The sequence below is a fragment of the Coregonus lavaretus genome (genome assembly GCF_964263955.1).
Source record: "Coregonus lavaretus genome assembly, contig: HAP1_SCAFFOLD_1038, whole genome shotgun sequence".
Classification (NCBI taxonomy): Eukaryota; Metazoa; Chordata; class Actinopteri; order Salmoniformes; family Salmonidae; genus Coregonus; species Coregonus lavaretus.
This window is the reverse complement of record NW_028159446.1, coordinates 107,286-176,798: the sequence shown is the minus strand read 5'-3', so window position 1 is coordinate 176,798 and position 69,513 is coordinate 107,286. Positions and strand designations below refer to the sequence as shown.

Here is a 69,513-nt window from a genome sequence, read left to right as displayed (position 1 = left end):
ACAGCCTGACAGCCTGCAAAGAGTCAAATCATATTAAAACCACACTGCTATTCTTTGGTGGTGAAAATAGTGGCAGTATATTTTTTCAACATATTCAGATATATCAGTGTCCTGAAACCTGACATATATATTCATAAATGAATGTATCATTATTAGAAATTATCATAATATTGCTTGTAGAGAGAAACATGTATAGTACGAATATTTGAGTAGACTGACCAGAGCAGTTTAAAAACTTTGGTTGCATTTGCAGTTTGTTTTGGTTGTGTTTTGGGTTATGTTTTGCCCGATAGTAACTGAATGGTGGATGATGACTGGAGTAATTTTCTGTCTAAGTGAGTAAATAACATGTTTCTAAACACTACTAAATTAATCCTGATGATGACATGATTAAGAAAAATCATGAATGAATCATGAATTATAATGAGTGAGAAAGTTACAGAGGCTACAACAAAACATGCTAACCTCTCACCATTACCAATAACAGAGGGGGTATGATCCTTGTTCCTCTGTAACTTTCTCATTCATCATCATTCACCCTTCATTCATGATTATTCATAATCATGGTAGCATCCACATGAATGTAGAAGTGTTCAGAAACATATTCTATTCTTACTGACAATACAAGTGAAGTGACTCCAAAATGACAGGACATTATTCACCATTCAGTTTCTATTGGGAAAAACATCATCCAAAAGACAACTAAAACAAACTGCAAATGTATTCAATAAGTTTGTAGAATCACACGACTGATGTAATCACTGTGGGTAAGGAATATGGGACCAAATACTAAACTTATGACTACTTTAATAGAATATAAGTGAATATGTCCAAATTATTACGACTTTTTCAAATGGGAGAACTAGATACATAAAGTGCTTTCATTTCTAAACAGTTAAACAGATATATATGAAAATATCCTCAAATAAAAGGTGCCATTATATACTGTCACCTCATATGAAACATTCTATCTCAAATCCAAAATGCTGGAGCATAGCACCAAATGTAAAACTGTAAGCTTCACTGTCCAAACACATATGGTGTGGACTATGTATGCCTGGTAAACACATGTGGATCTGGTGAACAGTTATCACTTGTTGACCAACTACAGGAATACTGACCTCAGAGTCTCCAGTTTATAGTGGGGATTCCCCAGTCCAGCAGAGAGCAGCTTCACTCCTGAATCCTTCAGGTCATTGTTACTCAGGTCCAGCTCTCTCAGGTGTGAGGGGTTTGACTTCAGAGCTGAGACCAGAGAAGCACAGCCTTCCTCTGTGACTAGACAGCCTGACAGCCTGCAAAGAGTCAAATCATATTAACATCACACTGCTATTCTTTGGTGGTGAAAATAGTGGCAGTATATTTTTTCAACATATTCAGATATATCAGTGTCCTGAAACCTGCCATATCTATTCATAAATTAAGAAAGTTACAGAGGCTACAACAAAACATGCTAACCTCTCACCATTACCAATAACAGAGGGGGTATGATCCTTGTTCCTCTGTAACTTTCTCATTCATCATCATTCACCCTTCATTCATGATTATTCATAATCATGGTAGCATCCACATGAATGTAGAAGTGTTCAGAAACATCTTCTATTCTTACTGACAATATAAGTGTATTGTATTGTCAATACAGTGACTCCAAAATGACAGGACATTATTCACCATTCAGTTTCTATTGGGAAAAACATCATCCAAAAGACAACTAAAACAAACTGCAAATGTATTCAATAAGTTTGTAGAATCACACGACTGATGTAATCACTGTGGGTAAGGAATATGGGACCAAATACTAAACTTATGACTACTTTAATAGAATATAAGTGAATATGTCCAAATTATTACGACTTTTTCAAATGGGAGAACTAGATACATAAAGTGCTTTCATTTCTAAACAGTTAAAAAGATATATATGAAAATATCCTCAAATAAAAGGTGCCATTATATACTGTCACCTCATATGAAACATTCTATCTCAAATCCAAAATGCTGGAGCATAGCACCAAATGTAAAACTGTAAGCTTCACTGTCCAAACACATATGGTGTGGACTATGTGTGCCTGGTAAACACATGTGGATCTGGTGAACAGTTATCACTTGTTGACCAACTACAGGAATACTGACCTCAGAGTCTCCAGTTTACAGTGGGGATTCCCCAGTCCAGCAGAGAGCAGCTTCACTCCTGAATCCTTCAGGTCATTGTTACTCAGATCCAGCTCTCTCAGGTGTGAGGGGTTTGACTTCAGAGCTGAGACCAGAGAAGCACAGCCTTCCTCTGTGACTAGACAGCCTGACAGCCTGCAAAGAGTCAAATCATATTAAAATCACACTGCTATTCTTTGGTGGTGAAAATAGTGGCAGTATATTTTTTCAACATATTCAGATATATCAGTGTCCTGAAACCTGCCATATCTATTCATAAATTAATGTATCATTATTAGAAATGACAAATTATCAAAGTATTGCTTGTAGAGAGAAAAATATAAAAGTACAAATATTTGAGTAGACTAACCAGACCAGTTTAAAAAGCAGTATCAGTCAAAAGACAGACAGTGAGGTATCAGATTTAGATTGTATTGAGTATACAGTCCACACCATCTCTATTTTGACAGTGAAGATAACATTTTAAATGTGGCTCTATAATCCAGCATATTGGATTTCAGATGAAATGTTTCATATGAGGTGACGGTATATAATATCACCTTTTAGTTGAGGGTATTTTAATACATATCTGTTTCACCGTTTAGAAATGAAAGCACTTTATGTATCTAGTCCCCCCATTTGAAGAAGTCATAAGTATTCTGACCAATTCACTTATAGAGTATTAAAGTAGTCAAAAGTTTAGTATTTGGTTGTAAACTCGTTGGTTGCATTTGCAGTTTGTTTTGGTTGTGTTTTGGGTTATGTTTTGTCCAATAGACAAGTTACGCGCTGTTTCCCGGGTGGCGCCATAACTCTACACAAATGCATTTCATTTCCGCCGGAAGTTGTTTGCGCAACGTCTGCCGGTGTAAACACAGCGATGTCGACGCTAGCTTGGGAACACGGTTCTACTACTTTGACTGGAGATGGCGTTACTCTCCTCCACCCGAATTCAGTGCAGAACTGGGAGGATAACATGACGACGTGGCCCAACATAACATACAGCAAGATTTGCTCCTACTTCGTGCAATCCATGGCAATAGATGGAAAAGCAATGGACAATCTGAAAGCCTCCGAGGCATATCAATATCTGCACAGCAACAAAGTCGGTTGTGTCATGTCATACAAACATGATCGTTTTGTTTATCTGAAAGCAAATGTAGAGCCTAGCCAGTGTTTGAACAATGCATGGCATAATGCTTGGGTGCTGGTAACTGAAGCTGGAGAAGTCAAAACTGCGGGATGTACGTGTGTTGCTGGACCAGGGAGATCTTGTTCCCACTCAGCTGCGATCCTGTGGAAGGTAATTATTTGACCATTGTAGCCTAGGCCTATGTCTTCTTTTCAAAACGCTATAAATCCATAAATTTGTTATTTAAAAAAAAAACTATTTTGTGTTTTAATTTTTGTGTTTGCATTTATGAGGAAAAAACAATGTTGGGCCTACGACAGTTCTCCATTACGGACGTGAGCGCTCTGAAAGCGGCACTAAAGACTTTCAAACTTTCACAGACACCTCAAAACAGAAAGAACAAAGCCTTTAAAGCAAATTTTGTTTTGTATTAATTGTATCTTATTTTAAATAAAATTTTCATTAACCAAATTCCTGGATTTAATAAATAAAAAATAAATATAGCAGACAGACAATAGATAATGACAACATAAGGCTCCGGCCTGAACTGGAGCTTATGCATGAACCGAACACTTGTTTATGAATAAACAATTAAAATGTCTCATTGCAATATTTTACATATTCATAATCATTACTTTTGCTGGTTCTTTGAGACAGCTTTTAGGTGCCGTTTAGATAAGCGCGCTCATAATTGAATTGAATTATGATAATAACGCATTTTCATCATATTCTTGTTACATCCTCTGTAGCTCAATTGGTAGAGCATGGTGCTTATAACGCCAGGGTAGTGGGTTCGATCCCCGGAACCACCAATACGTAAAAATTTATGCACACATGACTGTAAGTCGCTTTGGATAAAAGCGTCTGCTAAATGGCATATTATTATTATTATTATATGACATGTGTGCAGTGAACCCATTATAATATCTATGCACTGTTTTTACTATATCTCTATAGGTAGAAAATGCTGTGAGACAGGGGAAAACCGGGCGTGCCTGCACAGACGGACAAAACCAGTGGAATGCTGGTTCTAAAAGAAATGCTGGTCAGAGGAAGATGAAGTATGTCCGCTTCAAACGACACAACAGGAAGGATCTCTACCAGCCGCCACCAACTTCACCGCCATCCTCTACCACTCCAGAACCGGCACAGGAGGTGACACTCTTTAGGACTCATGAAGAGTGGAGGAAGAACGCACTTGCCTCACCAATGGCAGCACTTTTCAATTGCCCTGGGAATAGCCTCATGCAGCTCTGCTTTAATGCTAATACCTCCTCCATCACCGAGCCAACACCATGTCCACACCTCCATCTCCTAAACCATGAAGAGCACCACACACCACTGGCTTGTGTAAAATGCAGAACCTTCTATGTTGAATACATTAACATGTCCACAGCCCAGCTTGAGGAGATTGAGAAGGCTACAAAAGCACAGAGCAAAGAACAGGTCTGGCATGATGCGCGGAGAGTGCGCATCACAGCGAGCACAGCTAGAAAGGTGCCCATTCGCTCAACCACGGCGCCTGACAAGTTTTTGTCAGAACACTTACACCCATCCTTCCGTGGCAATGCCGCAACCCGTCAAGGAGCGGAGGGGGAGGAACTTGCAAGGGACTATTTGGAAACTCTTGGCAACAGCATTGAAACCAAAGGCTTAGTGGTGTGCGAAAAGGAACCGTGGCTTGCAGCATCTCCCGATGGAGTGATAAACAACGACATTCTGTTGGAGATCAAATCACCTGTGATGGGAAACAAGTCACTTGCAGAATTTTTGGCAACAAAGAACTGCGAAATCACAACTGTGGCAAACGGAGATAGGGTAGATTACCATATTGCCTGCAATGGTCCAAAAGGCTACTACATGCAGGTACAAATTGGGATGCACTGCACAGGGCTTCAGCACTCCAAGTTGGTGATCTGGAACAAAACTGAGCACCTAGAAATCGAAGTACCCTACGACCAAGGCTTTGTCCAGGGGCATATCATAAGGCTGCGCACATTCTACTTTGCCCACATGCTCCCGAAAATTGTTGATGATTTTGTTGAAGGAAGGTTACAGTTCTGCAGTAAATATCTCAGCATTTTAAAACCAAAATAAACTGCCTTATTTAGGTCATGCCCACAGGAGCCAACAGATGTCCATTGTTTACATGATCTCTTTATGCTGTGCAATATATCAGTGTGCCTACTGTTTGAGTGAAAATAAAGTTTGATGTAATTTCAATCCTTAGAGTGCTACAATTTATTTTAACACAGTTCATAATTCATAGTAAGCTCATACTGTACATAAATAACACTCGATTAATTAATTGTTTTGAGGAAACTAAACAAATGGCTTCAACAAGAAAGATTGCGTGTTTAATCTTAACAGGTATTAAAAAGTAAAATACAAAAGCAGCCCACACAATTATATCACTATGAAAATATTCATATATAATATTTAAAAATACAATGCACGCAGTATTTGTTGTGTTTATCTGTATTTAATGAACAACATGGCTGGGTGTTGGTAGACAGGGACACAGGGCAAGATTCTAAACCTCACTGATCAGTGGACTCTTCAGGTTAACTAGGCCAGCACAGATGGTTAAGATGTTGTCCAGTTTCGGTGCCATGCTGATGGGAACATTCTGGGATAAAATCTTAAACACCTTCAGTCTCTGGATTGCTCTTTCCACATGTATGCGGACATTGGCTACTCGCCTGGTGCGTGTTGTCTCCTCATTGGTCAACTGATTGCGCCTGTAGGTGAAAGCAGGGATGTTCAAACTGACCCTTCTCTCATCAAGCAAGTCTCGAATGGTGAACCCACGGTCCGCCATGACCTCATCACCAGCCCTCAGATAGTCTAGGAACCCACTGTCCATGGTGATAAACTTATCGCTGCTTCTGCCAGCATAGGCATCAGATATAAACATGATTAGCCCATTAGGGGCCACAGCGACAAGATATTTCACAGTGTTGCGTGATTTATACTGGCTGAAAGTGTCACTCCTTGAGTCGTGGTTTGTGGCTCTCTGCATGGCACTTTCGGCACAGTCAATGATGCAGGTGGTTCGAGGGTAGTTCCTCTGAAACGACAAGGGCATTGTGGCACGAATGGTCTCTCTTGGATGCCAGGGGATCAGGACTTTGAACTGTTCACCCATCACGTCAATCCAGTGACTAATCACAATGCTTGCCATGGATGTAGACACATTGAAGCGGTGAGCAATATCTCCTAATATTAGGTTTAGTTTTAGTTTCATCAACGTCATAAGTATTTGGTCAACAACAGGAAGGGTAATTGATGGCTTACTGAAAGGCAACAACACCGTCACCAGGGTGAAGAATTGAACCATAAGCACTCCTGTATACAGCCGGGACCTAGCATCATCAATGACCGTGGTGCTGGTCACAGTAGGACCCATTTCTGCCTCGCACTGTGTGGCCTTGTCTACTTTAACAGACTGTGTTGAACAGTAAATGTGATCAATATGTGACGGATCCTCCCATTGGGTCTGGGCATCTCGAAATTTTGGTGTAGCAGGCTCGGCCTCACAGACAGGCTGACAGGTTTCTGGAGCATCTAAAAAGGGGAAGAGAAAACATGGATGGAGCAAAATTAATGCAGGCATAGAGTCCTCTCACTACAAACATCACAATGGAAAAATGTGTACTACAAAATTGCACTCACACGCACACACACAATCATCATCACAACAGCCTGCCACCTTGCATTGTATTTATGATGTAGACTAAGGCACACGCAGGCAGGCACACACACACACACACACACACACACACACAATTAATGATGTAGCTATCGTGGGCATTGTTTGTCCCATCTCCAAAACAATCAACTGCCTTAGCAAAATACCGGTAGCAATGTTAATGTATGACAACTTCTTCATAATTAACAGTATTGTCAGCTTCATAGCTAAAGTTGCTGAACTTACCCTCAGATTCAAGTCTGCGTTTCTTTATCTGGGAGGAGGCAGTGGTCCGCTGGGTGAGTTGACGCCTATTTGGCTGGGGAGGGCGATTGTATCCCAACCACAACTCTGGGAAAGGATTATCCTTGGTAGGTTTTTGGTCAACAAAGTGATAGGAACAAACAAAAACGTTGAGGGGTGGTTTCTTTAGATTCAATGCCTTCAGCCAGGTCCTTGATTCCGAGTCGGTATCAGGCTTGCGAAAAAATTTAAACAATGGAGCGCATGGACATTGCCTCTTTGTAGCTGGTTTGTGGTCATAGCACTCTCTATCTAACCACTCGTTCAGGTGCTTTCTCGAGTTTTTGCAACCAACTACCGCACACGTCGTTCCCGAACCACTTTTCTTCATGTTGTAATTGTAATTTTTATATCCTCTTTGTCACTGCGATATCAGTGTTTTGTCGGCACAACGGAGCTAGCTAGCAAAACAAACCCAGCCCGGCAGAACGGAACTGGATTGCATCGACGGGAGGAGTTCAGGAAGTAGAGTGGAAACGGCTCAAAAACTTGTCTATAGTAACTGAATGGTGGATGATGACTGGAGTAATTTTCTGCATAAGTGAGTAGATAACATGTTTCTAAACACTACTAAATGAATCCTGATGATCCCATGATTAATAAAAATAATGAATGAATCATGAATAATAATGAGTGAGAAAGTTACAGAGGCTACAACAAAACATGCTAACCTCTCACCATTACCAATAACAGAGGGGGTATGATCCTTGTTCCTCTGTAACTTTCTCATTCATCATCATTCACGATTCATTCATGATTATTCATAATCATGGTAGCATCCACATAAATGTAGAAGTGTTCAGAAACATCTTCTATTCTTACTGACAATACAAGTGAAGTGACTCCAAAATGACAGGACATTATTCACCATTCAGTTTCTATTGGGAAAAACATAATCTAAAACACAACTAAAACAAACTGCAAATGCATTCAACAAGTTTGAAGAATCACAAGCTTGATGTAATCACTGTGGGTAAGGAATATGTTACCAAATACTAAACGTTTGACTAAACTAATCCTAGTGTGTGTGTTTGTGTGTCCAGTGTGTGCCTGTGTCCAGTGTGTGTGTGTACAGTGTGTGTGTGTGTGTGTGTGTCCAGGTTGTTTGTGTGTCCAGTGTGTGTGTGTGTGTGTGTGTAAAGTGTGTATGTGTGTGTCCAGTGTGTGTGTGTGTGTGTGTCCAGGTTGTGTGAGTGTCCAGTGTGTGTGTGTGTCAAATGTGTGTGCGTGTGTGTCCAGTGTGTGTGTGTGTCCAGTGTGTTTGTGTGTCCAGTGTGTGCCTGTGTCCAATGTGTGTGTGTACAGTGTGTGTGTGTGTGTGTGTCCAGGTTGTTTGTGTGTCCAGTGTGTGTGTGTGTGTGTGTGTGTGTGTGTGTCTCCAGTGTGTATGTGTGTCCAGTGTGTGTGTGTCCAGGTTGTGTGAGTGTCCAGTGTGTGTGTGTGTCAAATGTGTGTGCGTGTGTGTCCAGTGTATGTCAAGTGTGTGTGTGTGTGTGTGTGTGTGTCCAGTGTGTGAGTGTGTCCAGTGTGTGTGAACCAAAACAAACTGCAAATGCATTCAACAAGTTTATAGAATCACAAGCTTGATGTAATCACTGTGGGTAAGGAATATGCGACCAAATACTAAACTTATGACTACTTTAATACAATATAAGTGAATATGTCCAAATTATTACGACTTTTTCAAATGGGATACTAGACACATAAAGTGCTTTCATTTCTAAACAGTAAAACAGATATGTATGAAAATATCCTCAAATAAAAGGTGACATTCTGTACTGTTGCCTAATATGAAACATTATATCTCAAATCCAAAATGCTGGAGCATAGCGCCAAATGTAAAACAGTAAGCTTCACTGTCCAAACACATATGGTGTGGACTATGTGTGCCTGGTAAACACATGTGGATCTGGTGAACAGTTATCACTTGTTGACCAACTACAGGAATACTGACCTCAGAGTCTCCAGTTTACAGTGGGGATTCCCCAGTCCAGCAGAGAGCAGCTTCACTCCTGAATCCTTCAGGTCATTGTTACTCAGATCCATCTCTCTCAGGTGTGAGGGGTTTGACCTCAGAGCTGAGACCAGAGAAGCACAGCCTTTCTCTGTGACTAGACAGCCTGACAGCCTGACAGAGAGATCATCATGATTTCACAAACACATTGTTAATTTAACACCAGTAGTGTTGAAGGACAATGGCAGATGCATTTGGTTTATTCTCTCAAACAACATATAGATTCATCTTCCGTCTCCTAGAATTGTATGGTCATAATGTTATACTAATGTGAACATCAATGCATTGATTCAGTAAGTTTTCAATGTAATATTATAGATTATATACATATTATAATACATATATTTCTCTAAACTGAATATTTCTTCCTGATGATTAGTACTTAAATGTCATTTTATGTACTCACAGAGCAGCTCTGGAGGCTTTGACCACTGGCAGCAGCCTCAGAAGACCTTCCTCTGATCTGGAGTATTTCTTCAGGTCAAACACATCCAGCTCCTTTTCTGAAGTCAGCAATACAAAGACCAGAGCTGACCACTGTGCAGGTAACAGTTTGGCTTTTGACAGACTTCCTGAGCTCAGGTAGATTTGGATCTCCTCCACTAGAGAATGGTCATTCAGTTCATTCAGACAGTGGAACAGATTGATGCACCTCTCTGGAGAGGGATTCTCCCTGATCTTCTCCTTGATGTACTTGACTGTTTCTTCATGGCTCTGTGAGCTGCTTCTTGTCTTTGTCAGTAGACCTCGTAAGTGCTTCTGATTGGACTCCAGTGAGAGGCCCAGAAGGAAGCGGAGGAAAAGGTCCAGGTTTCCTGTCTCACTTTGTAAGGCTTTATCCACAGCACTCTTGTAGACAGTAACTTTACGCTTGGGTCTGATCCTCACAGAAAAGTTCCTGGACGTTGATTGAGATTCATCCATTAGATTCTCATTGTTGTTGATGAATGAGAGGAACACATATACAGCAGCCAGAAACTCCTGAATGCTCAGATGCACGAAGCAGTACACCTTGTCCTGGTACAGCACACATTCCTCTTTAAAGATCTGTGTGCACAATCCTGAGTACACTGAGGCTTCATTGACATCAATGCCAGCCTCTTTCAGGTCTTCTTCATAGAAAATCTGGTTGCCCTTCACAAGCTGTTGAAAAGCCAGTTTTCCCAGTGACAGAATGCTCTCTTTATTCCAGTGTGGACCTGTCTCTTCTTTCCCAAGATACTTTTCATTCTTCTGTTCGTTATGAAACTCCACAAGGTGTGAGTACATCTCAGTCAGCATCTTGGGCATCTCTTCTGTCTTATGTTTCAGCATGTGTTCAAGGACTGTTGCAGAAATCCAACAGAAGACTGGAATGTGGCACATGATGTTGAGGCTCCTTGATAACTTTATGTGGGAGATGATTCTGCTGGCCAGGTCGTCATCACTGAATCTCTTCCTGAAGTACTCCTCCTTCTGTGGGTCATTGAACCCTCGTACCTCTGTCACCTGGTCAACACACCCTGAAGGGATCTGATTGGCTGCTGCAGGTCGGGTAGTTATCCAGAGGAGAGCAGAGGGAAGCAGATGTCCCTTGATGAGATTTGTCAGGAGAACATCCACTGAGGTTGACTCTGTGACGTCACAGCATATCTTGTTCTTCTGGAAGTCTAGGGGCAGTCGGCACTCATCCAGACCATCAAAGACGAACAGGACTTTGTACTTGTCGTAGTTGGAGATTCTTGATTCTTTGGTTTCCATTGAGAAGTGATTGAGAAGTTCAATCAAAGTGTGTTTTTCCTTTTTCATCAAATTCAGCTCCCGGAAAGGGAATGAAAATACAAATTGGACATCCTGATTTGCTTTTCCTTCAGCCCAGTCCAGAATGAACTTCTGCACAGAGACTGTTTTTCCAATGCCAGCGACTCCCTTTGTCAGCACAGTTCTGATAAGTTTGTCTTGTCCAGTTAAGGGTTTGAAGATGTCGTTACATTTGATTGCAGTCTCTGGTCTTGCTTGTTTCCTGGTTGTTGTCTCAATCTGTCTCAGCTCATGTTCATTATTGACGTCTCCTGTTCCACCCTCTGTGATGTAGAGCTCTGTGTAGATCTTATTGAGAAGTGTTGGGTTTCCTTGTTTAGCGATCCCCTCAAATACAAATTGAAACTTCTTCTTTAGATTAGATTTGAGTTCACGTTGGCAAATCATAGCAAGCTCATCTGAATGAAGAAATAACACAGAGGATAGTAATATTATGTCTGTTTTAATGCCTACACTATTGTAGGACTGTTATAAAGTTTTAAATAAAAGTAATCTATTCTCTTAACTGACTGTATAAATGTGTAAATGTTTTCATAATGACTTATTATATTATTATTATTCGGTGTTACTGATGGTATCTTTAATGTTGTCTATCTCTCTCTTCCTCGCTCCTCTTCTCTCTGTCTAAATTAATCACTTGATGAGGTCACTAGGTGTTGTGTTAAGGCTGCTACAATATCATCGAGTTACACAGCTACTTTAGCTGTACTTTAGCTACAGCTTTTAAATGTTCTAAAACAGCATTCAACATGAGGCAGACAGCTCTTACTTTTCTCCAGTGTGTCAGCAAGCTCCTTCTGGTTCATTTTCCTCAGGACGTGCAGTGTGATCTTCAGAGCCCCCTCTCTGGCACTGCTCTCCTGCTTCTCATCTTCAGCATCCACCACTTCCTTATCCTGCTTCTGACTCTCAAAGCCTTCTGGGAGTTCTGGACTAAGAATCCTCTTGAACATCTTCAGCTCGTTCTTCACAAATGTCATAATATTCTCTTCAAGTAACTGAAATAAATCAAGTAAATAAGTTAAGCAAGAGACTAAATGCTTTTTCATTAACACATTAATGAATGATTGACAGATCAACTTTACTTGAGGTAAACAAAAACAAATGTACATAACAGGACCACATACACTGAATATGGAGGCCAGGTCTGTTTGATGACTCTGGGAAGACTGACCACTGAGAATCTCTGACTCTGATCTCTGCTGTTGGTTTCTGTGGACAAAACATGAGATTACATCTCCTCATCCAGGGAGTGCACACACACACACACACACACACACACACACACACACACACACACACACACACACACACACACAGACACACACACACACACACACACACACACACACACATACACACACACTCACTCACACACTCACACACTCACACACACACACACACACACACACAGGGAGGGAATGTTGTGTTTGTTTAATATTGTTTCAGGACTATGAAAATGGAAAAAAGTATTAGCCTATGGATTATGAAAACAACAAAAATAAATGGTAAAATGGGAGAGGAGAAATGACTAGAGACAGTGTTGTTTAACTCACTGACCATGACCCATGAGTTCTTCTTACCTTTGTTCAGTAGAAAAGTCTCCCTCTCTAAACATTATAGGATGAGCCATAGACCGGTCACTCTTCATGGACACACAGCTGGGTACAGGGGAGGCTGGTCTCTCCTGCTTGATTGGGCTTCAACAAAACAGAGACAAACATTACGTCTCTCATCTACTCTGAGCTCAGATGGGGAAACATGAGAAGAGTTTCATTCCAAAACGCTATATATCAATTTTCAGAAATGTTGGTAAATTAGCTTCTATTGTTTAAAGAAATGATCAAATAAATGGTTGTGTTTTTTCACTATCTAATCATGGCAGGGGTTTGTTCAATAACAGACATGTGTTTCTTTAAAATCGATCAATTAATGGCTTCATTTTAGAGAGACAAAAGTTTTTTTTTGCAAAATGCTATATATCTGCCTCACTCTCAGAGAAATAAGTAGTACTAATAGATTTTACAGAGTTAAATGTAACAAATAACTACATTTTTAATAAAGACCTGTACAAATGATACACTTGTGACATCAATATTTAAATATATTTAAAAAATAATAATAAATACAGTAATATGAGATTTGATTTTTTAGTCATTTAGTCATTTAACATTTAGCAGATGTTTTTTATTCAGGGTCCGGATTCCCAAAAGCATTTTAAGGCCAAGTTCATCGTTAGAACCTTCGTAGGAGCATTGTTAAATCTCTGAGCTGTTTCCCAAAACCATCGTTATTAACGTTGCACTTGAAAACACTCATATTCTAACACCTGCCTCAGACCACTTGTAGAACAGCCAAGTGCGTCGTTAGATGCTTTTTTGCCCTCCCGCGTCACTTTATACACAGATGATCTCCGCTAAACATAGAATCACATGGTTTATCCGTCTCTTTGTTATGCCGATAAATTCAGAACATAGTTGACTACAAATACAAAGTTGCCAATGTCTTTGCAATTGATTCAAACAAGGGACGTATAACAATTATGCTTCAAATGAAAACCGAGATAACTGCATTAAAATATAAACAGTAGGCTATAGGCCTATTTCAATCATATTGGAATATATTCAATGTTCAATATATTGAGTTTTATTTTGCTACTTGTAGGCTACTGTCTGTAATTTGTCTTAATATATTTCATGATGTGTAGCCTAACATGTGCCCAATGATTGTGTAAGCATTAGAATAAACGACCTCAATATTTGCAGCCGTAGGCAGTAATATCGTTCTAGAAGCTGATCCGTGGTCAGTATTGTGAAATATATATAATGTTAAGGAATGATTTTAATGGAGAAAACTGATCCGAGAGCAGCGCTCCCTTTCTTTCGATCCTATCAGTATCGACACATGCTCCACCGGACGTGATACCTTGCGGTGCTGCTGATCCAGTTTCTACTGGTCTGCCTGCGGATTTGGAACTCTGACCTGTTCACCTGACGTGCGACCTTGTCCAGAACCTGCTGTTTCGCCCCTCTCTCTCTCTCCTTCTCTCTCTCTCTCTCTCTACCACACCTGCTGTCTCGACCTCTGAATGCTCCGCTATGAAAAGCCAACTGACGTTTACTCCTGAGGTGTTGACGTGTTGCACCCTCTATAACCACAGTGATTATTATTTGACCCTGCTGGTCATCTATTAACATTTGAACATCTTGAAGAACGATCTGGCCTTATTGGCCTTATTGGCCATGTACTCTTATAATCTCCCCCGGCACAGCCAGAAGGGGACTGGCCACCCCTCAGAGCCTGGTTCCTCTCTAGGTTTCTTCCTAGGTCCCTGCCTTTCTAGGGAGTTTTTCCTAGCCACCGTGCTTTTAAAATTACAATAATGAGGCTACTGTCACGCCCTGGGGACTCTTAATTGTTGAGCCAGGGTGTGGATTTTCTATGTTTAGTTTTCATTGGTTTTTGTTCTAGATCGTTTAGTTTCTATGTTGGCCAGGGTGGTTCCCAATCAGAGACAGCTGTAGCTCGTTGTCTCTGATTGGGGACCATACTTAGGCAGCCTTTTGGCATGTTAGGTTGTGGGATCTTGTTCCGTTAAGGTTTTGTGTTAACCTAGGACTTCACGTTTCGTTTGTTGTTTTGTTCGTGTTAAGTACTGAATAAAGTATGTAAGTTTATCACGCTGCGCCTTACATTTACATTTACATTTACGTCATTTAGCAGACGCTCTTATCCAGAGCGACTTACATATTATTATTATTTTTATTTTTTTTATACTGGCCCCCTGTGGGAAACGAACCCACAACCCTGGCGTTGCAAACGCCATGCTCTATCAACTGAGCTACATCCCTGCCGGCCATTCCCTCCCCTACCCTGGACGACGCTGGGCCAATTGTGCGCCGCCCATGAGTCTCCCGGTCGCGGCCGGCTGCGACAGAGCCTGGATTCGAACCAGGATCTAGTGGAACAGTTTTGCACTGCGATGCAGTGCCTTAGACCACTGCGCCACTCAGGAGCTGCCTTGGTCCATCTCTTCCTGTAACAATCGTGACAGAAGATCCCACCACCAGAGGACCAAGCAGCGTGCCCAGGAGGAGAAGAGGGCGATGGCTCAGGTGGGCGAATGGTGGTCATGGGAGGAGATATTCGCGGGCAGAGGGCCATGGGCAAAGGTGAATGCCCAGGCAGGAGAGGAGACTGTGGAGGTGCGCTACAGAGAGGAGCAGCGGCAATGCAGAGGGTACCGGCCGAGGAGGAAGCCCGAGAGACTGCCCCCAAAAAAATGTTTTGGGGGGGGCTAAAAGGGTGGTTGGCGGAGCCACGTACTGTGCCGCGAGTGTTCCGGCACAGTCCTGTACGTCCTGTGCTAGCACCACGCACGTGTCGTGCTAAGGTGGGCATGCAGCCAGGACGGAGTGTGCCGGCTCAACGCTCGTGGCCTCCAGTACCCCTCCTCGGTCCCGTATATCCTGCGCCAGTGCCACGTGCTGTAGCGCCAGTACGAGTGCACAGCCCTATACGGGCTGTGCTGATGCCTCACACATATTGTGTGGAAGTAGGCATTCAGCCAGGACGGGTTGTGTCAGCTCTCTACTCCAGACCTCCAGTCCGCCTCCACAGTTTGGCCCGGCCCGTTCCGGCTCCCCGGACCAAGCCTATGGTGCGTGTTCCCAGTCCAGCCCGGCCCGTTCCGGCTCCCCGCACCAAGCCTGTGGTGCGCGTCGCCAGCCCGGTCCGGCCTGTTCCTGCTCCCAGCACCAAGCCAGTGGTGCGCGTCACCAGCCCGGTCCGGCCTGTTCCTGCTCCCCGCACCAAGCCAGTGTTGCGCGTCACCAGCCCGGTCCGGCCTGTTCCTGCTCCCCGCACCAAGCTAGTGGTGCGCGTCGCCAGCCCGGTCCGGCCTGTTCCTGCTCCCCGCACCAAGCCAGTGGTGCGCGTCGTCAGTCCGGCACGGTCCGTGCCTGTTCCACCGGTGCCTGGTCCGGCACCGGTCAGCTGCTCCACTCCGGAGCCAGAGCAATCCGCTCCACCGGTGTTCAGTCCAGCTCCGGCCAGCGGTGCCAGACCAGACCAGGGGCGCAACGGGGGGGTAGAGAGAGAGTGGTGGTCACGCCCGGAGCCGGATCCGCCTCCGAGGCAGAATGCCCACCCGGCCCCTACCCTGTTGTGTTGGTGTGGCGCGGTCGCAGTCCGCGCCTTTGGGGGGGGGGTACTGTCACGCCCTGGCTCTGGGGACTCTTAATTGTTGAGCCAGGGTGTGGATTTTCTATGTTTAGTTTTCATTGGTTTTTGTTCTAGATCGTTTAGTTTCTATGTTGGCCAGGGTGGTTCCCAATCAGAGACAGCTGTAGCTCGTTGTCTCTGATTGGGGACCATACTTAGGCAGCCTTTTGGCATGTTAGGTTGTGGGATCTTGTTCCGTTAAGGTTTTGTGTTAACCTAGGACTTCACGTTTCGTTTGTTGTTTTCTTCGTGTTAAGTACTGAATAAAGTATGTACGTTTATCACGCTGCGCCTTGGTCCATCTCTTCCTGTAACGATCGTGACAGCTATAAGGAGTACCAGTACTGAGTCAATGTGCAGGGGTACCAGGTAGTTGAGGTAGTTGAGGTAATATGTATATGTAGGTAGGGGTGAAAGTGACTAGGCAATCAGGATAGAGATTACATCTCCTCATCCAGGGAGTGCACACACACTCACTGACAGACACACTCACTGACACACACACACACACAGGGAGGGAATGTTGTGTTTGTTTAATATTGTTTTAGGACTATGATAATGGGAAAAAAGGATTAGCCTATGGATTATGAAAACAACAAAAATAAATTGTTAACATATAGACTAATATGTTATTAAATTGTGTTCTTACACTGGGACAGTCATGCCCTATGAGAAATGTACAACTGCGCATGTGCGAAAATAAAGCAAGAGCATTTCCCCCATTCTGGTTAAAACACCAACGATGAACATGTGTGTTTATTCCTCCGTTAAGTAAGTCGGTATTCCTGTCCTGAAGATGACAGCACCAACAGGTTATGGGCCCAGGAGGGAACATGGAAGCCGATGGAATAGATTATGTTTCGACGGAGATGAAAAAAAAACTACGAGTTATGGGAGACAAAGTTTTTGGGGCACTTGCGTTTGCTAGGGCTAAAGGCCACCATATTGAGCGTGGATGAAGATGAAGAAGACGGAGAGAAAAATGAAGAAGCCTACGCCGAATTGATACGGGTTTTAGATGATAAAAGTCTTTCCCTGATAATGAGAGAAGCAGCAGATGATGGGAGAAAAGCGTTGAAGATATTGAGGGAACATTATGCAGGTAAAGGGAAGCCATGTGTGATTAGCCTCTACACTGAGCTAACTTCTCTTCAGAAAGCCGCTGACGAAAGTATTACGGATTATATCATTCGTGCTGAGACGGCTATTACAGCACTGAGGAATGCTGAAGAGACTTTAAGTGACGGGCTGTTGATTGCAATGATTCTGAAAGGTTTGCCCGAATCATTTAAGCCGTTTGCCATCCACATAACGCAGAGTGACGAGCCGACAACTTATGGCAAGTTCAAAACCAAGTTGAGGAGCTATGAAAGCACCGAGAAGTTTAGCGCCATTTCCACTGACGACAACGTGATGAAGGCAAGTAACATTAAAGTTAGCTGGCCAAGAAGAAGAGCTAAAGGGACCGAGATAACCTGCTTCAACTGTGGCCAGAAAGGGCACAAGGCCCGGGAATGTACCGTTACTGGAGAGCACAGAGAACGGAGACAGTGGTGTAGTTTGCGAGAGCTCCACTCATACTGACGCAAATTGCAGACGAAAAAGAAGAGACAATGTGAAACAAGCAACAGATGCTGAAGGCCACACATTTGCATTCAGAATGAGTGACTGTCAGGTTCGTGGACTGAAACAAAAAGGGCTGATGGTTGATACAGGAGCAACGTCACATATAGTCACGGACATCGGGAAGTTTAAGGAGTTTGACGAGACTTTCAAACCAGAAAAAACATTCTGTGGAGCTGGCTGATGGAACAAGAACGAATGGTGTCGCGGAGAGGAGAGGTGCAGCGGAGGTTTACCTGAGAGACAACACGGGTCGTCGGGTGAAAACAACGCTGACGAAGGCGCTGTACGTGCCGTCGTTTCCACAGGACATTTTCTCTGTTAAAGCAGCGACAGCCAACGGAGCTTCAGTCAACTTTCGACAGGGGTGTAACAAGCTCATCCACAAGAACGGTACCACTTTTTACATCGAGGAGTACGATACACTTTACTATCTTAACACTGTAAGTGATGAAAATTATGATGGATGTCATGGGTGCTATGATATTCACACATGGCACAAAATTCTTGGCCACTTTAATTTTGAGGATGTGTCAAAGTTAGAAAATGTGACAGAGGGAATGAAAATCACAGGTAAGATTGACAAATCTACCCTCAACTGTGAAATCTGCACACAGGGAAAATTTGTTCAGAGCAGAAACAGAGAACCTGATGAAAAGGCAAAAGCAGCTTTTGTGCTTGTGCACACTGATTTGGCTGGCCCTATTGAGCCAGAGGCGAAAGATGGGTTCAGATATACTCTAGCATTTACGGATGATTATTCAGGGGCAGTTTTTGTGTATTTCCTAAAAAGCAAAGAGTGATACTGTAAAAGCTACTGAGAAGTTTATTGCTGATGTGGCCCCTTATGGGAAAATAAATGTCACGATCGTTATGAAAGACGGACCAAGGCGCAGCGTGAAATGCGTACATCTTTTAATGAGTACTATAACTTATACAACAAAAACAACAAAATGATACGTGAAGTCAAAAGGTTCACCAACACAAACCTATACAGACCAAGATCCCACAACTAACTGGTGAAAACAGGCTGCCTAAGTATTGTATCCCAATCAGAGACAACGAGCCACAGCTGCCTCTGATTGGGAACCAACCGGCCAACATAGAAAATACAACATAGAAGCTACACACCCTGGCTCAACATTTCAGAGTCCCCAGAGCCAGGGCGTGACAGTACCCCCCCCCCCAAAGGCGCGGACTGCGACCGCGCCACACAAACACAAGAGGGTAGGGGCCGGGTGGGCATTCCCCCTCGGAGACGGATCCGGCTCCGGGCGTGACCACCACTTACTCTCCACCTCCCCGTTGCGCTCCTGGTCTGGTCTGGCACCGCTTACTGGAGCTGGACCCGACAACGGTGGATCCAACCGTACAGGCTCCAGACTGGAGCCGCTGGCCGGAGCTGGACTGGACACCGGTGGAGCGGATTGCTCTGACTCCGAAGTGGATCCACTGACTGGAGTTGGACCGGACCCCGGTGAAGCGGATTGCTCTGGCTCCGGAGTGGAGCAGCTGACCGGTGCCTGAACAGGCACGGGCCGTGCCGGACTGGACACCCGCACCACTGGCTTGGTGCAGGGAGCAGGAACGGGCCGGACCGGGCTGACGATGCGCACCACTGGCTTGGTGCGGGGAGCAGGAACGGGCAGGAACGGGCCGGACCGGGCTGACGACGCGCACCACTGGCTTGGTGCGGGGAGCAGGAACAGGCCGGACCGGGCTGGCGACGCGCACCACTGGCTTGGTGCAAGGGGCAGGAACAGGCCGGACCGGGCTGGCAACGCGCACCACTGGCTTGGTGCGAGGGGCAGGAACAGGCCGGACCGGGCTGGCGACGCGCACCACTGGCTTGGTGCGAGGAGCAGGAACAGGCTGGACCGGGCTGGCGACGCGCACCACTGGCTTGGTGCGAGGGGCAGGAACAGGCCGGACCGGGCTGGCGACGCGCACCACTGGCTTGGTGCGGGGAGCAGGAACGGGCCGGACCGGGCTGGCGACGCGCACCACTGGCTTGGTGCGAGGGGCAGGAACAGGCCGGACCGGGCTGGCGACGCGCACCACTGGCTTGGTGCGAGGGGCAGGAACAGGCCGGACCGGGCTGGCGACGCGCACCACTGGCTTGGTGCGAGGGGCAGGAACAGGCCGGACCGGGCTGGCGACGCGCACCACAGGATTGGTGCGAGGGACAGGGACAGGCCGGACCGGGCTAGCGACGCGCACAACTGGCTTGGTGCGGGGAGCAGGAACAGGCCGGACTGGACTGTGGAGACGGACTGGAGGCCTGGAGCGAAGAGCTGACGCAACCCGTCCTGGCTGAATGCCTATCTCCACACACTCTGTGTGAGGCATCAGCACAGGACGTACAGGGCTGTGCACTCGTACTGGCACTACAGCACATGACACTGGCGCAGGATATCCGGGCCCGAGGAGGGGTACTGGAGGCCACGAGCGTTGAGCCGGCACACTCCGTCCTGGCTGCATGCCCACCTTAGCACGACACGTGCGTGGTGCTAGCACAGGACGTACATGACTGTGCCGGATCACTCGCGGCACAGTACGCAGCTCCGCCTAACTCGGAACCTGCCCAGTGTCATGCTGCCTAGCCTGAGTACGGGGAGTAGGAATGGGTCGGGCCGCACTGGGCTGACGCACCACTGACTTAGTGCGGGGATCAGGAACGGGCCGGAAGGACTGGTGACACACACCACTTGCTTGGTGCGAGGAGCGGGACTGGGTTTCCTCATAAACCTCCGCTCCCTCTGCTGCCTAACCAGCTCCTCTCGCCGTGCCTCTACACTTTCCTTCTCCCTTATAGCCTCCTGTAGCTCCTCCCTCTGACCGAATAACTCCTGCTCCCTCTGGACCAATAGCCCCCGTAACCTGGTGGCCTCCTCTCCTAGTCTGCAGATACGCCCTGTCGCTGCCTCCTGCTGCCTCGTCGTCCACGCCGTGTGCCCCCCCAAAAAATTTTATTGGGGTTGCCTCTCGCCTGTCCGACGACGGCACGGTTGGCGCCGTTTCTCCTCTCCTGCATTATTCGGTATTATCCCTCATCGCCCTCCGGTAGCGGACGGCCTCCTCCTCAGTGATTTTCCCCCAACCGAGGAGGACATCCACTAGCGTCACCTCCTGTTCCATACCCGGCGTTTGCTCCTGCACACGCTGCTTGGTCCTATTTTGGTGGGATCTTCTGTCACGATCGTTATGAAAGACGGACCAAGGCGCACTCACAAGTGTAAAATAAATGTTAAGTGAAAAATGTAAGATGAAAGATCTTGGGAGGCTTAGACATTTCCTAGGCATTGATTTTACACAAAGTGAAGGGAAAATAAAGATGAACCAAACAAGGTACATAACCAAGGTACTGGAAAGGTTTGGTATGTCAGACTGTAAAACAAGGTCAACACCATGTGAACAAAAACAAAACTTTGATGGTGATGGTGAACCTATTGATTCAAAAAGGTATCGTGAAGTGATAGGCAGCTTGATATATGTGATGACATGTACAAGACCGGATATCAGTTGGATTGTCAGCAAGCTGTCACAATACCTATCAGAACCAAAAGAGCAACACTGGATAACAGCTAAACATGTGTTGAGGTACTTGAAGGGGACAATTAATCAGGAGTTGTGTTACAAAAAGGGGGTGGAAAAACTCAACCTCGTAGCATATAGTGATGCTGATTGGGCAGCAGATCAAAGTGACAGACGAAGCATAACAGGTTATTGTTTTAGTTGAACTAAATGTGGACCTGTTATTTCATGGAGGTCTAAGAAGCAGCCAACAGTAGCTTTATCTACATGTGATGCAGAGTACATGGCACTGGCTGCTACTACACAAGAAAGTTTGTACCTTGTACAGTTATTGGGCCAGATGGATAGTGAGTGCCAATATGCACCAGTAACAATCTTTGATGATAACCAAGGTGCAATTGATCTGTCAAAGAACCCAGTATGTCGTCAGAGATGTAAACATGTCGACATCAGATATCATTTCATTCGATCTGCACTCAGTGATGGTAAAATAAGTATTGAATATTGTCCAACGGCAGACATGGTTGCAGATGCTTTGACTAAACTTGTAACGAAGGTCAAAAATGAAAAATTATTGGGTTATATGTTTGGAATGTAAACTGACATTTGTGAGATGTATAACTGTAAGCTAAATGTGTTGATAGTTAGGTTGAATACCACTTGTACAGTATAAGAGCAAGTGGGGATGTTAACATATAGACTAATATGTTATTAAATTGTGTTCTTACACTGGTACAATCATGCCCTATGAGAAATGTACAATAAATAAAGCAATGTGTTTATTACTCCGTTAAGTAAGCCGGTATTCCTGTCCTGAAGATGACAGCACCAACATAAATGGGAAAATGGGAGAGGAGAAATGACTAGAGACAGTGTTGTTTAACTCACTGACCATGACCCATGAGTTCTTCTTACCTTTGTTCACTAGAAAAGTCTCCCTCTCTAAAGTTTAGAGGTTGTTCCATAGACTTGTCACTCTTCATGGACACACAGCTGGGTACAGGGGAGGCTGGTCTCTCCTGCTTGATTGGGCTTCAACACAACAGAGACAAACATTACATCTCTCATCTACTCTGAGCTCGGATGGGGAAACAAGAGTTTCATTCCAAAACGCTATATATCCGTTTTCAGAAATGTTCGTATATTAGCTTTTACTGTTTAAAGAAATTATGAAAGAGATTGGTGTGATTTTTCAGTAGCTAATCATGGCATGGTTGTTCAATGACAGACATGTGATTATTTAAAATCTATCACTTGATGGTTTCATTTCAGAGAGACAAATAATCATGTTTTTTGCAAAATGCTATATATCTACCTCACTCTCAGAGAAATAAGTAGTACTGCTAGGTTTCACACAGTAATAATATATATATCTGCCTCACTCTCAGAGCAATAAGTAGTACTGCTAGGTTTTACACAGTAATAATATATCTGCCTCACTCTCAGAGAAATAAGTAGTACTGCTAGGTTTTATACTGTAATAATATATGTATGCCTCACTCTCAGAGAAATAAGTAGTACTGCTAGGTTTTACACAGTCAAACATTGGATAAAAGTAGAGACTCAGCTAGAAAAAGGTATATCATACACTACAGTTGAGAAACAATGGGAAAGTAATTCTGCTTTGAAAGATGATAAACTTGTAACCTCAATTTTGAGAAAATGGCCTTTGAATGTTTTGGTTCACCTACTGGAGAGCTCTTCTTTATCTACAGTGGTGTTACTTTGGCAGATAATGTCACCCATCTAAATAAATAGTATATATATATATAGTTAACTAAATGTATGGTGTTTTTGGTTTATGTCAGTTTCATTGTTTGTTATGCTATAAATTGTTATGTTATGGTTGTAAGTGGTCAAATGAACTAGAAAATGTCATATTTTGCAATTCTGAGTAATTAATACTTTAGTAAGGATATACACTTTATTCAGTACTACTGCAGTTACTAAATAATTCCAATAGATGGCAGCATAAGACCATGAATGACATTTTAGAAGGTTAGTTTAGTTTTCTCCCTGGATACACCACCACTCCCCCCTCACAGGAAAACTCCTGCACACGCTTTTTACTGTCCCTTTCCACACTGCTAACGCAAGAGGAACGACTGAAAAAGCATTTAACAGATTACTGTGAAATAATATAATGATGATTCATGTTTATTATTATCTGTTTTTATGCTCATGTTTTGAAATTATACTTCATTACTATAACGATTATCAATAAGCCTGAACATTAATTTAGTCACCTCTGGTCGAGAAAAACATATTTTCCTTGTACATTAATTGTCAGATTCATCAACCAGCAGCGAGCACTCTGCCTTCTAGCACAAGCGAGGGGCATGTTGAGGTACATTTGCTAACCGGGAGGGTTGCATGATGTAATTCATTGGCGGGCTGGAAGACGCACTCTTGTCTTATCTATTCCGAGGTTGTTTAATCGCAATATTAGATATTTTAAAATGCATGTATACTAGGGTTGAGGTTGGAGCATCTGACTAGTGATTATTTACCAGTGGTTCAACACCTGCTATAGTCACTAATTAATTGCTCTTCCAAAAGCATCACAGGCCTAATACGAGATATATAGCTAACTAAAGTAATGAGTCACCGCTTTAGAAAATCATGGGACATATAGTCTTTGGTTGCATGCTATTTTATGTCAATCATATTGCTGCTTGTAGCCTATAACTGATGTTTCATGGTCTTATGCTTCCATCTATTGGAAATATTTAGCAATTAAAAGTTATTAATTCACGTACAGACATTGGTGAGGCAGCTGAGAATAAAGTGTATTTTTCTAGTTAATTCCTTAGATCAGTCTCAAATCTGCCCCACCTATCCCACGCCAATTGCTAGACTTTCACATAGAGGTTACTAGGTCACCCAGTTCAAACCACATTTGAAAAATAAATCTAACGTTTCTTGTTTATCAAGTGTTCTGTCTTGCAATTCTACATATAATAAAATAACAATAAAAAGCAAAATGCGTAAACAGGTTTTGATTAACAAAATAATCAAAACGCTATTTAATACTATGATTGTATTTACTAACATAATATTATTACTAAAATAGTTTCTAAAAGTGTTCTACCTTACCCTACCCTAGAATTATGATTAGGGGTTAGGGGTTACTAGGTCACCCAGTTCAAAACACATTTGAAAAATAAAACTGATGTCTTGTTTATTACATTTACATCATTTAGCAGACACTCTTATCCAGAGCGACTTACAGTTAGTGAGTGCATACATTTTTGTATTCTTTTTTTAAATATTGGCCCCCCTTGGGAATCGAACCCACAACCCTGGCGTTGCAAATGCCATGCTCTACCAACTGAACTATATCCCTGCCGGCCGTTCCCTCCCCTACCCTGGACGACGCTGGGCCAATTGTGCGCCACCCCATGGGTCTCCTGGTCGCGGCCGGCTACGACACGACCACTTTACCTACTGTTCATTATTGCCTAATATAATGGAATGCATATTTTTTTAACCAATTCTGATGTTTGTTACAAGTGGAATTTTGACAAAATTACCGTTATACCAACACACTCTTCACACCCGTTTAACAACTCTAAATAGCTTTGGCATAGTAGGCATCAAGTCCCTTGTCAATAATGTTGCCTACAACGCTGTCTTCCATTGTAATGAGTCCGGTAACAAACATCAGAATTGGTTAAAAAAATATGCATTCCATTATATTAGGCAATAATGAAGAGTAGGCAAAGTGGTCGTGTCGTGAAAATTCTATCAAATGTCTTCCATTGTAATGAGTCCGGTCAGGGTGCTGCAGAACCCATGCAGTACCTCCACTGACCCCGGATTGAGAACTCCTGATTTAGCAGATGCTCTTATCCAGAGTGATTTACAGTAAGTGCATTCATCTTAAGATAGCTATTTATTTTGTAAATAAACGTAATAAATTCTTCATGAAATTGTCATCTCACCTCTTAGCTTTGGTGTCATATTCCCCAGAGAGACTCATTTTAGAGGCAGGGCCCCCCTCCTCTCTCTCCCCAGAGAGACTCATTTTAGAGGCAGGGCCCCCCTCCTCTCTCTCCCCAGAGAGACTCATTTTAGAGGCAGGGCCCCACTCCTCTCTCTCCCCAGAGAGACTCATTTTAGACCACTGACCCCTAAACAGAGATGCAGCATGTTGGTTGTGGTGAACACAGTGACAACACATTATAGAATGTCAATTGTTCTCTTTTACTTTACTTTCTTTTTACTTTTCTCTTTTTTACATTTTAAATTTGAAAATGAATTTTCCCACACAGCAGGAAATGTATTCAAGGTTTAAAAAGGCTTCTAAAGTTTATAATTTCCATTTAAAAATGTCTGACTTATTTTGCTATAATGATAAATGAATCAACCCCTACAAAAAATGTAAAAAAAAAAAAAAAAACAGGATCTCTAGAGCAGTGCCTTTGACCACTGCGCTACTCGGCAGACGCTGTGCGTAACTGGACAATATGCTTGGAGCCAAACCGTACGTGGACGCGGACAGTTCTGTACGTGGACACGGGCAGTTCCAGAACGCGGACATGAGCAGTGCAACACAATAAACTAAACCCAGTCTTTACAGTGGCTTACATTAGTAAATTGCATTTTTTTTTATTATGTAAAACAAACATTCAAAGTTTTTTTACAACAATATTTTGAGATCTGGGCCCATATCCACAAAGTGTCTCAGAGTAGAAAATTGGTCGTATAAGTGCTGAGAATAAAGACTTCTACTCTTATGGGTATAAATTAAAGCTATGCATGAAGCCTCTAGTCCCACCTAGTCGGTAGATATTTAGGACACCTCATGAGCTGTCCTAACCAGTTAAGAGTTAACAGCAGGTGTCTTGATAATACTATCTAAATCTAAACTAGATGCCCTCAATCTCACACAAATTATCAACGAACCTACCAGGTACAACCCTAAATCCGTAAACATGGGTACCCTCATAGATATCATCCTGACTAACTTACCCTCTAAATACACCTCCGCTGTCTTCAACCAGGATCTCAGCGATCACTGCCTTATTGCCTGCGTCCGTAACGGGTCCGCGGTCAAACGACCACCCCTCATCACTGTCAAACGCTCCCAAAAACACTTCAGCGAGCAGGCCTTCCTAATTGACCTGGCCCAGGTATCCTGGATGGATATAGATCTCATTCCGTCAGTAGAGGATGCCTGGTTGTTCTTTAAAAGTAATTTCCTCTCAATCTTAAATAGACATGCCCCATTCAAAAAATACAGAACTAAGAACAGATATAGCCCCTGGTTCTCCTCAGACTTGACTGCCCTTGACCAGCACAAAAACATCCTGTGGCGTACTGCATTAGCATCAAATAGCCCCCGCGATATGCAACTTTTCAGGGAAGTTAGGAACCAATATACACAAGCAGTTAGGAAAGCAAAGGCTAACTTTTTCAAACAGAAATTTGCATCCTGTAGCACTAACTCCAAAAAGTTTTGGGACACTGTAAAGTCCATGGAAAATAAGAGCACTTCCTCCCAGCTGCCCACTGCACTGAGGCTAGGAAACACTATCACCACCGATAAATCTACAATAATCGAGAATTTCAACAAGCATTTTGCTACGGCTGGCCATGCTTTCATTACATTACATATACATTTTAGTCATTTAGCAGACGCTCTTATCCAGAGCGACTTACAGTTAATGCATACATTATTTATTTTTTCATACCCCCTGTGGGAATTGAACCCACAACCCTGGCGTTGCAAACGCCATGCTCTATCAACTGAGCTACATCCCTGCCGGCCATTCCCTCCCCTACCCTGGACGACGCTGGGCCAATTGCGCGCCGCCCCATTGGTCTCCCGGTCGCGGCCGGCTATGACAGAGCCTGGATACGAACCAGGATCTCTAGTGGCACAGCTAGCACTGCGATGCAGTGCCTTAGACCACTGCGCCACTCGGGAGTCTACTCTTTGCGAGATACGAGACAGATCAGTGCAGGCGGAATCGTTACCTTGGGAATAAGGTATTTATCTAGTTGCTTCGTTCAGCCTTGTACAGTTGTCTTGGCAGACTTCTTCTAAACTGCCATAGCGCGAGGCCACCATAGTAGAAGACAAGTGAAGCAACGTCACAACATTAAAACAGGCAAGTGGTGTCCTCTAGTGGCCATACTGGTACTGCACCATACAATAAATACATGCCAAAACGGGAGTCATCTATATATATAGCACTTTTTTGTGTGTATGTATGTATATACAGTGGGGAAAAAAAGTATTTAGTCAGCCACCAACTGTGCAAGTTCCCCCACCCAAAAAGATGAGAGAGGCCTGCAATTCTCATCATAGGCATCATAGGCACTTTCCACCTGGCTACCACTACCCCGGCCACCAGCTCTGCACCCTCCGCTGCAACTTGCCCATCCCCCCCCCCGCTTCTCCTTCACACAAATCCAGACAGCTGATGTTCTAAAAGAGCTGCAAAATCTGGACCCCTACAAATCATCTGGGCTAGACAATCTGGACCCTTTCTTTCTAAAACTAGCCGCCGAAATTGTCGCAACCCCTATTACTAGCCTGTTCAACCTCTCTTTCGTAACGTCTGAGATCCCCAGAGATTGGAAAGCTGCCGCGGTCATCCCCCTCTTCAAAGGGGGTGACACTCTAGATCCAAACTGTTACAGACCCATATCCATCCTGCCCTGCCTTTCAAAAGTTTTTGAAAGCCAAATCAACAAACAGATAACCGACCATTTCGAATCCCACCGTACCTTCTCCGCTATGCAATCCGGTTTCCGAGCTGGTCATGGGTGCACTTCAGCCACGCTCAAGGTCCTAAACGATATTATAACCGCGATCGATAATAGACAGTACTGTGCAGCCGTTTTCATTGACCTGGCCAAGGCTTTCGACTCTGTCAACCACCGCATTCTTATTGGCAGACTAAATAGCCTTGGTTTCTCAAATGACTGCCTCGCCTGGTTCACCAACTACTTCTCAGATAGAGTTCAATGTGTCAAATCGGAGGGCCTGTTGTCTGGACCTATGGCAGTCTCTATGGGGGTGCCACAGGGTTCAATTCTTGGGCCGACTCTTTTCTCTGTGTATATCAATGACGTCGCTCTTGCTGCTGGTGACTCTCAGATCCACCTCTACGCAGACGACACCATTTTGTATACATCTGGCCCTTCATTGGACACTGTGTTAACAAACCTCCAAACGAGCTTCAATTCCATACAACACTCCTTCAGTAGCCTCCAACTGCTCTTAAACACTAGTAAAACTAAATGCATGCTCTTCAACCGTACGCTGCTTGCACCCGCCCACCCGACTAGAATCACTACTCTAGACGGGTCTGACCTAGAGTATGTGGACAACTACAAATATCTAGGTGTCTGGTTAGACTGTAAACTCTCCTTCCAGACTCACATTAAGAATCTCCAATCCAAAGTTAAATCTAGAATCGGTTTCCTATTTCGCAACAAAGCCTCCTTCACTCATGCTGCCAAACATGCCCTCGTAAAACTAACTATCCTACCGATCCTTGACTTCGGCGATGTCATTTAAAAAATAGCCTCCAACACTCTACTCAGCAAATTGGATGTAGTCTATCACAGTGCCATCCGTTTTGTCTCCAAAGCCCCATATAATACCCACCACTGTGACCTGTACGCTCTTGTTGGCTGGTCCTCACTACATATTCGTCGCCAAACCCACTGGCTCCAGGCCATCTATAAATCACTGCTAGGCAAATCCCCGCCTTATCTTAGCTCATTGGTCACCATAGCAACACCCACCCGTAGTCTGCGCTCCAGCGGGTATATCTCACTGGTCATCCCCAAAGCCAACACCTCCTTTGGCCGCAATTCCTTCCAGTTCTCTGCTGCCAATGACTGGAACAAATTGCAAAAATCTCTGAAGCTGGAGACACTTATCTCCCTCACTAACTTTAAGCATCAGTTGTCAGAGCACCTTACCGATCACTGCACCTGTACACAGCCCATCTGAAATTAGCCCGCCCAACTACCTCATCCCTATATTGTTATTTATTTTGCTCATTTGTACCCCAGTATCTCTATTTGCACACCATCTCTTGCATATCATTCCAGTGTTATTACTAAATTGTAATTATTTTGCACTATAGCCTATTTTATTGCCTTACCTCCATAACTTGCTAAATTTGCACACTGTATATTATATGTATTTCTGTTGTATTTTTGACTTTGTTTTGTTTTACCCCATATGTAACTCTTTGTTGTTGTTTTTATCGCACTGCTTTGCTTTATCTTGGCCAGGTCGCAGTTGTAAATGAGAATTTGTTCTCAACTGGTTTACCTGGTTAAATAAAGGTGAAAAAAATAAAAAATAATAATAATAATATAATAATGCAGTGAGTCAGTGGTTCCTGCACCACATGTAATTGCTTTGGAGTAGTTAAAATAATGTTTTTATATTTCTATATGATCAATCCATAAATAATATAGACCTACATGCAACAGTATGTCTTGTGCTTTTGGCAATGATTTATGTATAATCATTATGTATAAGTGATACCATTAATGTCTGCATAGCATTTTGTCTTAATTTTGGCATATTAACTCATGCTTATTTCTGAAGATTAACTCAGGTTTTCGCCCAGCGGCTAAGGAGTTGGAGCAGTGGCAGGAGTTGGACCTATGGCAGAAAGGTGGCTGGTTCGAATCACGGGCCGGGTGCTGGAGAAAACGGGCAGCCTTGATCTGACCACTGGAGGACTGCTGGGTTCACATCCTCAAAACATTCACCTTTCGTTGATCAGAACACTAGAGGTTCTTCTTCACTGAACCCAAAAATATATCTAACTTTTAGTGGTTCCATATATTAAAGAAGTGATAGAAGCCTTTTTGGTTCTATAAGGAACCTTATTTTCTAAGTGTATAATAAACACGTTTTTCTTTTGATTATTTAATTACCTACATCATGTTATTTCAAGTTATCCCTTTGGAGCGCAACATCACGTTGTTAAAAAAGAATCCTAAATTGGCCATGGCTATAAATTGGTCAATTGAAGGCATCTAGGGCGAAATATGTGTTCGATGAAAATGAACATTGTATGCAACGTTGTAGGCAACATTATTGACAAGGGACTTGATGCCTACTATGCCAAAGCTATTTAGAGTTGTTAAACGGGTGTGAAGAGTGTGTTGGTATAATGGTAATTTTGTCAAAATTCCACTTGTAACAAACATCAGAATTGGTTAAAAAAATATGCATTCCATTATATTAGGCAATAATGAAGAGTAGGTAAAGTGGTCGTGTCGTGAAAATTCTATCAAATGTCTTCCATTGCAACGAGTCCAGTCAGGGTGCTGCAGAACCCCTGCAGTACCTCCACTGACCCCGGATTGAGAACTCCTGATTTAGCAGATACTCTTATCCAGAGTGATTTACAGTAAGTGCATTCATTTTAAGATAGCTATTTATTTTGTAAATAAACGTAATAAATTCTTCATGAAATTGTCATCTCACCTCTTAGCTTTGGTGTCATATTCCCCAGAGAGACTCATTTTAGAGGCAGGGCCCCACTCCTCTCTCTCCCCAGAGAGACTCATTTTAGAGGCAGGGACCCCCTCCTCTCTCTCCCCAGAGAGACTCATTTTAGAGGCAGGGACCCCCTCCTCTCTCTCCCCAGAGAAACTCATTTTAGACCACTGACCCCTAAACAGAGATGCAGCATGTTGGTTGTGGTGAACACAGTGACAACTCATTATAGAATGTCAATTGTTCTCTTTTACTTTACATTCTTTTTACTTTTCTCTTTTTTACATTTTAAATTTGAAAATGAATTTTCCCACACAGCAGGAAATGTATTCAAGGTTTAAAAAGGCTTCTAAAGTTTATAATTTCCATTTCAAAATGTCTGACTTATTTTGCTATAATGAAAAATGAATCAACCCCTACAAAAAATGTCCATTAATTATAATCCACATAATAATTCACATTTCCTGTTGCTGCAGGATTATTTTCCTGCTGAGAGAAACTGGGTGAAATTAAGATATGGCATCTGTAAATGCATTCATCTTACGATAGCTAGGTGAGACAACCACATATCACAGTCATATATACAGGATATAAACATTTTATTCTAGCTGAACAATGGAAATGTAGTGTTTTGCAAACAACAACAAAAAAATGCATACACATTTAAAATCTATGAATTAAAAATCTGAGAAAAAATAATATTAGTAATAAATTATATTTAAAAAAACACAAATGTGATTTTTTTGGGAAATAGCGTTTTGGAAATAAACATAATAAATTCTTCATAAAATTGTCATCTCACCTCTTAGCTTTGGTGTCATGTTCCCCAGAGAGACTCATTTTAGAGGCAGGGCCCCCCTCCTCTCTCTCCCCAGAGAGACTCATTTTAGAGGCAGGGAACCCCTCCTCTCTCTCCCCAGAGAGACTCATTTTAGAGCACTGACCCCTAAACAGAGATGCAGCATGTTGGTTGTGATGAACACAGTGACAACTCATTATAGAATGTCAATTGTTCTCTTTTACTCATGATCTCTTAGAAATAAAACATTTACTAACAGACATATCCAAATAGTCGGGTGATTTAATTGTATCACAGGAACATTGTTACGTTCCTCAACAATAAATAAAACATTGTCTCTCAAACAGAAGAAGGAACTAACAAAGAGTCATTAACAACAACCAAAACGAAACAGGTGGTTTTAGGAGGGGTTCTGAAAGACACTCATGGGGGTGTCCACTAGTGATGGGAATCAGAGGCTTTCTGAACGTTTTGGGGCTTTCACCAAATTGTGCCGAAAATGCCATTGATAGATTTGAGTGCTAATAAACAACATTTAGTTAGAATGTGGAGTTCGCTTTTTGCCTCCAGGTTCACTATGTTTTCAAAAACGATGCATCTGTGGTATTATTTAGGATACTAAATACAGAAGATTATCAAAGGTTACACTAAATAAAACAAATGATTTAAACAACAATGGGAAATCCCAATCCCCGTCCCTACCTGCTGAGCTCCCATTCAGGGGCTACAAACTGGAAGTCGTCAAACTAAATGTATAAATAAGGTGTCCAGTAGAGGTCAGTGTTTGAAAGAGATTTTGCATCAACAAAAAAAAAAGCACTGGCACCAGGGAGAAATCAGTGAGATCTCTCGCATTTTGTGAGGCCGGTTGGACGTACTGCCAAATTCTCTAAAACGACGTTGGAGGCAGCTTATGGTAGAGAAATGAACATTCAATTCTCTGTCAACAGCTCTGGGGGACATTCCTGCAGTCAGCATGCCAATGGCACGCTCCCTCAAAACCTGAGACATCTGTGGCATTGTGTTGTGTGACAAAACTGCACATTTTCCAGTGGCCTTTTATTGTCCCCAGCACAAGGTGTACCTGTGTAATGATCATGCTGTTTAATCAGCTTCTTGATATTCCACCCCTGTCAGGTGGATGGATTATCTTGGCAACGGAGAAATGCTCACTAACAGGGATGTTAACAAATTTGTGCACAAAATTGGAGAGAAATAAGCTTTTTGTGCGAATGGAACATTTCTGGAATATTTTATTTCAACTCATAAAACATGAGACCAACACTTTACATGTTGCATTTATATTTTTGTTCAGTATAGATACAAACACAAAGCTTCCAGCAGAGGTCAGTGCTCTTCTGAGACCTGTCATGGAAGTGTGATATCCGAAGCTTCGACCGTCATCATCACGTAGTATTGTTACTTTGATACAAGCATTGATACGTTGTGTCGAATCAGTAGTGCTTTGAAAACTGCAACGGCGCATCAGACCTCCGGTATTAATCGACCAATCCCTAGTGTCCACTGAATGTTGACTAGCAACAAGAAAGTGGTACCTAAAAGACTCCCATCATGAGCGCCCATTGGAGTGGCTCCAGACGAGGACATCTGAAATAAAAACCCTCCAACTTACAATATGGAGTAAAAAAACAAGTGGAGCAAACCAAACCAAACCAAACCAGACCAAACCAGACCAGACCAAACCAGACCAGACCAAACCAGACCAAACCAGACCAAACCAAACCAAACCAGACCAAACCAGACCATACCAAACCAGACCAAACCAAACCAGAACAAACCAGACCAAACCAGACCAGACCAAACCAGACCAAAAAAGACCAAACCAGACCAGACCAAACCAGACCAAACCAGACCAGACCAAACCAGACCAAACCAAACCAGACCAAACCAGACCAAACCAGAATAGACCAAACCAGACCAAACCAAACCAGACCAAACCAGACCAAACCAGACCAGACCAAACCAGACCAAACCAGACCAGACCAAACCAGACCAAACCAAACCAGACCAAACCAGACCAAACCAGAATAGACCAAACCAGACCAAACCAAACCAGACCAGACCAAACCAAACCAAACCAAACCAAACCAGACCAAACCAAACCAAACCAGACCAAACCCTGGGAGATACAAGACAGAAAGACTTTGTTCATCAACTTAAAGAAGCAGAGCTACAAAGAGGTGCCAGTCTTCTAACATCTCTAAGGCCAATCAGAACACTGGACCAGCTGCTCTTCAATATCACATAACAGATGGAACCCTTCTGACTAAAGAGATGACAAGCAGAACACTGGACCAGCTGCTCTTCAATATCACATAACAGATGGAACCCCTTCTGACTAAAGAGATGACAAGCAGAACACTGGACCAGCTGCTCTTCAATATCACATAACAGATGGAACCCTTCTGACTAAAGAGATGACAAGCAGAACACTGGACCAGCTGCTCTTCAATATCACATAACAGATGGAACCCTTCTGACTAAAGAGATGACAAGCAGAACACTGGACCAGCTGCTCTTCAATATCACATAACAGATGGAACCCCTTCTGACTAAAGAGATGACAAGCAGAACACTGGACCAGCTGCTCTTCAATATCACATAACAGATGGAACCCTTCTGACTAAAGAGATGACAAGCAGAACACTGGACCAGCTGCTCTTCAATATCACATAACAGATGGAACCCTTCTGACTAAAGAGATGACAAGCAGAACACTGGACCAGCTGCTCTTCAATATCACATAACAGATGGAAACCTTCTGACTAAAGAGATGACAAGCCAGCACAGGCATAAGCATACTGTCTATTGAGGTGGCGCCAAGAGGTGCGGCCAACGTGCTAACGTCCAACCTCAAAATATAAATGGAAATACCAAAGCCTGTAACAACATGTAGTCGTGACTGATATCTTTCACCTCATCTTCCTGTTACTGTTTGTTAAGGTAGTTATAGACAGTGCAGCAACACAAGGCCACATTCCTCTCAGCCCTTCCACTCTCTCAGGCTAATGTGTATTTGTTAAAAGTTGACTATTTCTTTCAATCTGTTATTTTCTAAACGTATCTGAGAATGTAGACAGAAGGGCTAAAACGGGCATGATTGATCTGAGGGGAAATCATTGATACATTCAGAAAGTATTTTTGCAACAAGTAAGAGATTTATATTATGTAAAGTAGGCTAGGTTATAATATATAATAGTGGTTTGTTAGTGATATGCAGATTGAGGTCTATACCTCAGCTATAGCCTACATATCCTAGATGACCAGCCTAAACCGGTTCAAATCAGTTCACATAGGTTATCAGCAGCAGGATTGATCACCTACAAATCGGTTTTAAGTCCAAATAACAGGGCATGTAGCCTTGGCCAAATATTTTCAAAACATTTCCTAAAGAGACCATCTGGGCCCGGTTTCCCAAAAGCACCTGAAGGCTAAGTCAATCGTTAGAACCTTTGTAGGAGTATTGTTAAATCTCCAAGCTGTTTCCCAAAACCATTGTTTCTTTATTTTTTACTATTTTTTACATTGTAGAATAATAGTGAAGACATCAAAACTATGAAATAACACATATGGAATCATGTAGTAACCAAAAAAGTGTTAAATAAATCAAAATATATGTTATATTTGAGTTTCTTTAAATAGCCACACTTTGCCTTGATGACAGCTTTGCACACTCTCAACCAGCTTCACTTGGAATGCTTTGCCAACAGTCTTGAAGGAGTTCCCACATATGCTGAGCACTTGTTGGCTGCTTTTCCTTCACTCTGCGGTCCGACTCATCCCAAAACATCTCAATTCGGTTGAGGTCGGGTATTATGGAGGCCAGGTCATCTGATGCAGCACTCAATCACTCTCCTTCTTGGTAAAATAGCCCTTACACAGCCTGGAGGTGTGTTGGGTAATTGTCCTGCTGAAAAACCAATGATAGTCCCACTTAAACCAAACCAGATGGGATGGCGTATCGCTGCAGAATGCAGTGGAAGCCATGCTGGTTAAGTGTGCCTTGAATTCTAAATAAATCAGAAAGTGTCACCAGCAAAGCACCACCACACCATAACACCTCCTCCTCCATGCTTTACTGTGGGAAATACACATGCAGAGACCCACACCGCGTCTCACAAAGACACAGCGGTTGGAACCATAAATCTCAAATTTGGACTCCAGACCAAAGGACACATTTGCACCGTTCTAAAGTCCATTGCTCGTGTTTCTTGGCCCAAGCAAGTCTCTTCTTATTATTGGTGTCCTTTAGTAGTGGTTTCTTTGCAGCAATTCAACCATGAAGGCCTGATTCACACAGTCTCCTGTGAACAGTTGATGTTGAGATGTGTCTGTTACTTGAACTTTGTGAAGCATTTATTTGGGCTGCAATTTCTGAGGCTGGTAACTCTAATGAACGTATCCTCTGCAGCAGAGGTAACTCTGGGTCTTCCATTCCTGTGGCGGTCCTAATGAGAGCCAGTTTCATCATAGCGCTTGATGTTTTTTGCCACTGCATTTGAAGAAACTCTCAAAGTTCTTGAAATGTTCCGTATTGACTGACCTTCATGACTTAAAATAGTGATGGACTGTCATTTCTTTTTGCTTTTTTGAGCTGTTCTTGCTATAATATGGACTTGGTCTTTTACCAAATAGGGTTATCTTCTGTATACCCCCCTACCTTGTCACAACACAACTGATTGGCTCAAACGCATTCAGAAGGAAAGAAATTCCACAAATTAACTTTTAAGAAGGCACACCTGTTAATTGAAATGCATTCCAGGTGACTACCTCATGAAGCTGGTTGAGAGAATGCCAAGAGTGTGCAAAACTGTCATCAAGGCAAAGGGTGGCTATTTGAAGAATCTCAAATATAAAATATATTTTTGTTGAACACTTTTTTGGTTACTACATGATTCCATATGTGTTATTTTATAGTTTTAATTTCTTCACTATTATTCTACAATGTAAAAATTAGTAAAAATAAAGAATGAGTAGGTGTGTCCAAACGATGTCGGGAAGATTATGATATCAATAGTGTAGAAAACAGCGGGCAGGGTGGTAAACCCAAAGGCAAACACCCTACGCATCGCAGAAATGGGAATTGTAACCTGACTCACACTGTCCCCTACAAAAGTCCCGTGCTTCGACTACTCAGACCCCTCACATGTCCGGGCCATAAATTCTGATGGCCTCACAGACACCATACCACTTCTGACACCAATGTAGCGAACAGCGGGTCAGGGAAGCGAACCATCCTACGCATCGCGCCGTTGGCGCCAATTGGGTTACTTGGTTGGAATTGTGACGTGGCTCATATAGCGAGGATCACTACAATATAGTAGAACTATGATACAATTACATTTATCATATGAAAAGTTAAATGTAGAACTATAATATATGAATATATTGAATTTGACTTGCCCACATACAGTTAGCTCCATTTTGTATGATTAAACTGACACGTACCTGTCTCAGTAGAAGTCGACTGTTAGGTCTGAGGGTTTTACTTCCATTCACTGGACTAAAATTACACCAGACATTTAATTTCTCTACCACTTTATAATAATCCCTGGAAAGATTCTCACCTTGTAGCCTGAATTCAAAACATGTCAAGTCGTTGAGATATTTTCAGTTCTGCTGAGAGCACCTTCCTGATGACTAGCACTCTGTGTATTCTTATGGGTGAAGTCTGATCTGGAATGTGAAGCTAACTGAAATGTAGATAAGCTATAAAAAACAGTATATCTAGCTGGCATCATAGTCCACCCCTCAGGCTAAGTTCAGGTTTCAGCATGAGGCAGGCATCAACAGCCGAGTTGTGGGCTACTACCTGGGTCGTATTCATTAGTTTACTCCGCAGCCAACAGTTTTAAAATGTTGCATAAACAGTTTACTCCAAACGCTGTACAACGTGACCTAAACGATTTCTGTTGCCAAACGTTTTGCTACGGTGGGCAGTAATGAACACACAGTCTTTCCACAGTATTTATTTGTATCTCTTTCACACAACATACCTTCCTGAGTGAAAATAGTTAACAGTAGATTAGAAAGAGAAAATGTTGTTGCTTGTTGTGTTTTAAGCCTGTTTTGAGAAGACAAGTCTATAGACCTATGATACAGTACACTCTTAGAAAAAAGAGTTCCAAAAGGGTCCTCTGGCAGTCCCCATAGGAGAACGCTTTTGGGTTCCAGGTAGAACCCTTCTGGCTTCCATGTAGAACCCTCTGTGGAAAGGATTCTTCACGGAACCCAAAAGGGTTCTACCTAGGACCAAAAAGGGTTCTACAAAGGGTTCTCCTATGGGGACAGCCAAAGAACCCTTTTAGATTCTAGATACTGTAGGAGTGATCACCCTGGGGCACACAAATGGAAACAGAACTAATTCACATCCCGCATCTAATTTATATTTAAAACATGTTAAGGAGAGTAGGCCTATTATAACACTGTCCACAAAACATATCATCAACTATATTAATACACATAACAATATCATCAACTATATTAATACACATAACAATATCATCAACTATATGAATACACATAACAATATCATCAACTATATTAATACACATAACAATATCATCAACTATATTAATACACATAACAATATCATCAACTATATTAATACACATAACAATATCATCAACTATATTAATATCATAACAATATCATCAACTATATTAATATCATAACAATATCATCAACTATATTAATATCATAACAATATCATCAACTATATGAATACACATAACAATATCATCAACTATATTAATAAACATAACAATATCATCAACTATATTAATACACATAACAATATCATCAACTATATTAATACACATAACAATATCATCAACTATATTAATACACATAACAATATCATCAACTATATTAATACACATAACAATATCATCAACTATATTAATATCATAACAATATCATCAACTATATTAATACACATAACAATATCATCAACTATATGAATACACATAACAATATCATCAACTATATTAATACACATAACAATATCATCAACTATATTAATACACATAACAATATCATCAACTATATGAATACACATAACAATATCATCAACTATATTAATACACATAACAATATCATCAACTATATTAATATCATAACAATATCATCAACTATATTAATATCATAACAATATCATCAACTATATTAATATCATAACAATATCATCAACTATATGAATACACATAACAATATCATCAACTATATTAATACACATAACAATATCATCAACTATATTAATACACATAACAATATCATCAACTATATTAATACACATAACAATCGTTGTCTTACCTTCTGAACAGAAGCAGAGTCCGGAATAATCATTTGGTCGTCGAAAGTTACTTTTGTTTGCTCAACTCATTTACATGTCAGGCTCTTTCTCTCTCTGTCTCTCTCTCTCTGTCTTTCTGTCTCTCTGTCTCTCTCTCTCTCTCTCTCTCTCTCTCTCTCTCTCTCTCTCTCTCTCTCTCTGTCTCTCTCTCTCTCTCTCTCTCTCTCTCTCTCTCTCTCTCTCTCTCTCTCTCTCTCTCTCTCTCTCTCTCTCTCTCCCCCCCCCTCTCTCTCTCTCTCTCTCTCTCTTCTCTCTCCTCTCTCTCTCTCTCTCTCTCTCTTCTCTCTCTCTCTCTCTCTCTCTCTCTCTCTCTCTCTCTCTCTCTCTCCTCTCTCTCACACACACACACATACACACGCGCAGATACACACACAGCAAACCAATGGAACAAATAAACAATTAACTGAATAAAACAGACATGTACAGAAACATTTCCTTGACTCATAAGTTCCAAGAAATATTATTTTACAGTACTAACTAATTAATTTGAGTCATTAGAATGTATGTAAGAGACATGATTGTGTGAAATCTATGTCAATGTAGAGCAGCATAAAGTACAAGAACAGATGGATTGCAGTGATGAGTGACATACACCTACAGGGAACTGGCAAAATAAAGGAGACACTAACATAGTGTCTTAACAGGGCGTTTTGTCTCCAGGTAACTGCCAAAATAAAGGAGACACCAACATAGTGTCTTAAAAGGGCGTTTTGCCTCCATGAGCCACCAGAACAATGCTCCTTGGTGTAGATGTGTTGTCATACATTCTACAAGTGTCTGGAACTCTATTGGAGGGATGTGACATCATTCTTCCACGAGAAATTCCATCATTTGGTGTTTTGTTGATGGTGGTGGAAAACTCTGTCTCAGGCGCCGCTCCAGAATCGACCATAAGTGTTCAATGGGGTTGAGACCTGGTTACTGAGACGGCCATGGCATATCGTGAAACATCGGCAAGTTGAACAGTCTTCATAACTGAAGTTGAGCAGTCTTCATCACAGAAGCTCCTGCCAAACATGCCCCAACAATCACCAATCGTTAAGCTCTTCCCAAGCAGGGTCGCAGTCTCTCCTGGTTGCAGCTCCTCTCTCCCCAGGGGTAGCAGCTCCTCTCTCCCCAGGGGTAGCAGCTCCTCTCTCCCCAGGGGTAACAGCTCCTCTCTCCCCAGGGGTAGCAGCTCCTCTCTCCCCAGGGGTAACAGCTCCTCTCTCCCCAGGGGTATCAGCTCCTCTCTCCCCAGGGGTAACAGCTCCTCTCTCCCCAGGGGTAACAGCTCCTCTCTCCCCAGGGGTAACAGCTCCTCTCTCCCCAGGGGTAACAGCTCCTCTCTCCCCAGGGGTATCAGCTCCTCTCTCTCCAGGGGTAACAGCTCCTCTCTCCCCAGGGGTAGCAACTTCTCTCTCCCCAGGGGTAGCAGCTCCTCTCTCTCCAGGGGTAGAAGTTCCTCTCTCTCCAGGGGTAACAGCTCCTCTCTCCCCAGGGGTAGCAACTTCTCTCTCCCCAGGGGTAGCAGCTCCTCTCTCTCCAGGGGTAGAAGTTCCTCTCTCCCAGAGGTAGCAGTAGTGGTAGTCGGTGGTGGTGGTTGTAGCTGTGACTGGAGTGAGGCCTGTCCAGGGACTTTTCTAGGATTTGAAGACAAAGCCAGTATGGGGGTTCAGGGCATTTCAACAGATAAATGCATGAATTTGGTGCACTTTGAGATGAACATTGAGAGATTAGAACATTGAGAGATTAGATATTTCTCAGGTAATTTGCACCTTCTCACCTGCCACAGCAGACACTGTCAGTACTCAATTACAGTTGCTACTCTGGAACACTCTCTACTCTGGAACACTCTCTACTCTGGAACACTCTCTACTCTGGAACCCTCTCTACTCTGGAACACTGTCTACTCTGGAACACTCTCTACTCTGGAACACTCTCTACTCTGGAACACTCTCTACCCTGGAACACTCTCTACTCTGGAACCCTCTCTACCCTGGAACACTCTCTACTTTGGAACACTCTCTACTCTGGAACACTCTCTACTCTGGAACACTCTCTACCATGGAACACTCTCTCACTCTGGAACACTCTCTCACTCTGGAACACTCTCTACTCTGGAACACTCTCTACTCTGGAACACTCTCCACCATGGAACACTCTCTACTCTGGAACACTCTCTACTCTGGAACACTCTCTACTGTGGAACACACTCTACTCTGGAACACTCTCCACCATGGAACACTCTCTACTCTGGAACACTCTCTACTCTGGAACACTCTCTACTGTGGAACACACTCTACTCTGGAACACTCTCTACCATGGAACACTCTCTCACTCTGGAACGCTCTCTACTCTGGAACACTCTCTACTCTGGAACACTCTCTACTCTCACTCTGGAACACTGTCTACTCTGGAACACTGTCTACTCTGGAACACTCTCTACTCTGGAACACTCTCCACCATGGAACACTCTCTACTCTGGAACACTCTCTACTCTGGAACACTCTCTACTCTGGAACACTCTCTACTCTCACTCTGGAACACTGTCTACTCTGGAACACTGTCTACTCTGGAACACTCTCTACTCTGGAACACTCTCTACCCTGGTACTGTACTTCAGATGTAGCCTACATATCCTAGATGACCAGCCTAAACCTGTTCATATCAGTTCACATTGGCTATCAGTAGCAGGATTGATCACCTACAAATCGGTTTTAAGTCCAAATAACAGGGCATGTAGCCTAGGCCAAATATTTTCAAAACATTTCCTAAAGAGACCACCTGGGCCCGGTTTCCCAAAAGCACCTGAAGGCTAAGTTAATCGTTAGAACCTTTGTAGGAGTATTGTTAAATCTCCAAGCTGTTTCCCAAAACCATTGTTTCTTTATTTTTTACTATTTTCTACATTGTAGAATAATAGTGAAGACATCAAAACTATGAAATAACACATATGGAATCATGTAGTAACCAAAAAAGTGTTAAACAAATCAAACTATATGTTATATTTGGAACACTCTCTACTCTGGAACCCTCTCTACCCTGGAACACTCTCTACTCTGGAACACTCTCTACTCTGGAACACTCTCTACTCTGGAACACTCTCTACTCTGGAACACTCTCTACCATGGAACACTCTCTCACTCAGACACCAACATAGTGTCTTAACAGGGCGTTTTGCCTCCATGAGCCACCAGAACAATGCTCCTTGGTGTAGATGGGTTGTCATACATTCTACAAGTGTCTGGAACTCTATTGGAGGGATGTGACATCATTCTTCCACGAGAAATTCCATCATTTGGTGTTTTGTTGATGGTGGTGGAAAACTCTGTCTCAGGCGCCGCTCCAGAATCGACCATAAGTGTTCAACGGGTTGAGACCTGGTTACTGAGACGGCCATGGCATATCGTGAAACATCGGCAAGTTGAGCAGTCTTCATAACTGAAGTTGAGCAGTCTTCATCACAGAAGCTCCTGCCAAACATGCCCCAACAATCACCAATCGTTAAGCTCTTCCCAAGCAGGGTCGCAGTCTCTCCTGGTTGCAGCTCCTCTCTCCCCAGGGGTAGCAGCTCCTCTCTCCCCAGGGGTAACAGCTCCTCTCTCCCCAGGGGTAGTAGCTCCTCTCTCCCCAGGGGTAACAGCTCCTCTCTCCCCAGGGGTATCAGCTCCTCTCTCCCCAGGGGTAACAGCTCCTCTCTCCCCAGGGGTAACAGCTCCTCTCTCCCCAGGGGTAACAGCTCCTCTCTCCCCAGGGGTAGCAGCTCCTCTCTCTCCAGGGGTAGAAGTTCCTCTCTCCCAGAGGTAGCAGTAGTGGTAGTCGGTGGTGGTGGTTGTAGCTGTGACTGGAGTGAGGCCTGTCCAGGGACTTTTCTAGGATTTGAAGACAAAGCCAGTATGGGGGTTCAGGGCATTTCAACAGATAAATGCATGAATTTGGTGCACTTTGAGATGAACATTGAGAGATTAGAACATTGAGAGATTAGATATTTCTCAGGTAATTTGCACCTTCTCACCTGCCACAGCAGACACTGTCAGTACTCAATTACAGTTGCTACTCTGGAACACTCTCTACTCTGGAACACTCTCTACTCTGGAACACTCTCTACTCTGGAACCCTCTCTACCCTGGAACACTCTCTACTCTGGAACACTCTCTACTCTGGAACACTCTCTACTCTGGAACACTCTCTACCATGGAACACTCTCTCACTCTGGAACACTCTCTCACTCTGGAACACTCTCTACTCTGGAACACTCTCTACTCTGGAACACTCTCCACCATGGAACACTCTCTACTCTGGAACACTCTCTACTCTGGAACACTCTCTACTGTGGAACACACTCTACTCTGGAACACTCTCTACCATGGAACACTCTCTCACTCTGGAACGCTCTCTACTCTGGAACACTCTCTACTCTGGAACACTCTCTACTCTCACTCTGGAACACTGTCTACTCTGGAACACTGTCTACTCTGGAACACTCTCTACTCTGGAACACTCTCTACTCTGGAACACTCTCTACTCTGGAACACTCTCTACCCTGGAAAACTCTCTACCCTGGAACACTCTCTACTCTGGAACACTCGCTACTCTGGAACACTCTCTACTCTGGAACACTCTCTACTCTGGAACACTCTCTACTCTGGAACACTCTCTATTCTGGAACACTCTCTACTCTGGAACACTCTCTACTCTGGAACACTCTCTACTCTGGAACACTCTCTACTCTGGAACACTCTCTCACTCAGGAACACTGTCTACTCTGGAACACTGTCTACTCTGGAACACTCTCTACTCTGGAACACTCTCTACCATGGAACACTCTCTACTCTGGAACACTCTCTACTCTGGAACACTCTCTACTCTGGAACACTCTCTACCATGGAACACTCTCTCACTCTGGAACACTCTCTACTCTGGAACACTCTCTACCATGGAACACTCTCTACTCTGGAACACTCTCTACCATGGAACACTCTCTACTCTGGAACACTCTCTACCATGGAACACTCTCTCACTCTGGAACACTCTCTACTCTGGAACACTCTCTACCATGGAACACATACATCTACAGTGTAATGCCAAAAATCACTCAAGAACTTTAAAACATAGACTCTGACCTGTCCAATGAGCCAAACTGATTAAAGAATCTGACAGTACACAAACTCTCTCTCTCTCTCTCTCTCTCTCTCTCTCTCTCTCTCTCTCTCTCTCTCTCTCTCTCTCTCTCTCTCTCTCTCACACACACACCAACAACTAAAAAAATCACATCAAACAAAACAGTATCGTGCTTTTAAAACTCACATCACTGTGATAGATCCATTTGAAGAAAGATATTCAACAGGTTGAAACAGTGAAAAACATGGTTGTTGTGGATGTTGTATATTACAGTTTATGTATACACATAGGCTATATATGAGACCAAGCCCGAAAAAAAAAAAAAGAATGATAAAATAATGATTTTGCCATTATACAATACATAGCCTACTGCATATTACACACGGCAGAAAAACATTAAAAACTGAAAAAAGATTGAAGATGTCTTCGGTACATAATTGGTCTAGCCTTGACTCCACAATTAAACACATTCTAGTAATGTCCTTTGAGTGATGACTGTCTTATTATACATACTGGATGGACTGGTTACCTTATGTTACACTCCACACTTCCTATCCATGAGTCTGGGAGAGAACGTATAGGCCTAGGCCATGCTGTTGGTTCATTGATTGTGCAGGGCAGCTTACAGAGTTAGCCTTCCGGTTTACAGAATTAGATTTTAATATAGTCTAGTGTGGGGGATTTATTATTCTCATAATTGATGGGATGACTAACTTAGAAAGAATGCATTCTAGACTGGGCTGATGTAGGTTGTTTTACCTGGCAAGCTGTGATTGATGTGAAGAGCTGTTTTAGGGGGTAAGATAAGATAATAATTTGTGTCTCCAAATACTAGACTATACTGTTTCTTTGTGATCTGTGAACCATCCTTGGACGTAGGAATGGTGTCTAGGGGAGCTGGCTCTTCTCACCATGACAGGTTGTTATGATAAACGTATGCCTGGTAACAGAGATGCGCCAAGGGGCTGGGACTAGCCTGTGCGCCAACGGATTGGCTGAGTAAGTCTAAACCACGCTCAGCGTCTACTCTGATTGGCCAGCAGAGAGCAGGAACTGAGAACTGTCAAGAGTTTTTGAAGAACAATCTGAAACAATGGATTAGTTCTCTGAATGCCCTGCGAGGTATTTCAGGGAGCCCGTATATACGAACATCATATTTACCATTGAAGGTTTTGCATTAATTAAAATACTAGTCTATTTAGAAGACGTGTATTGACCTCTTTTGTTCCTAATACCAGATTTGAATTGATGCAACTTAACACTAGTAATAGGAAGAAAACAAATATGTTCATAATTAATAGGCAGACATTACCGTTAGCTACAGAATATCTCACCACCGTGCGTTTCCATCTCCTCCCCTCTATCCTTCATTCATTTTTCGAGCGCGCAGAGAGAAGGGCTGTCAACAGTTTAGTGAAATATGTTACTATTGATGATCCAAAACAGATCTCTCTCTCTCTCTCTCTCTCTCTCTCTTTCTCTCTTTCACACACACAACATTTAAAAAAAATCACATCAAACACTTATTATCAAAACAGCATTGTGCTTTTAAATCTCACATCACTGTGATTGATCCATTTGAAGAAAGAAGTTCAACAGGTTGTAACTGAGTGAAAAACATGGTTGTTGTGGATGTTGTATATTATGTATACACACAGGCTATATATGAGCCCAAACCCGAAAAAAACTAATGATAAAATAATGATTTTGCCATTATACAATAAATGGCCTACTGCATATTACACACGGCAGAAAAACATTAAAAACTGAAAAAAGATTGAAGATGTCTTCGGTCCATAATTGGTCTAGCCTTGACTCCACAATTAAACACATTCTAGTAATGTCCTTTGAGTGATGACTGTATTATTATACATACTGGATGGACTGGTTACCTTATGTTCCACTCCACACTTCCTGTCCATGAGTCTGGGAGAGAACGTATAGGCCCAGGCCATGCTGTTGGTTCATTGATTGTGCAGGGCAGCTTACAGAGTTAGCCTTCCGGTTTACAGAATAAGATTTGAATATAGTCTAGTAATAGGAAGAAAACAAATATGTTCATAATTGATAGGCAGACATATTACCGTTAGCTACAGAATATATCACCACCGTGCGTTTCCATCTCCTCCCCTCTATCCTTCATTCATTTTTCGAGCGCGCAGAGAGAAGGGCTGTCAACAGTTTAGTGAAATACGTTTCCTTGTGAAAACATGTTACTATTGATGATCCAAAACAGATTCCACCTGGTTTCCCAAATGAAGCACTGGGTAGCTGCAGGAACAGGGTTGGAGAGCCCATGGCATACAGAGTTTGGGCGGAATATCACCTGTCGCAGCAGCGAGAGGCTGCATGCTCCTCAAACAGTGGTGGGGTTTTGGAGTGAAATAACCAGAGTATACACAGCATATGATTGAAAAACTAAAAATGAACAGGCAGGAAAGCAGCCTCCATTCACTAGTCGAGCTGTTCCCCTGACCCTGTTCATGCCCATTTGATAATCGGACATTATAAATCGAAACCAATTGTAAAATATTAAGGCCAGGCACCACAGGCAAAACATTGTGATTTTGCTTCCATCTGTTAATGTTCCGATTTTGGGATATTTTGGAACTATAACTTCCATACTTTCATAAAATGTACAATTACATCGGCAATAATGTATATAAATACTTGATTTGTATCATTTTATCCCAACTCCGTCAACTACACCTAGCATAAATGTCGTTTTTGTTAGCATGTTTCATGTAGAACGATTAGTTACCGGAGTGTAACTCCAGTTCTATGAGTGGAGCGGAGCCCCATAGGGGAGCTCTGCTCCTATTGGTTTACCCACTGCCCTAAGGCAGTATCAGCCTGAGACAAAATTATGCACACACCTGCAGCCATTAGGAGTACAGGTGTCCCTATAAGAGGGGATGCCTCCCCTCAATCAGCCTCCCGAGATATTTATCTTCAGCGAGACTAGAGAGGGTCGGCAGGGCCTTAAGTCCTATGGGGCTCCGCTCCACTCATAGAACTGGAGTTACACTCCGGTAACTAATCGTTCTATATCGTGGAGCTCCGCCCCATAGGGGAGCTCTGCTCCTATTGGTTTAAGGCGGAGCGTAGCGCTCCAAAATGTACTCCCTGCCGAGCCAACACTTCCCATCAAAAATGAAAAGGTCAGGCCTAGCAATGGCTGCAACCAATTCCCGCAGTACTGCAACTAAAAACCCATACGGGCGTCACAATATACCGCGTCATCGGTTAAAGACCCGCCCCACCTAGTCCAATGGCAATGCCAATGACTAGTGGGCAGATCACCAGAATAGAAGCCATACTAATCTGTACTAGCAGATAGATGTGCCTCAATATCTTGTAAAAACACTACCGACCACTAATGGAATGACACCAAGTGTCACTCTACATTGTGTACACGGTAGACCGCCTCACTCACTCAATGGAACCCCAGAGATTAGTGGGCAGAAAACAGAACATGATTCATACTAATCTGAACAAGCAGATAGATGACCTCACATCCCATTACCTTGTTATGACAAGTCTAATAGCACGTAACCAAGTTACTACTATTATCACCCATCATTCCGCCACACTCCAGTGAATCACTGGTGGGCAGATCAATACATGCCCTCTACTGTACTGAACCTGTCAGTCAGGAGTCATGCCAAAAAACATGTCTTCCTATCCAAAGCGGACCTGATGGAAACCTGTGTCCACAGTCCTGCTTTTCCTCTCCTTCTAGCTCAAAATCTCCCTTCAGCTACACTGAGTACAGATCGAGCCAAAGAGTTAGAAGACATATCTAAAAAACATGTCTTCCTATCCAAAGCGGACCTGATGGAAACCTATGTCCACAGTCCTGCTTTTCCTCTCCTTCTAGCTCAAGATCTCCCTTCAGCCACGCTGAGTACAGATCGAGCCAAAGAGTTAGAAGACATATCTAAGAGATAGAAACTGATAAATGGAGACGGCGTCGACCATGACGCTGCTCTACAAATATCCTCTACCCCTGTTCCTCTGAAAAGGGCAGTAGAAGCTGCCACTCCACGAGTGGAGTGAGCTCTGATACCCTGAGGCAATTGTCGCCCCGCTGCCTCGTAAGCTGTCTCAATGCCTTCACAAAGCCAATGAGACAATCGCTGTTTTGAAAGTGGTCTACCTACTGCAGCCGCACCGTGACACACAAACAGCTGAGGCGATGACCTAATCGCTGCTGTGCGCTCAACGTAGCACGCCAAAGCGCGCACTGGGCACAAGCAATGAAGCTTTTCCTCACTCCTCTCCCTATGAGGAGGGGGAGAAAAAGCCCACAACTCCATGGTCTGTGACCTATATGAGCTCCTAATAACCTTCGGCACAAATGGCGGGTTAGGACGTAACACCGCTCTGCTCAGATCGCCATGAATGGCAAGGCAGTCGGGTCTCGTCGACAGAGCACACAAATCACTGACACGCTTAGCGGTAGTCAAAGCGAGCAACAGTGCCATCTTCATAGACAGCATCTTAAGGGGTATTTGATTCAATGGCTCGAACGGCGACTTACATAGCGCTTCGAGTACCAAAGCCAAATCCCACTGGGGCAGCGTGGCTCTAGGCATTGGCCTAAGCCGCCGTGTTCCCAATAAGAAACATTTCACTAGAGGGTGGCTGAACACATTCGTTCTGCCAAACCCCTCATGACCAGCTGAAATCGCCGCTCTAAACACTCTAATGGTGGCGGGCGATCTCTGCCTATCAAACATAAACTGCAGAAAAGAGAGCACACTCTCAACCTGACAGTTCATGGGGTCCACACCTTGTGTGTCACACCATCGTGAAAAAACGTTCCATCTGCTGGCATACATCCTAGAAGTGGAACTGGCTCATGCACCCTGTATGGTTCTGATCACTGCATCAGATAACCCACGGCGCCTCAACCTGTCCCTTTCAGGAACCAAGCCTTCAGTGGTTGGCCGATTATGGGCAACTGCCCTATCGAGCCTCCCGCCTGAGTCAACGCGTCCCGTCGATGTGGAATTGGCCAAGGTGGCGCAATCAACATCTGACTCATCTCCGCAAACCATGGAGCCCCTGGGCGATCGGGGGCTATCAATATTATTGACAGCCCTCCTGATCTCACCCTGGCTAGCAGTGGGAGAATGCAGGACAGCGGAGGGAATGCATACAGAAGAACATTCGGCCACGGGTGGTGCGCGAATGCGTCTCTGCCCAGTGGTGGTTTGTCCTGTTCCCTCAGAGAGAACCATAGGGGACATTGCGCGTTCACGCGTGACGCGAATAGATCCACCTCGGCTCTCCCGAACTGTTCCCAAATTTGGAGAACAATGTCCGGATGCAGACACCACTCGTCGTCTCGAGGACCCCCTCTTGACATGAGGTCTGCTCCTACGTTCAAGTAGCCCGGAATGTGTGCTGCTCTCAACGAGCGAAGGTGCTTGTGAGCCCACAGCCACAATTCCTCTGCCGCCCGGTGGAGAGCAGGAGACCTGACTCCTCCCTGGCGATTTATGTGAGCTACTGTGGTCCGGTTGTCTGACCAGACCAACACATTGCGACCCCGAAGGGTGGACGCGAAGTGGGTCAGAACCAGTCGAACCGTTTCCAACTCCAAGAGGTTTATGTGGCGGCTCGAATGAGGCCACACACCTCCTATCGCTTGAGTCTGACATGTCCCTCCCCATCCAGTCAGAGAGGCATCTGTGAATACTGGAATGTAGGATGACACCTTGCCTATCGGGACTCCGTGCGTGAGAACGCTCGGATTCATCCAATAGTCCAGGTCTGCTCTTAGCGAGAGAGGAACCACCACCAACCGATGACGTTGATGCAATGGGTCTAGTCTTAGTTGGGCGAACCATCGCTGCGTCCTGCGCATGTGCAGGAGTCCCAGCGGAACCACAGAGTGGGCTGACGACATGAGACCCAAGAGTGACCTGATCGACAGCGCCGTCACCGTGTGATTCGGACGACACTTCCTCAGGGCTAGCAACAAGGCTACCCTTCGGGGGTCCGAAATTCGAGCCCTCATCATTACAGTGTCTAGCTGTATCCCCAGGTAGACAATCTGATGACTGGGCCAGGGCGCGCTCTTTTTCCAATTCACAGCGAACCCCAGACGTGTGAGATGAATCACTGTCTGTGTCGTGTGAGTGAACGCCAGCTCTGCTGACGGGGCGAGAACCAGTAGGTCGTCTAGGTAGGCTAATATCCGTATTCCCTGATGACGCAACGGTTCCAATGCCGCCTCCACACACTTGGAAAACGTTCGAGGTGCCAGGGCGTACCCAAATGGCATCCTCGTGAATTCGTACGCCACCCCTTGAAAGGCGAACCGCAGAAACTTCCTGTGGTGCGATTGTATCGGCACATGAAAGTACGCGTCCTTTAGGTCTATGCTTGTACAAAAGTCCCCTTCCTGGACACATTCCAGTAGACGTTTTGTCGTCAGCATTCGGAAGGGCCGTTTTGTTACGCTCTCGTTGAGAATGCGTAAATCCAATATCGGCCTCACTCCCCCCGTCTTTTTGGGCACTAGGAAATAGGGCAAATATAGTCCCTTGTTCCTTTGCTCCCGGGAATTACTGTGACCGCCTTCTTCGCCAAAGGTTCCGTAATCTCTGACATCAGAGCAGCCACTTTTTCTGGCGTTTTCATCACCGTCTCCACCACTCCCCTGAACGGGGGTGGGGTTCGGTGGAATTGGAGGGCATAACCCTTCTGCAACGTCTGTTCTAGCCAGCGTGAGAGGGTACAGCTTCGTTGCCACTGCCAGCAATGCAGAGAAAGCGGGCGCGCACGAAGCTGTGGTGCACTCAGTAGGAAGGACCTGTATTCCTCTATGGCCCTTGCCGCCGCCATTCCCCAACACTGAGGTGGTGGAACAGCCCAAGGCGGGCCCCCCTCGAAAGGGAGAGGAAATATCAGCACGTTCTGAGAGAATCGGAGGCCCTAATACGTTGGTTACGTCTGTAACTCTAGTATTCCGGCCCTCCGTGAACGTAGCACGGGTTTGAACTGCACTGACTAAGGTGTCAATCTGAGACAGAGCGCCTTCCCCGGATAGCAATTGCGTCATCATGCCATTGTCTGGCCGAGACTGTTGCCTGTCATGAGAACCATTCACTACAGTACTCCTAAGAGTCTGCAAAGTGCGGTCTCTAACTGGTACCACAAGGTGGCGCCATGATACCTATTTTTCACTAGCCCCATGAGTCTACTCAACTGCACACTCCTGGTGTGGTGAGCTGTACTCAGTGTAGTGGGTATCATTGCGTTCTGTGTTAAACGGGGGCACCGATACATTGGTTACGCCTGTAACTCTAGTATTCCGGCCCTCCTTGAACGCAGTATGAGTCTGTACAACACTGACTGAGGCATTAGCCTGAGACAGAGCGACATCCCCAAATGCTGATCGCGTCATCATGTCATATTCTGACCGAGACTGCAATCTGTCATGAGAGACTCTCTCTACAGAGCTCCTAAGAGTCTGTGACCCGAGGTCTCTCCTTGGTAACCTAGGGCTGTGCCCTGATACCTTCCTCACATTCGCCTCCTGTGTTTTCTCAGCTTCACACCTCCGGTGGGCTAACGTGTTCTGTGGTAAGTGGGGGCGCCAATACGTTGGTTACTTCCGTAACTCTAGTATTCCGGCCCTCCGTGAACGCAGCACGGGTCTGAACTGCGCTGACTGAGGCATTAGCCTGAGACAAGGCGTCATTCCCAGCTAGTGGCTGCGTCTTCATGTCATATTCAGACTGAGACTGCTGCCGGCTATGTGAAACCTTCACTACAGTGCTCCTAGAAGCCTGTAGTGTAATGTCTTTATGAGGTGAGCTAAGGCTACGCCTTGCTACCCTTTTCTCCTTCCTCTCCTGTGTGTGTTCAACTACGCACCTCTGGTGGGTTGAGCTACACTCAGAATGGTGGGAGAAAATCATGGGGCGTGAAGTACTCTGAACGTTCTCAAGTGTGAGTCAGTGGGAGCCAACTCTTTATTGTGAACCCGAAAACAAACATTTCCCTCCATGCCCCGAACCAAGGGGTGGGGGGGAACAGTGGGCTCTGTCGCGTCCAGCGCCGAGCCATCTCCCGTTCTCTCCCCCTCATCCCGTCATTGACGTCGCCTCTTCTGGTTGCCCTTGGGGTGCTGCCAGGGCGATATCATCACGACCTCCCTCGCCGGCGTAATCGTCGCAACCACAGGTGCTGCTGGGGGGGCGGAGCCCTCTCGCCTGCTGCTGGTGGTCGACGTCTGTCGCCTGGCACGCAGCCTCCCTGTAGACCTACTGGGGGCGTTGGAGGTTGACGGTTTAGGTAGCGTGTGGCTGGACCTCCCTGCCAGTGGCAGGTGTCTAGCCAGCTGCTTCTTTTCCTCGTCCATCTTGGCGAAACGCTCCGTCGCCTCTTTGACGGCGACTCCGAAGAGCCCGTCGTCAGAGAGGGGGGTGTTTAGCAGCGAGGCTCTGTCAGTCTCCTTCATGGCTGTCAATGACAGCCAGAGGTGACGTTCAATAACCACAGAGGTGGCCATTGACCTACCTGCGCATATTGCGGACGCCTGTGTCAGGTGTAGAATGGCGCCAGAAATCCTGGACGCCTCTTCTACCTCCTCACTCATCATCTCTGACCTTCCCGTTGTTAGACGGGATAGGGAGGCCGTGAGGAGAGCAATGTTGTTTGCCGCTGACACAGCCTGGGCTCCCAACGTGAAGGACTTGTCAGCCAGCTGTGCTGTGAGCCTGTCCTTCGGTGTTGGCAGAATGGCTTTCTTGGAGGCCGCCCAGAGACTCGAACCCGGCACTAGATACGCCGCCATGGCGCTCTCGAGCCTAGGGATTCCCTTGGCAGCCCACTCACGTCAAGCCACTCTAGTGAATGGGCAGTACATCCTGGCCGGCGAACGCGCCGCCAGTGGTGCTTCCCATGAGCCCTCGACATATTTACCGAGAGAAGGCATAGCAGGAGTCAGTGGCTCAGCCGCTTTCCTCGGCCGAGAGTAAGGACCGCCTTCCATCATATCCACCTCCGCAGGGGGAGGGATAGGGGGCAGTGCTATCTCGAGTCACTTAGCGGCCCGCTCAATGAGTCCAGGAAAATCCGAACTCAGAGAGGCCGCTGCGAAGGACAGGGCTACTGACGTGTCAGAGCCCGTGTCGTCTTCGCCCAAGGAGCCATAGAGACCTCTCGCTTCCCAGAGGGAAGGGGGTCTTAAAGGTCTGAGTAAGAGTGTCGGATTGTTCCATTGGAACATCCAACTCCTCGTCTCTCTCCTTGTCATCCTCGGAGTCCGCGCTGTCCGACGACGCCTCTGAAGCAGAGGCTAGTATAGACAGTACATCCTCCAAGGGAATATCCTCACTAAAAAACGCCCAACGCTGCTTCCTCTCCTTCATAGGAAGGAGGGCGCAGGAGGCGCAGTTAGGGGGAACGCCGGTTCCGTCCTTGGCATGCTGCGCACCCAAGCACACGAAACACAAGTCATGGGGGTGAAAAGCTCTGAAAATAGCTTTTGGGGGTGGAAAATCTCCAGGGGTGCTCATTTTAGAAGGCATATCTCTTCTTGAGTCTTCTTTTCGTCTTCTTGGCTTCTTCTCTAGTCCAGTCGCTGAAGATAAAGGGAGGCTGATTGAGGGGAGGCATCCCCTCTTATAGGGACACCTGTACTCCTATTGGCTGCAGGTGTGTGCATAATTTTGTCTCAGGCTGATGCTGCCTTAGGGCAGAGGGTAAACCACTAGGAGCAGAGCTCCCCTATGGGGCGGAGCTCCACGATATAGAACTAAAAACGAACAGGCAGGAAAGCAGCCTCCATTCACTAGTCGAGCTGTTCCCCTGACCCTGTTCATGCCCATTTGATAATCGGACATTATAAATCGAAACCAATTGTAAAATATTAAGGCCAGGCACCACAGGCAAAAATTGCATGTTTCATGTAGAACTTCAACCGCTATTTTTCAAACTCTCCATGTTGAATCATATATAATTCAACCTCTATTTTTCAAACTCTCCATGTTGAATCATATACAGTGGGGGAAAAAAGTATTTAGTCAGCCACCAATTGTGCAAGTTCTCCCACTTAAAAAGATGAGAGAGGCCTGTAATTTTCATCATAGGTACACGTCAACTATGACAGACAAAATGAGAAAAAAAATCCAGAAAATCACATTGTAGGATTTTTAATGAATTTATTTGCAAATTATGGTGGAAAATAAGTATTTGGTCAATAACAAAAGTTTCTCAATACTTTGTTATATACCCTTTGTTGGCAATGACACAGGTCAAATGTTTTCTGTAAGTCTTCACAAGGTTTTCACACACTGTTGCTGGTATTTTGGCCCATTCCTCCATGCAGATCTCCTCTAGAGCAGTGATGTTTTGAGGCTGTCGCTGGGCAACACAGACTTTCAACTCCCTCCAAAGATTTTCTATGGGGTTGAGATCTGGAGACTGGCTAGGCCACACCAGGACCTTGAAATGCTTCTTACGAAGCCACTCCTTCGTTGCCCGGGCGATGTGTTTGGGATCATTGTCATGCTGAAAGACCCAGCCACGTTTCATCTTCAATGTCCTTGCTGATGGAAGGAGGTTTTCACTCAAAATCTCACGATACATGGCCCCATTCATTCTTTCCTTTACACGGATCAGTCGTCCTGGTCCCTTTGCAGAAAAACAGCCCCAAAGCATGATGTTTCCACCCCAATGCTTCACAGTAGGTATGGTGTTCTTTGGATGCAACTCAGCATTCTTTGTCCTCCAAACACGACGAGTTGAGTCTTTATCAAAAAGTTCTATTTTGGTTTCATCTGACCATATGACATTCTCCCAATCCTCTTCTGGATCATCCAAATGCACTCTAGCAATCTTCAGACGGGCCTGGACATGTACTGGCTTAAGCAGGGGGACACGTCTGGCACTGCAGGATTTGAGTCCCTGGCGGCGTAGTGTGTTACTGATGGTAGGCTTTGTTACTTTGGTCCCAGTTCTCTGCAGGTCATTCACTAGGTCCCCCCGTGTGGTTCTGGGATTTTTGCTCACCGTTCTTGTGATCATTTTGACCCCACGGGGTGAGATCTTGCGTGGAGCCCCAGATCGAGGGAGATTATCAGTGGTCTTGTATGTCTTCCATTTCCTAATAATTGCTCCCACAGTTGATTTCTTCAAACCAAGCTGCTTACCTATTGCAGATTCAGTCTTCCCAGCCTGGTGCAGGTCTACAATTTTGTTTCTGGTGTCCTTTGACAGCTCTTTGGTCTTGGCCATAGTGGAGTTTGGAGTGTGACTGTTTGAGGTTGTGGACAGGTGTCTTTTATACTGATAACAAGTTCAAACAGGTGCCATTAATACAGGTAATGAGTGGAGGACAGAGGAGTCTCTTAAAGAAGAAGTTACAGGTCTGTGAGAGCCAGAAATCTTGCTTGTTTGTAGGTGACCAAATACTTATTTTCCACCATAATTTGCAAATAAATTCATTAAAAATCCTACAATGTGATTTTCTGGATTTTTTTCCTCAATTTGTCTGTCATAGTTGACGTGTACCTATGATGAAAATTACAGGCCTCTCTCATCTTTTTAAGTGGGAGAACTTGCACAATTGGTGGTTGACTAAATACTTTTTTTCCCCACTGTAATTCAACCGCTATTTTTCAAACTCTCCATGTTGAATCATATATAATTCAACCGCTATTTTTCCATCTCTCCATGTTGAATCATATATAATTCAACCGCTATTTTTCAAACTCTCCATGTTGAATCATATATAATTCAACCGCTATTTTTCAAACTCTCCATGTTGAATCATATATAATTCAACCGCTATTTTTCAAACTCTCCATGTTGAATCATATATAATTCAACAGCTATTTTTCAATCTCTCCATGTTGAATCATATATAATTCAACCGCTATTTTTCAAACTCTCCATGTTGAATCATATATAATTCAACAGCTATTTTTCAAACTCTCCATGTTGAATCATATATAATTCAACCGCTATTTTTCAAACTCTCCATGTTGAATCATATATAATCCAACAGCTATTCTTCAAACTCTCCATGTTGAATCATATATAATTTAACAGCTTGTTTTCCGGAGCAGATCGTTACTAGTCCATACATGGCTATATCCTTTGTAACGTAGTGCTGAAAGAGGAGGCGTTTACTGACATCCGATTGGTTACTGACATTTTAATGGCACTTTCCGGCAACCTGATTGGTTACTGGCATTTAATGGCACTTTCCGGCAACCTGATTGGTTAAAAGGCCTCACGTGCCACACAGCGCTTCCTCGTTTGAAAATATCTCCCGCGAGGAATCCACGTAAAGAGAGACAAAATGAGAAAATCTCGAAGAATTTACCTACAGTATGTGAATAAAAAATAGGCGATCTCAGTTAGCCAATGCGAGAAAAGCAGTGAATGAAAGAAAACATGAGCCTGATCAGCCGATCCAGGCAGTGGCAGTACAGGTAGAGGAGGAAAAGGAGGAGGCCGGCAGCAGCGCGTCGAGACGCACATTAGTTGAGATGAAGATGACAGCTAGCAGCGATCAACCAGACAGCAGACAGAGGCTTTTATTCCACATGTCACAAAGAAACCAACTTGTACATTATTTGATTTGCCCTAAGTGTCTAAACACTGGACTGAAAATCACCATAGACCCCCACCAACCAGGGATTCTGTAATTCTGTCATGATAGAATGTGCACACTGTGAAGGTGCACATCCAGAACAGCGCCGGAGAAGATGGCTGCCGTTTTACAGCCCTCTAACCAACCCTCTAACCAATTGTACTATTATGTGTGTTTTTCCGCGTTATTTGTAATTTATTTTGTACATAATGTTTCTGCCATCGTCTCTTATAACCAAAAAGAGCTTCTGGATATCAGGACAGCGATTACTCACCTCGCATTGGACGAAGATTTTTTCTTCAACGAGGCGGCCGCGAAGGATATCATACAGACACCCGACAAGGCCCAAATCCCCGTCATTCGCGTGAGGAAGAGACGGAGATATCGCGGACGCAGATCCGGGTGCCTTGTAAGGATCCGACGGCGAGCGAGTAAACTGCCTCTTCCATCAATCATATTAGCCAACGTTCAAGCTTTTGAGAATAAAATGGACGATTTAAGATTACGGTTATCCTACCAACGGGACATTAAAAACTGTAATATCTTATGTTTCACGGAGTCGTGGCTGAACGACAACAATGATAACATTCAGCTAGCAGGCTATACGCTACATCGGCAGGATAGAACGGCTGACTCTGGTAAGACAAGGGGTGGCGGTCTGTGTATATTTGTAAACAACAGCTGGTGCACAAAATCAAGGTTCATCCACCTCTGGCCTGCTGGCTCCCCTTCCTCTGCGGAAGCATAGCTCCCGCTCAGCCCAGTCAAAACTGTTCGCTGCTCTGGCACCCCAATGGTGGAACAAGCTCCCTCACGACGCCAGGACAGCGGAGTCACTCACCACCTTCCGGAGACATTTGAAACCCCACCTCTTTAAGGAATACCTGGGATAGGATTAAGTAATTAATTAATGCAGGGAAACTTAAATCCGTTCTACCTAATTTCTACCAGCATGTTAAATGTGCAACCAGAGGGAAAAAAAACTCTAGACCACCTTTACTCCACACACAGAGACGCATACAAAGCTCTCCCTCGCCCTCCATTTGGCAAATCTGACCATAACTCTATCCTCCTGATTCCTGCTTATTAGCAAAAACTGAAGCAGGAAGCACCAGTGATTCGGTTAATAAAAAAGTGGTCAGATGACGCAGATGCTAAACTACAGGACTATTTTGCTAGCACAGACTGGAACATGTTCCGGGATTCTTCAGACAGCATTGAGGAGTACACCACATCAGTCACTGGCTTCATCAATAAGTGCATCGATGATGTCGTCCCCACAGTGACCGTACGTACATACCCCAACCAGAAGCCATGGATTACAGGAAACATCCGCACTGAGCTAAAGGGTAGAGCTGCCGCTTTCAAGGAACGGGACTCTAACCCGGACGCTTATAAGAAATCCCGCTATGACCTCCGACGAACCATCAAACAGGCAAAGAGTCAATACAGGTCTAAGATTGAATCATACTACACTGGCTCTGACGCTCGTCGGATGTGGCAGGGCTTGAAAACTATTACAGACTACAAAGGGAAGCACAGCCGCGAGCTGCCCAGTGACACAAGCCTACCAGACGAGCTAAACCACTTCTATGCTCGCTTCGAGGCAAGCAACACTGAAGCATGCATGAGAGCACCAGCTGTTCCGGATGACTATGTGATCACGCTCTCCGTAGCCGATGTGAGTAAGACTTTTAAGCAGGTCAACATTCACAAGGCCGCAGGGCCAGACGGATTACCAGGACGTGTACTCCGAGCATGTGCTGACCAACTGGCAAGTGTCTTCACTGACATTTTCAACATGTCCCTGACTGAGTCTGTAATACCAACATGTTTCAAGCAGACCACCATAGTCCCCGTGCCCAAGAACTCTAAGATAACCTGCCTAAATGACTACCGACCCGTAGCACTGACGTCTGTAGCCATGAAGTGCTTTGAAAGACTGGTCATGGCTCACATCAACAGCATAATCCCAGAAACCCTAGACCCACTCCAATTTGCATACCGCCCCAACAGATCCACAGATGATGCAATCTCTATCGCACTCCACACTGCCCTTTCCCACCTGGACAAGAGGAACACCTACGTGAGAATGCTATTCATTGACTACAGCTCAGCATTCAACACCATAGTGCCCTCTAAGCTCATCACTAAGCTAAGGATCCTGGGACTAAACACCTCCCTCTGCAACTGGATCCTGGACTTCCTGACGGGCCGCCCCCAGGTGGTAAGGGTAGGTAACAACACATCTGCCACACTGATCCTCAACACGGGGGCCCCTCAGGGGTGCGTGCTCAGTCCCCTCCTGTACTCTCTGTTCACCCATGACTGCATGGCCAGGCACGACTCCAACACCATCATTAAGTTTGCGACGACACAACAGTGGTAGGCCTGATCACCGACAACGATGAGACAGCCTATAGGGAGGAGGTCAGAGATCTGGCCGTGTGGTGCCAGGACAACAACCTCTCCCTCAACGTGACCAAGACAAAGGAGATGATTGTGGACTACAAGAAAAAAAAGAGGACTGAGCACGCCCCCATTCTCATCGACGGGGCTGTAGTGGAACAGGTTGAGAGCTTCAAGTTCCTTGGTGTCCACATCACCAACGAACTATCATGGTCCAAACACACCAAGACAGTCGTGAAGAGGGCACGACAAAGCCTATTCCCCCTCAGGAGACTAAAAAGATTTGGCATGGGTCCTCAGATCCTCAAAAAATTCTACAGCTGCACCATCGAGAGCATCCTGACTGGTTGCATCACCGCCTGGTATGGCAACTGCTTGGCCTCCGACCGCAAGGCACTACAGAGGGTAGTGCGTACGGCCCAGTACATCACTGGGGCAAAGCTTCCTGCCATCCTCTATACCAGGCGGTGTCAGAGGAAGGCCCTCAAAATTGTCAAAGACTCCAGCCACCCTAGTCATAGACTGTTCTCTCTGCTACCGCACGGCAAGCGGTACCGGAGTGCCAAGTCTAGGTCCAAAATACTTCTCAACAGCTTCTACCCCCAAGCCATAAGACTCCTGAACAGCTAATCATGGCTACCCGAACAGCTAATCATGGCTACCCGGACTATTTGCACTGCCCCCCCACCCCATCCTTTTTACGCTGCTGCTACTCTGTTAAGTATTTATGCATAGTCACTTTAACTCTACCCACATGTACATATTACCTCAACTACCTCAACTAGCCGGTGCCCCCGCACATTGACTCTGCAACGGTACCCCCCTGTATATATAGCCTCCCTACTGTCACTTTATTTTACTTCTGCTCTTTTTTTCTCAACACTTTTTTTGTTGTTGTTTTATTCTTACTTTTTTTGTTTAAAATAAATGCACTGTTGGTTAAGGGCTGTAAGTAAGCATTTCACTGTAATGTCTGCACCTGTTGTATTCGGCGCAATTGACCAATACAATTTGATTTGATTTGATTTGATTTGATCGTGATGCATTTAGGAGGAGTGTTTACACTTCCTCCAGGCTGAAGGAGTGCTCCAGGGGGAGATGTGGCATTTTATATAAATGTGAGGATGGTTCTTCTAGCACACAAACTTGGACTTGGTTATGCAGCTCTAAAGAAAACAAACAAAGTCCTAGGGATTCCTTCCTTGAGTCACAGCTCATATCAGAGACAGGACAGGAGAGTGACAGGTCAATAAAAAGGGAGAGTAGTCCATTATTGTCAGGTGACTTGCTGTGTATAAATACTATTTAGTAGACAACTGTGATTACTGAGAAATTAGCTTTACATAAAGTAAATGCATGCTGATATGCTAATATGTACATAGGGTAACATGCTGATATTTAGTCCTGCAGTTATGACTGTAATGTCGACAGATATCAAAATAAGTACTTTTTCCACCCACTTTAGTAGCAGAGATTCAGAGAGGGCAACAGCCAATGGGGAGTGCTGCAAAGCTAATTAGAATATGCAGATATAGACCCAGACATAGCAGAGTTGCTGAAGGAGGATGAGGATGCCATCATAGACATTCATGGATCCTTTGATGGCTCTTGGCACAAGAGAGGATTCACTTCCAACTACGGGATAGGTGTGTACATTGGTGCTGGTACAGTGGGGAAAAAAAGTATTTAGTCAGCCACCAATTGTGCAAGTTCTCCCACTTAAAAAGATGAGAGAGGCCTGTCATTTTCATCATAGGTACACGTCAACTATGACAGACAAAATTAGATTATTTTTTCCAGAAATTCACATTGTAGGATTTTTAATGAATTTATTTGCAAATTATGGTGGAAAATAAGTATTTGGTCAATAACAAAAGTTTCTCAATACTTTGTTATATACCCTTTGTCTGTAAGTCTTCACAAGGTTTTCACACACCGTTGCTGGTATTTTGGCCCATTCCTCCATGCAGATCTCCTCTAGAGCAGTGATGTTTTGGGTCTGTCGCTGGGCAACACAGACTTCCAACTCCCTCCAAAGATTTTCTATGGGGTTGAGATCTGGAGACTGGCTAGGCCACTCCAGGACCTTGAAATGCTTCTTACGAAGCCACTCCTTCGTTGCCCGGGCGGTGTGTTTGGGATCATTGTCATGCTGAAAGACCCAGCCACGTTTCATCTTCAATGCCCTTGCTGATGGAAGGAGGTTTTCACTCAAAATCTCACGATACATGGCCCCATTCATTCTTTCCTTTACACGGATCAGTCGTCCTGGTCCCTTTGCAGAAAAACAGCCCCAAAGCATGATGTTTCCACCATTTTGGTTTCATCTGACCATATGACATTCTCCCAATCCTCTTCTGGATCATCCAAATGCACTCTAGCAAACTTCAGACGGGCCTGGACATGTACTCGCTTAAGCAGGGGGACACGTCTGGCACTGCAGGATTTGAGTCCCTGGCGGCGTAGTGTGTTACTGATGGTAGGCTTTGTTACTTTGGTCCCAGCTCTCTGCAGGTCATTCACTAGGTCCCCCCGTGTGGTTCTGGGATTTTTGCTCACCGTTCTTGTGATCATTTTGACCCCCACGGGGTGAGATCTTGCCCCAGATCGAGGGAGATTATCAGTGGTCTTGTATGTCTTCCATTTCCTAATAATTGCTCCCACAGTTGATTTCTTCAAACCAAGCTGCTTACCTAATGCAGATTCAGTCTTCCCAGCCTGGTGCAGGTCTACAATTTTGTTTCTGGAGTCCTTTGACAGCTCTTTGGTCTTGGCCATAGTGGAGTTTGGAGTGTGTGTCACGCCCTGACTCAGGGGACGTTTATTTGTTGAGTCAGGGTGTGTATATTCTGTGTTATGTTAAGTTTTCTATGTTTAGTGTCTAGATCGTGTAGATCTATGTTGGCCAGGGTGGTTCCCAATCAGAGGCAGCTGTAGCTCGTTGTCTCTGATTGGGGACCATACTTAGGCAGCCGTTTGGCACCAGTCTGTGTGGGATCTTGTTCCGTATAGGTATGTTATTAGTCTACCTTGGACTTCACGTATCGTTTGTTTGTTGTTTTGTTCGTGTTCAGTACTTTAATAAATATGTACGCTTATCACGCTGCGCCTTGGTCCGTCTCATCCGTAAACGTTCGTGACAGAAGATCCCATCAAAATATGACCAAGCAGCGCAAGCAAACGCCGGGAACTAAACAGGAGGTGACGTTAGTGGATGTCCTCCTCGGTTGGGGGAGAATCACGGAGGAGGAGGCCGTCCGTTACCGGAGGGCAATGAATGAGGATGCCCAGGTAGGAGAGGAGAAACGGCGCCAACAGTGCCGACGACGGAGACCCGAGAGGCAACCCCAATAAAAAAATTTGGGGGGGCACACGGTGTGGACGACGAGGCAGCAGGAGGCAGCAACAGGGCGAATCTGCAGGTTAGGAGAGGAGACCACCAGGTTACGGCGGCTATTGGTCCAGAGGGAGCAGGAGTTAATTGGTCAGAGGGAGGAGCTACAGGAGGCTATAAGGGAGAAGGAGAGTGTAGAGGCACGGCGAGAGGAGCTGGTTAGGCAGCAGAAGGAGCGGGGGTTTATAAGGGAACCCAGTCCCGCTCCTCGCACCAAGCAAGTGGTGTGTGTCGCCAGTCCGGTCCGGCCCGTTCCTGATCCCCGCACTAAGCCAGTGGTGTGTGTTCCCAGTATGGTCCGGCCCGTTCCTGCTCCTCGCATCAAGCCAGTGGGGTGCGTCGCCAGCCCGGTCCGGCCTGTTCCTGTCCCTCGCACCAAACCAGTGGTGCGCGTCACCAGCCCGGCCCGGCCTGTTCCTGCTCCTCGCACCAAACCAGTGGTGCGCATCGCCAGTTCGGTACGGCCCATTCCTGCTCCCCGCACCAAGCCAGTGGTGCGTGTTCCCAGTCCGGCCCGGCCCGTTCCTGCTCCCCGCACCAAGCCAGTGGTGCGTGTTCCCAGTCCAGCCCGGCCCGTTCCTGCTCCCCGCACCAAGCCAGTGGTGCGTGTTCCCAGTCCGGCCCGGCCTGTTCCTGCTCCCCGCACCAAGCCAGTGGTGCGCGTCGTCAGCCCGGTCCGGCCCGTTCCTGCTCCCCGCACCAAGCCAGTGGTGCGCGTCGTCAGCCCGGTCCGGCCCGTTCCTGCTCCCCGCACCAAGCCAGTGGTGCGTGTGTCCAGTCCGGCACGGCCCGTGCCTGTTCCACCGGTGCCTGTCAGCTGCTCCACTCCGGAGCTAGAGTAATCCGCTCCACCGGGGTCCTGTCCAGCTCTGGTCAGCCGCTCCACTCCGGAGCCAGAGAAGGCCACTCCACCGGTGCCCAGTCCAGCTCCGGTCAGCGGCTCCAGTCCGGAGCCTGTACAGTTCGATCCACCGTCGTCGGGTCCAGCTCCAGTCAGTAGTGCCAGACCAGACCAGGAGCGCAACAGGGAGGTGGAGAGAAAGTGGTGGTCACGCCCGGAGCCGGATCCGCCTCCGAGGCGGAATGCCCACCCGGCCCCTACCCTGTTATGTTTATGTGGCGCGGTCGGAGTCCGCACCTTTGGGGGGGGGTACTGTCACGCCCTGACTCAGGGGACGTTTATTTGTTGAGTCAGGGTGTGTATATTCCGTGTTATGTTAAGTTTTCTATGTTTAGTGTCTAGATCGTGTAGATCTATGTTGGCCAGGGTGGTTCCCAATCAGAGGCAGCTGTAGCTCGTTGTCTCTGATTGGGGACCATACTTAGGCAGCCGTTTGGCACCAGTCTGTGTGGGATCTTGTTCTGTATAGGTATGTTATTAGTCTACCTTGGACTTCACGTATTGTTTGTTTGTTGTTTTGTTCGTGTTCAGTACTTTAATAAATATGTACGCTTATCACGCTGCGCCTTGGTCCGTCTCATCCGTAAACGTTCGTGACAGAAGATCCCATCAAAATATGACCAAGCAGCGCAAGCAAACGGCGGGAACTAAACAGGAGGTGACGTTAGTGGATGTCCTCCTCGGTTGGGGGAGAATCACGGAAGAGGAGGCCGTCCGTTACCGGAGGGCAATGAATGAGGATGCCCAGGTAGGAGAGGAGAAACGGCGCCAACAGTGCCGACGACGGAGACCCGAGAGGCAACCCCAACAAAAAAATTTGGGGGGGCACACGGTGTGGACGACGAGGCAGCAGGAGGCAGCAACATGGCGAATCTGCAGGTTAGGAGAGGAGACCACCAGGTTACGGGGGCTATTGGTCCAGAGGGAGCAGGAGTTAATTGGTCAGAGGGAGGAGCTACAGGAGGCTATAAGGGAGAAGGAGAGTGTAGAGGCACGGCGAGAGGAGCTGGTTAGGCAGCAGAAGGAGCGGGGGTTTATAAGGGAACCCAGTCCCGCTCCTCGCACCAAGCAAGTGGTGTGTGTCGCCAGTCCGGTCCGGCCCGTTCCTGATCCCCGCACTAAGCCAGTGGTGTGTGTTCCCAGTATGGTCCGGCCCGTTCCTGCTCCTCGCATCAAGCCAGTGGTGCGTGTTCCCAGTCCGGCCCGGCCCGTACCTGCTCCCCGCACCAAGACAGTGGTGCGTGTTCCCAGTCCGGCCCGGCCCGTTCCTGCTCCCCGCACCAAGCCAGTGGTGCGCGTCACCAGCCCGGCCTGGCCTGTTCCTGCCCCTCGCACCAAACCAGTGGTGCGTGTTCCCAGTCCGGCCCGGCCCGTTCCTGCTCCCCGCACCAAGCCAGTGGTGCGTGTTCCCAGTCCGGCCCGGCCCGTTCCTGCTCCCCGCACCAAGACAGTGGTGCGTGTTCCCAGTCCGGCCCGGCCCGTTCCTGCTCCCCGCACCAAGCCAGTGGTGCGTGTTCCCAGTCCGGCCCGGCCCGTTCCTGCTCCCCGCACCAAGCCAGTGGTGCGCGTCGTCAGCCCGGTCCGGCCCGTTCCTGCTCCCCGCACCAAGCCAGTGTTGCGCGTCGTCAGCCCGGTCCGGCCCGTTCCTGCTCCCCGCACCAAGCCAGTGGTGCGTGTGTCCAGTCCGGTCCGGCCCGTTCCTGCTCCCCGCACCAAGCCAGTGGTGCGTGTGTCCAGTCCGGCACGGCCCGTGCCTGTTCCACCGGTGCCTGTCAGCTGCTCCACTCCGGAGCTAGAGTAATCCGCTCCACCGGGGTCCTGTCCAGCTCTGGTCAGCCGCTCCACTCCGGAGCCAGAGAAGGCCGCTCCACCGGTGCCCCGTCCAGCTCCGGTCAGCGGCTCCAGTCCGGAGCCTGTACAGTTCGATCCACCGTCGTCGGGTCCAGCTCCAGTCAGTAGTGCCAGACCAGACCAGGAGCGCAACAGGGAGGTGGAGAGAAAGTGGTGGTCAAACCCGGAGCCGGATCCGCCTCCGAGGCGGAATGCCCACCCGGCCCCTACCCTGTTATGTTTATGTGGCGCGGTCAGAGTCCGCACCTTTGGGGGGGGGTACTGTCACGCCCTGACTCAGGGGACGTTTATTTGTTGAGTCAGGGTGTGTATATTCCGTGTTATGTTAAGTTTTCTATGTTTAGTGTCTAGATCGTGTAGATCTATGTTGGCCAGGGTGGTTCCCAATCAGAGGCAGCTGTAGCTCGTTGTCTCTGATTGGGGATCATACTTAGGCAGCCGTTTGGCACCAGTCTGTGTGGGATCTTGTTCTGTATAGGTATGTTATTAGTCTACCTTGGACTTCATGTATCGTTTGTTTGTTGTTTTGTTCGTGTTCAGTACTTTAATAAATATGTACGCTTATCACGCTGCGCCTTGGTCCGTCTCATCCGTAAACGTTCGTGACAGAAGATCCCATCAAAATATGACCAAGCAGCGCAAGCAAACGCCGGGAACTAAACAGGAGGTGACGTTAGTGGATGTCCTCCTCGGTTGGGGGAGAATCACGGAGGAGGAGGCCGTCCGTTACCGGAGGGCAATGAATGAGGATGCCCAGGTAGGAGAGGAGAAATGGCGCCAACAGTGCCGACGACGGAGACCCGAGAGGCAACCCCAATAAAAAAATTTGGGGGGGCACACGGTGTGGACGACGAGGCAGCAGGAGGCAGCAACAGGGCGAATCTGCAGGTTAGGAGAGGAGACCACCAGGTTACGGGGGCTATTGGTCCAGAGGGAGCAGGAGTTAATTGGTCAGAGGGAGGAGCTACAGGAGGCTATAAGGGAGAAGGAGAGTGTAGAGGCACGGCGAGAGGAGCTGGTTAGGCAGCAGAAGGAGCGGGGGTTTATAAGGGAACCCAGTCCCGCTCCTCGCACCAAGCAAGTGGTGTGTGTCGCCAGTCCGGTCCGGCCCGTTCCTGATCCCCGCACTAAGCCAGTGGTGTGTGTTCCCAGTATGGTCCGGCCCGTTCCTGCTCCTCGCATCAAGCCAGTGGGGCGCGTCGCCAGCCCGGTCCGGCCTGTTCCTGTCCCTCGCACCAAACCAGTGGTGCGCGTCACCAGCCCGGCCCGGCCTGTTCCTGCCCCTCGCACCAAACCAGTGGTGCGTGTTCCCAGTCCGGCCCGGCCCGTTCCTGATCCCCGCACCAAGCCAGTGGTGCGTGTTCCCAGTCCGGCCCGGCCCGTTCCTGCACCCCGCACCAAGCCAGTGGTGCGTGTTCCCAGTCCGGCCCGGCCCATTCCTGCTCCCCGCACCAAGCCAGTGGTGCGTGTTCCCAGTCCGGCCCGGCCCGTTCCTGCTCCCCGCACCAAGCCAGTGGTGCGCGTCGTCAGCCCGGTCCGGCCCGTTCCTGCTCCCCGCACCAAGCCAGTGGTGCGCGTCGTCAGCCCGGTCCGGCCCGTTCCTGCTCCCCGCACCAAGCCAGTGGTGCGTGTGTCCAGTCCGGTCCGGCCCGGCCCGTTCCTGCTCCCCGCACCAAGCCAGTGGTGTGTGTGTCCAGTCCGGCACGGCCCGTGCCTGTTCCACCGGTGCCTGTCAGCTGCTCCACTCCGGAGCTAGAGTAATCCGCTCCACCGGGGTCCTGTCCAGCTCTGGTCAGCCGCTCCACTCCGGAGCCAGAGAAGGCCGCTCCACCGGTGCCCAGTCCAGCTCCGGTCAGCGGCTCCAGTCCGGAGCCTGTACAGTTCGATCCACCGTCGTCGGGTCCAGCTCCAGTCAGTAGTGCCAGACCAGACCAGGAGCGCAACAGGGAGGTGGAGAGAAAGTGGTGGTCACGCCCGGAGCCGGATCCGCCTCCGAGGCGGAATGCCCACCCGGCCCCTACCCTGTTATGTTTATGTGGCGCGGTCGGTGTCCGCACCTTTGGGGGGGGGTACTGTCACGCCCTGACTCAGGGGACGTTTATTTGTTGAGTCAGGGTGTGTATATTCCGTGTTATGTTAAGTTTTCTATGTTTAGTGTCTAGATCGTGTAGATCTATGTTGGCCAGGGTGGTTCCCAATCAGAGGCAGCTGTAGCTCGTTGTCTCTGATTGGGGACCATACTTAGGCAGCCGTTTGGCACCAGTCTGTGTGGGATCTTGTTCTGTATAGGTATGTTATTAGTCTACCTTGGACTTCACGTATCGTTTGTTTGTTGTTTTGTTCGTGTTCAGTACTTTAATAAATATGTACGCTTATCACGCTGCGCCTTGGTCCGTCTCATCCGTAAACGTTCGTGACAGAAGATCCCATCAAAATATGACCAAGCAGCGCAAGCAAACGCCGGGAACTAAACAGGAGGTGACGTTAGTGGATGTCCTCCTCGGTTGGGGGAGAATCACGGAGGAGGAGGCCGTCCGTTACCGGAGGGCAATGAATGAGGATGCCCAGGTAGGAGAGGAGAAATGGCGCCAACAGTGCCGACGACGGAGACCCGAGAGGCAACCCCAATAAAAAAATTTGGGGGGGCCCTCGGTGTGGACGACGAGGCAGCAGGAGGCAGCAACAGGGCGAATCTGCAGGTTAGGAGAGGAGACCACCAGGTTACGGGGGCTATTGGTCCAGAGGGAGCAGGAGTTAATTGGTCAGAGGGAGGAGCTACAGGAGGCTATAAGGGAGAAGGAGAGTGTAGAGGCACGGCGAGAGGAGCTGGTTAGGCAGCAGAAGGAGCGGGGGTTTATAAGGGAACCCAGTCCCGCTCCTCGCACCAAGCAAGTGGTGTGTGTCGCCAGTCCGGTCCGGCCCGTTCCTGATCCCCGCACTAAGCCAGTGGTGTGTGTTCCCAGTATGGTCCGGCCCGTTCCTGCTCCTCGCATCAAGCCAGTGGGGCGCGTCGCCAGCCCGGTCCGGCCTGTTCCTGTCCCTCGCACCAAACCAGTGGTGCGCGTCACCAGCCCGGCCCGGCCTGTTCCTGCCCCTCGCACCAAACCAGTGGTGCGTGTTCCCAGTCCGGCCCGGCCCGTTCCTGCTCCCCGCACCAAGCCAGTGGTGCGTGTTCCCAGTCCGGCCCGGCCCGTTCCTGCTCCCCGCACCAAGCCAGTGGTGCGTGTTCCCAGTCCGGCCCGGCCCATTCCTGCTCCCCGCACCAAGCCAGTGGTGCGTGTTCCCAGTCCGGCCCGTCCCGTTCCTGCTCCCCGCACCAAGCCAGTGGTGCGCGTCGTCAGCCCGGTCCGGCCCGTTCCTGCTCCCCGCACCAAGCCAGTGGTGCGCGTCGTCAGCCCGGTCCGGCCCGTTCCTGCTCCCCGCACCAAGCCAGTGGTGCGTGTGTCCAGTCCGGTCCGGCCCGTTCCTGCTCCCCGCACCAAGCCAGTGGTGCGTGTGTCCAGTCCGGCACGGCCCGTGCCTGTTCCACCGGTGCCTGTCAGCTGCTCCACTCCGGAGCTAGAGTAATCCGCTCCACCGGGGTCCTGTCCAGCTCTGGTCAGCCGCTCCACTCCGGAGCCAGAGAAGGCCGCTCCACCGGTGCCCAGTCCAGCTCCGGTCAGCGGCTCCAGTCCGGAGCCTGTACAGTTCGATCCACCGTCGTCGGGTCCAGCTCCAGTCAGTAGTGCCAGACCAGACCAGGAGCGCAACAGGGAGGTGGAGAGAAAGTGGTGGTAACGCCCGGAGCCGGATCCGCCTCCGAGGCGGAATGCCCACCCGGCCCCTACCCTGTTATGTTTATGTGGCGCGGTCGGTGTCCGCACCTTTGGGGGGGGGGTACTGTCACGCCCTGACTCAGGGGACGTTTATTTGTTGAGTCAGGGTGTGTATATTCCGTGTTATGTTAAGTTTTCTATGTTTAGTGTCTAGATCGTGTAGATCTATGTTGGCCAGGGTGGTTCCCAATCAGAGGCAGCTGTAGTTCGTTGTCTCCGATTGGGGACCATACTTAGGCAGTCTGTTTGGCACCAGTCTGTGTGGGATCTTGTTCTCTATAGGTATGTT

General features: G+C 46.1%; 1 protein-coding gene across 1 annotated transcript; it reads right to left on the bottom strand.

Annotated features, from left to right (window-relative positions):
- Nucleotides 1-9,690: 9,690 nt before the first annotated feature.
- LOC311122837 (NLR family CARD domain-containing protein 3-like) lies at nucleotides 9,691-37,477 on the bottom strand (the record flags this gene model as incomplete). The annotated part of the gene is made up of 9 exons (XM_084197152.1): nucleotides 37,343-37,477; nucleotides 31,758-31,901; nucleotides 30,944-31,132; nucleotides 25,413-25,601; nucleotides 22,384-22,500; nucleotides 12,672-12,788; nucleotides 12,216-12,300; nucleotides 11,858-12,086; nucleotides 9,691-11,486 (listed from the first exon to the last, which is right to left on the bottom strand). The coding sequence occupies exons 2-9, from the start codon at nucleotides 31,883-31,885 to the stop codon at nucleotides 9,691-9,693; spliced, it is 2,850 nt and encodes a 949-aa protein (XP_084053278.1). The 5' UTR covers nucleotides 31,886-31,901; nucleotides 37,343-37,477.
- Nucleotides 37,478-69,513: the final 32,036 nt, after the last annotated feature.